Source organism: Anolis sagrei, chromosome 6, assembly GCF_037176765.1.
Source record: "Anolis sagrei isolate rAnoSag1 chromosome 6, rAnoSag1.mat, whole genome shotgun sequence".
Taxonomy (NCBI): Eukaryota; Metazoa; Chordata; class Lepidosauria; order Squamata; family Dactyloidae; genus Anolis; species Anolis sagrei.
Window position 1 is genome coordinate 8357294 of NC_090026.1, and position 61614 is coordinate 8418907.

Here is a 61614-nt window from a genome sequence, read left to right on the forward strand (position 1 = left end):
GATGCCTATCATAGATGTGGGTGAAACGTCAGGAGAGATTGCTTCCAGAACATGGTCCAGTAAACTCTGAGCAACCCACTGTCATTGGATTATTTTAAAGGTTGTGTTACTTTGTTGATCTGTCCAGGAAAGGGGCAAGATCAATAAGGAATGCGGTGGAGTCAGTGATAATGAGTCTGAAATGGGTTTTGATATCTCAGCTCCATTCAATCCAATGATTCCAGAGAAACAAAGGGGTGCTAAGGATGTTGGCCATTTCAATGGGGTCTACTTTGGGGACAGGGATAAGAAATCAGATCATATTGAAAGGGTCTTTGAGTGAAATTTGCAAATGCTAAGCAAGGCGCTTTGAATGAAATCAACAGCAAAAGAGAAATATTCCCTTTCTCTGTAGAAAAGGAGCAACACAGAAGAAATTGTTTTTAAGACACAAGATGTGACATGTAGAGGTCATACAAAGTTCAAGCCTACATAGGAAGTAGTTGTGTTGTGGTTAAGTTCAAAGGTTGTGGTTAACCCAGGTTTCGGTGGTGACCAGGGGAGCATTTGCACAGCTAAAGCTTGTGCACCAGCTGCGCCCGTACCTTGGGAAATCTGACTTGGCCACGCTCTGGTTACATCCCGTTTAGACTACTGCAACGCTCTCTACGTGGGGTTGCCTTTGAAGACAGCTCGGAAGCTCCAACTAGTCCAACGCTCGGCAGCCATGATTTTAACAGGAGCGGAGCGCAGGGAGCATACAACCCCCCTGTTGCGCCAACTCCACTGGCTACCGGGCTCAATTCAAAGTGCTGGCGTTGGCCTTTAAAGCCCTAAACTGTTCCGGCCCAAGCTACCTATCTGACCGCATCTCTGCCTATGAACCCACCAGGACTTTGAGATCTTCCAGGGAGGCCCTGCTCTCGGTCCCGCCTGCTTCTCAAGCACGGCTGGTGGGGACGAGAGATAGGGCCTTCTCGGTGGTGGCTCCTCGGCTGTGGAACGCCCTTCCTACGGACCTTAGACTAGCACCATCTCTAATGGTATTCCGCAAAAAAGTGAAGACCTGGCTGTTTGAGCAGGCATTCGAATAATTAGTGCAATGATTGGTTAATGAACACTGGAATGGAACAATGGATGACGAATCTGGAACATGTTTTTGATGACGAGACGACAGTGAATGGGTATTGTAGTAACTATTAATTGTGTAATGTGTTAGGTTGTTAACTGTTTTAATACTGTAGCACTGAATTTTTGCTGTTCGTATTTGTTGTGAACCGCTGTGAGTCGCTTTCGGGCTGAGAACAGTGGTATATAAGTCAGGTAAAGAAATAAATAATAATAATTAAGCGCAGAATCTGCAGGTACAAGAAGGTACTTTCCATCAAAAGGTCAAGGGAGAGGGGCTGGAAAGAGAGTACTTTCCATGACCTATTACTTGAGTATAAAAGTCAGCAGAAACAGAGGAGGGGCGCGGCAGTCTTTCAAAGCACAAACAGAAGTGTTTCTGTCCGTCTCATGCTGATCAGCTTGATTAAATGGTGTCTTACATGAACTAATTGGACTCTGTGGATTTCTTCAAAAAGGGACCCCGCACCCTAAACCCGTGATCCCTTACAATATCAGGAAGAAACAGAAAAAGACCCACAATGCGCAAACCCATTGTGTGTCCCAGGCATGGGCAAACTTTGGCCCTCCAGGACATATGGAGAAGGCAATGAGGGCTCGCTGTACATCCCAATGGAGCTGTGGATCATAGTTTTGGGGTCTACTTTTCTCCTCGGTAAGCAAAACTACCGCTCCCAGACTATGCCATTTATATTCCAGCTCTCTTGGGAACTCCATCCTTTCTTGTCTCAAACACCGAGTTAACATATATTAGGCCAACTAAATGGTGGAAATATAATTACGAATCCCAGGGTTGCAAGAATTCATCATGCCATCTGGGAGACGCCGACGCAAGCAATAGATGTGATGATACCAATCCACAAAAAAGATACAAAGTTTGCATTTTAGCTCCAGGGGCTGACACAGCAATGCCCCCCGTATGTAAATCTTCCTGCTGGGAAAGCAATATTCACAAAGGCGCCTCTACCCCCTGCCTTCCTTCATCCAAAAGGGACTCATTAGGGAGTTTTTAAAAAATCCAATACTATTTATAGTATTTATGTATCACCATAAAATGGGAAGCGTTGAATGTCCTATTGAAGCAGAAGCTAAGTACTTCAAAGCAGCGAGAATGAATTTCCTCCTGTAGAATGGAGTGGGGTGGAGCAACATCTAAAGCTGCATCTACACTGTAGAATTAATGCAGTTTGATGCCACTTTAGCTGCCATGACTCAATGCCTTTGAATCCTGGAAGTTGTAATTTGGTGAGGTTCCAGTACTCCTTGGTGAAGAAGGCTAAAGACCTTATTAAACTGCAACTCCTATTCTCATTCCATTGCATTGAGCAGTTAAAGTGGTGTCAAACTGCATCAAGGTTCTGGAGAACAAGCCCTATGAGGAGCAGCTTAAGGAGCTGGGCATGTTTAGCCTGAAGAAGAGAAGGCTGAGAGGAGACATGATAGCCATGTATAAATATGTGAGAGGAAGCCACAGGGAGGAGGGAGCAAGCTTGTTTTCTGCTTCCCTGGAGACTAGGACGCGGAACAATGGCTTCAAACTACAAGAGAGGAGATTCCATCTGAACATGAGGAAGAACTTCCTGACTGTGAGAGCTGTTCAGCAGTGGAACTCTCTGCCCCGGAGTGTGGTGGAGGCTCCTTCTTTGGAAGCTTTTAAACAGAGGCTGGATGGCCATCTGTCAAGGGTGATTTGAATGCAATATTCCTGCTTCTTGGCAGGGGGTTGGACTGGATGGCCCATGAGGTCTCTTCCAACTCTTTGATTCTATGATTCTATGATCTACAGTGCAGAATTAATGCAGTTTGATACCACTTTAACTGCCATGACTCAATGCTTTTGAATCCTGGCAGTTATAATTTGGTGAGGTTCCAGTACTCTTTGGTGAAGAAGGCTGAAGACCTTATTAAACTACAACTCCTATTCTCATTCCATAGCATTGAGCAGTTAAAGTGGTGTCAAACTGCATTAATTCTGGAGTGCAGATGCACCTTCACATATTCCACTGCTGCAGAGGTTCTCAATCTTCCTAATGCCACGAGCCCTTAATACAGTTCCTCATGTTGTGTTGACCCCCAAACATAAAATTATTTTCATTGCTACTTCATAACTGTAATTTTGCTACTGTTATGAATCACAATGTAAATATCTGATATGCAGGATGTATTTTCATTCACTGGACCACATTGGGCACAAATACCCGATACGCCCAAATTTGAATACTGGTGGGGTTGTGGGGTGGTGATTTTGTCATTTGGGAGTTATAGTTGTTGGGATTTATAGTTCACCTACAATCAAAGAGCATTCTGAACTCCACCAACAATGGAATTGAACCAAACTTGGCGCACAGAATACCCATGATCAACAGAAAATACTGAAAGGGTTTGATGGTCATTGACCTTGAGTTTTGGAGTTGTACTTCACCTATATCCAGAAAGCACTGTGGACTCAAACAATGATGGATCTGGACCAAACTTGGCCTGGATACTCAATATGCCCAAATGTGTACAATTATGAAATTTGGGTGAAATAGACCTTGACATTTGGGAATTGCTGTTGCTGGGATTTATAGTTCACCTACGATCAAAGAGCATTCTGAACTCCACCAACGGTGGAACTTGAACCAAACTTGGCACACAGAACTCCCATGGCCAACAGAAAATATTGGAAGGGTTTGGTAGGCATTGACCTTGAGTTTTGTAGAAGTAGTTCACCTACACCCAGAGAGCACTGTGGACTCAAACAATTATAAATCTGGATCAAACTTGGCACAAATACTTAACATGCCCAAATGTGAACAATGGTGGAGTTTGGGGAAAATTGACCTTGACATTTGAGAGCTGTAGTTGCTGGGATTTATAGTTTACATACAATCAAAGAGCATTCTGAACTCCAACAACGATGGAACTTGAACCAAACTTGGCACACAGAACTTTCCTGACCAACAGAAAATACAGGAATTGTTTGGTGGGCATTGACCTTGAGATTTGGATTTGTAGTTCACCTACATTCAGAGAGGACTCTTGCACTCAAACGATTGATCTGGATGAAACTTGGCTCAAATAGTCAATATGCCCAAATGTGAACAATGGTGGAGTTTGGGGGAAAATTGACTTTGACATTTGAGAGTTGTAGTTGCTGGGATTTATAGTTCACCTACAATCCAAGACCATTCTGAACCCCACCAATAAATTGGACCAAACATCCCACACAGATCCCCCATGACTGAATGTGTTTTCTGATCATCTTTGGTGACCTCTCTGATACTCCCCTTGCAACCCCCCCAAGGGGTCCCGACCCCCAAGTTGAGAAACACTGATCTACTGCAATATTCGCTCCAAAGGAAATTGTCCTTAGGATGAATCTACTCTGCAGCCCCTTGAACTGCAATGGTCCAATGCTATGGAATAATGGGAGTTGTAGTTTTACAAGGTCTTTTGCTGTCACTGGTGCCACAATAAATTCCACCTTCTAGGACTCCATCGCATTGAGCCACGGCAGTTAAAGTGGTGTCAAAGTGGTGTCAAACGGCAATCATTCACCAGTGTAGATGCCCTCGAGGGTTTTTGGAAACATTTTCTGGAAAACCACAAATCGAAAAGGCCTCGCCTCTTCGCTCTATTTCACAGGACATCAGCGCTAATCGGCATCTACTTAAAGTGCAGAGAATTTTTAAAAAAGGAACTCATGCAGAGAGCTGAAAGACTGTGCAAAGCTCCCATGTAATTACTTTTGCAGCCAAAGGATGCCCATTTCGCTGAGGCTGGCATTTCTGTGGCAAACTCAGCCAAAAGAAAGTGAATCCAATTTGTTGGGTGCCAGCTTTGGATTGCAAGAAACTGTTGGTGGAGCAAATGGAGAAAAATGAGGGTGTTTTGAGGCAAGGCCTGGAATGCATCTACACCAGGCATGGACCAACTTGGGCCCTCCCTCCAGATGTTTTGGACTCCAATTCCCACCATTCCTAACAGCCTCAGGCCCCTTCCTTTCCCCCCTCAGCCGCTTAAGCGGCTGAGGGGGAAAAGGAAGGGACCTGAGGCTGTTAGGAATGGTGGGAGTTGGAGTCCAAAACATCTGGAGGGAGGGCCCAAGTTTGCCCATGCCTGATCTACATGGTAGAATTAATACAGTTTGGCCCCCAGGGCTGGCCCTAGGTAATTTTTAAGTTTAAGCGCACCCCTCGGGGATTGGCGCTATACACAAATGCGTATCTTGCCTATTGCTTCAGCCTCCCCTGTTGGCTCCACTTGAACTACCGTGGCTCATTGCTATGGAATCCTGGGAGTTGTAGTTTGGGCAGAAAAGGCAAAAGACCTTGTGAAACTACAGCTCCCAGGATTCTTTAATATTCAGCCATGGCTGAAAAGGCAAAAGACCTCATGAAACTACAACTCCCAGGGTTCTTTAATTCTGAGCTATGGCACAAAAGGCAAAAGACCTTGTGAAACTACAGCTCCCAGGATTCTTTAAAATTCAGCAATGGCTGAAAAGGCAAAAGACCTCGTGAAACTTCAACTTCCAGGATTCTTTAATTCTGAGCCATGGCAGAAAAGGCAAAAGATCTTATAAAACGACAACTCATATGATTCATTAATTCTGAGCCATGGCAGAAAAAGTAAAACACCTTGTGAAACTACAACTCCCAGGATTCTTTAATTCTGGGAAATGGCAGAAAAGGCAAAAGACCTTGTAAAACTATAACTCATATGATTCATTAATTCTGAGCCATGACAGAAAAGGCAAAAGACTTTGTAAAACTACATCTCCCAGGATTCTTTAATTATGAGCCATGACAGAAAAGGCAAAAGACCTTGTAAAACTACAACTCATATGATTCTTTAATTCTGAGCCATGACAGAAAAGGCAAAAGAACTTGTACAACTACAACTCCCATGATTCCTTCATATTGAGCCATGGCAGAAGTGGTTAGAGACCTTGGCAAGCTACAACTCCCAGGATTCCAAGAATCAAGGCATGGTGTAGATACACCTTTGGCAGCATATTTCAGCCCCAAATAGGATCAATTGTGGAACAATATGGCAAAGTTGCAGAGTGTCTCTGAACATGTGCAAAGCACATTTCAGAGTGACTGTGACCACAACTGTGCACAAACAGTTAAGTTTGCAGGGAGGGCTTTTGACCCAGAATAAGATGTGACGGTAAGCTCCAAGATTATTTATTTTCAAAATGGACCCACGACAGCTCAAATGATTCCCCTTCCATTTCATATTTTGCTTTCAGACTGCTCTGTGTGCCAAAGCATCAACCACAGAGCAGCACCATGAGATTAATAGAGCTTCTGGGAAGCCGCCACAAATCAAACATGTGGGAATGCTGAAGGTTGATCACAAGCCTGGCTTGGGAAAGAGGAACACCGAAAAATGGACTGAAGACAGACAGCCCTTCCATTTCAAATTCTCCAGGGTTGGGGCTTGGGTTGCATGTCTACGCTGTGCAATTAATGCATTTCGACACCATTTGCACTGCCATGGCTCAGTGCTGCGGAATCATGGAAGGTGTAGCTTTTAATGGTCCAGTCTTCTCTGCCAAAGCTGATACCTGAGCAAACTATAACTCCCAGGATTCTATAGCATTGAGCCATGGCAATTAAAGTGGTGTTGAGCTGTATTAAATCTGGGTTGCTGTGAGTTTTCTGGGCTGTATGGCCATGTTCCAGAAGCATTCTCTCCTGATGTTTCGCTTGCATCTATGGCATGCATTCTCAGAGGTTGTGAGGTCTGTTGGAATCTAAGCAAGCAAAGTTTGTGTATCTGTGGAATGATGTCCAGGGTGGGAGAAAGAACTCTTGTCTGAGGGAAGTGTGAATGTTGGGTTGTTGTAGGTTTTTTCGGGGTATATGGCCATGGTCTAGAGGCATTCTCTCCTGACGTTTTGCCTGCATCTATGGCAAACATCTATGCTTGCCATAGATGCAGGCGAAATGTCAGGAGAGAGTGCCTCTAGACCATGGCCATATAGCCCAAAAAAACCTACAACAACCCAGTGATTCTGGCCATGAAAGTCTTTGACAATAGTGTGAATGTTGCAATTGGCCAGCTTGATTAGCATTGAATAGCTTTGCAGCTTCAAAGTTTAGCTGCTTCCTGCCTGGGGGACTCCTTTGTTGGGAGGTGTTAGCTGGCCCCGATTTTTTCCTGTCTGAAATTCAATGCTAATCAAGCCATCCAATTGCAACATTCACACTTGCCTCAGGCAGACAAGACTTATTTCTCCCAACCTTGACATCCTACAGATATATAAACTTCACTTGCCTAGTTTCCAACAGACCTCACAACCTCTGAGGATGCCTGCCATAGATGTGGGTGAAATGTCAGGAGAGAATGCTTCTGAAACATGATTATACAGCCCGGAAAACTCACAACAACTTAGTGAATCTGGCCATGAAAGCCTTGGAAAATGTGTTAAATCTGCCATGTAGATGCACCTGTTGGCTCGTGTCGGTTGCGATCTGTTTTTTTTTGCCCACATATACGAAGCCCCTTCTAAGATGTCATCAGGAAAGACAAATTTGGCCACAACTTTTTCGATATCCACCAGCGTTGCGTGACTAAAGGAATCCTCCGTCAGCTATACAGGCAACGAATGAGGCACTCTTCATAAATAAGTAAACAAAGCCTTTGCAAAGAGATACAGCACTCCTTATTAATGGAAGGGATGGGTGGGAGAAGCAGTTCCTTCCCTTCCTCCCTTAGCCTTGCCCCACTTTGGGAAGGATCTCAGCATCCTTTAATGCTCCTGGGGGAGGAAGCATGGAAAAGCAGCCATCATTTCTTTCTGGTAGTCTGCAGGCATCAGAAATGCAAAGCCTCTTATTCCCCCACACTGCTTTTTTTTGGTGCAACTACTCAAACACCAGGCAGGGCAAACTTAGACCCTCTCTCCAGGTGTTTTGGACTCCAACTGCCACAATTCCTAACAGCCTCAGGCCCTTTCCTTTCCCCCCTTAGCCGCTTAAGCTTCTCACACCAGGCTTACTCACACCGAGGCCTACTAACACTGAGGCCTACCTCACACTGAGGCCTTCTCACCCTGAGGGTTCTCTCAGACTGATGCGAACTGATGACTCTCTCACACTGTGGCCTACCTCACACTGAGGCCTTTTACCAGTGAGGCCTTCTCACCCTGAGGGTTCCCTCAGACTGATGCGAACTGATGCCTCTTTCACACTGTGGCCTACCTCACACTGAGGCCTTTTACCACTGAGGTCTTCTCACCCTGTGGGTTCTCTCAGACTGATGCGAACTGATGCCTCTCTCACATTGTGACCTACCTCACACTGAGGCCTTTTACCACCAAGGTCTTCTCACACTGAGGGTTCCCTCAGACTGATGCGAACTGATGCCTCTCTCACACTGTGGCCTCTCACACTGTGGCCTCACACTGAGGCCTTTTACCACTGAGGCCTTCTCACCCTGAGGGTTCCCTCAGACTGATGCGAACTGATGCCTCTCTCACACTGTGGCCTACCTCACACTGAGGCCTTTTACCAGTGAGGCCTTCTCACCCTGAGGGTTCTCTCAGACTGATGCGAACTGTTGCCTCTCTCACACTGTGGCCTACCTCACACTGAGGCCTTTTACCACTGAGGCCTTCTCACCCTGAGGGTTCTCTCAGACTGATGCGAACTGTTGCCTCTCTCACACTGTGGCCTACCTCACACTGAGGCCTTTTACCACTGAGGCCTTCTCACCCTGAGGGTTCCCTCAGACTGATGCGAACTGATGCCTCTCTCACGCTGTGGCCTACCTCAAACTGAGGCCTTTTACCACTGAGGCCTTCTCACCCTGAGGGTTCTCTCAGACTGATGCGAACTGATGCCTCTCTCACACTGTGGCCTACCTCACACTGAGGCCTTTTACCACTAAGGCTGTCAGGTTTTACAATGTATTGTAATGTAATATAGCTGAGTCATGCACTGCTAATGGGCTTCTATTGGAAATGCTGAGTCATGCATTAACTGTATATAGGGAATCATTTGGGCAATGTGTTCTGGCCTAGTCCAGGTGATTGTGAATGATGCAATCCTGGGTCTGAGTTAAGTTAATGAGTTGGGAACCAATCAGAGATTGCTATGTGTAATTGTATAGAATTGTATATAAGGAAGTCATGTACAGTGTATTCTTTCTCCTTGTGCTGTTGTTCGTCGAAGGCTCTATGTAATTAAAAGAACCTGTCTGCTAAGACAAGATATAACTGTATGCTGTGGTAAGTTTGTAATATCATCTAGACTGTGGGAAAGACAATGGTAAAACTGACAATGGCTGGGCATGTGCTCAAGTGTCTGTAAAAGGTTCCAGAGTGACTGCAGGCTGTGGGAGCAGCTGACTGAAAATACTGTGCAGGAAGAAGCTACTGGAAAGCGCTGAAGATGTGCAATTTATCTGCTGCTGAATTGTGAAGTTAATCTCAACAAGGGCCTTCTCACACTGAGGGTTCTCTTAGACTGATGCCTCTCTCACACTGAGGCGAACTAACACTGAGGCCTACTCATACTGAGGCCTACTAACACACTGAGACCCCTAAGCTTAAGTTTAAGTGGCTGAGGGGGAAAAGGAAAGGGCCTGAGGCTGTTAGGAATGGTGGGAGTTGAAGTCCAAAACACCTGAAAGGAGGGCCCAAGTTTGCTCAAGCATTGTGTAGATGCCCCTTGACTTCCTTCCATGATTTCTCAAAATAAAGATAAAGTGAGAGTAAGGAGCCAAAGGGTGTTCAAGAGAGCTGGTTTATTAAAGGAGATGGGAGTCACCGATGCAGGCAATTTGGGGTGAGGGTCCGTGAGGGTTGGGTTACGGGGAGATGGGGAACAGCTGGGAACATCTGGATGGAGTGCAGTCCCAGCTGCCGTCCTGAGTCGCAGGGTGAAGGCCCGGAGGCCAGAGACGAAGTGCTCTCTCTCTCCTTTGTTTATTATTTTCCCTCTCTTTCTCTCTCTTTTCCCCACCAGAAAAGGCCGAGGAAGGGGTCCTAAGGGACTATAGAGCTGGAAGACGGAGGTGTGGGGAAAGAGAAACAGGCACCTGGAGGAGAGAAGGAAGAGGGGAAAGAAGAGAGATCAGCATCATGATGGGCATTGGAATCCTCTGAGTCATCAAATCAACCTTTATAATAGGTTGTTGTATATTTTTTCGGGCTATATGGCCATGTTCTAGAGGCATTCTCTCCTGACGTTTCACCTGCATCTATGGCAAGCATCCTCAGAGCATCCTCACTACCTCTGAGGCTGCTTGCCATAGATGCAGGTGAAACGTCAGGAGATAATGCCTCTAGAACATGGCCATATAGCCCCAAAAACCCCCACAACAACCAAGTGATTCAGGCCATGAAAGCCTTCGACAACCTTTACAATAATTCCCTCTTTCTAAGCCTGTGCTTTGCTGGAGGAAAGATAGAAGATCTATTATTTTTTTGGACTGTGATTCCCATTATCTCCCAGGCAACATTTCTCACAGACCTACACAATGGGTTAAACCTTTGTGCCGGCTGAACTGCTGACCTGAAGGTCGGCGGTTCGAATCTGCAAGATGGGGTGAGCTCCCGTCTGTTAGCCCCAGCTTCCCAGGCGGGGACATGACAGAAGCTTCCCACAGAATGGCAATACATGCAGGCGCCCCCTGGGCAACATCTCTGCAGACGGCCAATTCTCTTGCACCAGAAGTGACTTGCAGTTTCTCACTGAGGCCTACCTCAGACTGAGGCCTTTTATCACTGAGGCCTTCTCACACTGAGGGTTGTCTCAGACTGATGCCTGTCTCACACTGAGGCGAACTAGCACTGAGGCCTACTCATACTGAGGCTTACTAACACACTGAGGCCCCTAAGCTTAAGCTTAAGTGGCTGAATATAATATTTATATTTGTAGGCTCCCGTCTGTCAGCCCCAGCTTTCCATGCGGGGATATGAGAGAAGCTTCCCACAGAATGGAAACACATCCGGGCGCCCCCTGGGCAACATCTATGCAGACAGCCAATTCTCTTGCACCAGAAGTGACTTGCAGTTTCTCACTGAGGCCTTCTCACACTGAGGGCTGTCTCAGACTGATGCCTGTCTCACACTGAGGCGAACTAACACTGAGGCCTACTCATACTGAGGCCTACTAACACACTGAGTCCCCTAAGCTTAAGCGGCTGAATATAATATTCATATTTGTAGGGTTTTATGTTGCAAAATTTATTAGGCGTGTAAGCCACTTTGGGTCCCAGTAAATATCATAGTAATACACAATTTGCTACTTCAAATGTTAGCCCTGTTTCTGGGTATATTTGACCAGCTGATTCCAAAAAAGGCACCAGTTTTTCCGGATTGGCTCTATGCCATTGTTGTAGTCAGGCAAGCATTAGAAGATTTCTCTGTATGTTCAGAGGATGAGGGGGATGATGGGTTTCCAAGTGAGGAGTCAGTGAGTGCTCAGGAGGGGAAGGGAACTGCAGATAGATGGGACTGATGTTGTTCTGTCACGCGCTGGGCCTGTAAAGAATTGTCTTTAAAACAGGATGTGCATCCTTTGCCCAGCGGGAAGCCAGGGGGCCCAAAGAGAAGCTCTTGGGAATTTTCCAACACAAATAGTCTTTAGAGAGCTTGTGAAATATAACAAAGTCTTTTAGTGAGGAACAATCAAACAGAAACTTCTCTTGTCTTCAAAAGGTTAAACAAATGCTTCCAGGCTTTTGTGCAACTGGTGGCTACTAACTGTTACTTTACTTTAAAGGAAAATCCCTTTCTAACTTCTCCCAGGCTGATTGTGAACCTAAACCTAACTGATGTGGGCACCACTACCAGGTTGAACTGCATCTCAAAGCACTGAGTGGACCTACCAGCAAGGGCTGTAGTCTCTTCAGCTGGAGGTCTTTGATATTCAAAGCTGTTTTTCCCTCTGAAATTCCTCAGAGCTTTAGGGCTGTTTCCCTGGGAATCTTTGGATGCTCTTAAGACTGTTTCCCCCGGAAGTCTTAAGGGTTGAAGCTTTTGTACAGGGGAAGCTTGCACACGTCCTGTATATTAGTTTTCCTTGCTGAGACTAACTAAAAAATGGCTCCCTTCCCTTCCCAATTGCCCTGAGCAAGGGGCGGGACCAAAACTCAACGATGATGGACAGGTGGCCTGCCCTATAACTGCAACCAAAGGAAGCCACCTTCCTGCAGAATCCCTGACTGCAAGCAAACATTTGATACAAAGCAAATAAAGTGGGAGCTCCTGGTACAGCTGTACCAGCACAGATGTTTTGGATTCTCTAGCTCGCTCTCAGACAACAGGGGAAAGTGAAACTAGCAGTTCCCTGGAGAAATGGCCTTGGGAAGCTGAAAAGTTCTCAAGAGGTGTAGATTAGACTTCAGGATGCAAGGCATGAAAAGCAGGCAATTAAGACATTCCCAAAGAATTAGAGATAGGATTTTGAAGTCCAAGTGTGTCAAGGATGATGTCATGAGTGCCTTGGCGGGCTTAAATTAAGTGGTTTGGTTTCAGGTTTTTCAGAGGAGACAATGTTGTTAATGGGAATAGTTCTCCTGTTCATGATTCCAAGTTCATGGCTCCTGTTTTGTCAAAATTCTTGTTTCATGTTCCTGTTTATGCCCATGTACCTTTGAAGGCTATACTTTGGAGAGTTCCTGTTTTCATGTCTATGGATATATACCTTTGGATTAATGCTGTGATTTAAGATTCCATGTTTTTGGTGTTTAACCTTGCATTTTTGGATTATTGCTACTGATCTTTTGTGCATTGCATCTTTTATTCTGACTGTACTTCTGGATTTGCCCTTTCCACCCTTTTTATATACTTTCTTTAATAAACATTTTGATATTGGATCTCTGAACTCTGTTGTGGTGCTGGGTGAAAAGTTATTCCAGTGCCATATACTAGTCTTCATGTGCTCGCCCATAGAAAATCATAACAATATTAAGGCCTACTTTTTCCTACTTCCAACAGACCTCACTACCTCTGAGGATGCTTGCCATAGATGCAGGCGAAACGTCAGGAGAAAAAATGCCTCCAGAACATGGCCATATAGCCCGGAAAAACCTAAAACAACCCAGTATTAAGGCCCTTTTTTCTAAACTGCCATATAAAATCCAGATTATCTGTTTTGAACTGGATTAGAAGGCAGTACAGACTCTGATTTGATAATTTGGATTATATGGCATTGTATAAGGGGCCAAAGAAATCAGAACTGATGCTGCCTATCCAATACAATTTTCTGAATCAGGGCCCCAAATAACCTCAGGAACAGGACTAAAAACAAAGACACCAAGAAATATTTTTGGTCAGTGTAATGAATATAACAACAACAACGACAACCAGACTCACACCAATGCAGTCCATCTATCCTTGCATGATTCACTGCCCAATTCTTCATCAATACCTTGCACAAAGGTTTTTGGGATTTTTGTTGTTGTTGTTGTTGTATTTATATCCCACTTTCCTCTCTTAAAAAGAAAAAGCAGCATTCATTTCAAGCTGACCGCAGCTAGCCAAAAACTCACATTAAGGTGCTGGACAAACCATGCCCATGGGGAAAGGTGCATGAGTCTCACTGGGGCTGCGGGGAGGAAGACCTCTGCGTCACTGGGGCGATGCCTTTGCTCCCATAGTATTCCACCACTTGTTTGGGGACCTCCGCCAAGACATATTTGGCGAGAGCATTGGGAGGCGACTGGAAGAAGACAGACAGACAAATAAAGGATGCTTAAAACATAGCGGGATGCCAGCAAGATTGAACATTGCTCTTTTCTGGACATGTTCATTTGTCAATATCATTCCTAAATGAGACTATGATGACCTTTGGTAAAGACTAAGTATGTGCAAACTTCAGTCCTCCAGGTGTTTTGGACTTCAACTCCCACAACACAACGGCCGATGTGGAGTTTTCCTGAGAAACCAGATTAGGTTTGAGAATGGAGGGAGTGAAAAATAGACTAATTAGACATTCTGAGAGAATCTGTGAGAAGATCTTGAAGCCCAGGTGCATTCGGCATGATCTCATGGTCATTTAGTCGGGTTTAAATTAAGTGTTGGCTTTACGCCTCTTGGAGGAGACAACATTGCCAAGGGATGGGATGGCTCTCCTGTCTGCCTCTGCTCTCAAGTTCATGCTTCAAGTATCCTCAAGTTCCCTGTTCTGGTTCATGTCTTTGTTTCCTTGAAGGGTTTACCTTGGAAAAGTTCCTGTTGTCTTGTTCATGGATTTACTTTGAAGTATTGCTTTGAATTTTTGGCAGTCTTGGCGTTATGTACTTTGTCCTTTTTGGATTATTGCTATTTTGTATTTGCTATTCTTCTGACCCTTTTAGAATTGCTATTTTTCCCTTTTTACATGTTTTCTTCAATAGTTCTAATGTAGATAGAACTATTGGACTCGTGTATGGTTCTGGGTGAAAAGATGTTTCAGTGCAACAGCTCTCCTATTGAAAAACATTGGCTTTTTTAGCTGGCTACGTCACACTATTGACTCACGTTCTGCTTGGGGTCTACCAAATCCTTTGGCTGAGGCTCAGTGTGGGAAAGAACGCACCGCTCACCTTCTTGAATTCCCGGACCGGCACAAACTGGACGATGTCGCGGACAGCCCTGCCTTCATCCGACTCCAGCATCCCACGGTCACCGTTGAGCTCCCGCATGTCGGAGAAGTCGGCGTTCCCGATGCCCACGATGATGATGGAGAGGGGCAGGCGGGAAGCCCGGACCACGGCATCGCACGCCTCGGGCATATCGCTCACCACTCCGTCGGTCAGGATCAATAGGACGCGGTATTTCTGTGGGTCAAAAGAGACTCCAGAGTTAGGACAAGACTCTGATCTAGGATCCAGCACAGGAATATTCTGCCCTATCCAACCGTACCGTGGGCATCCCTGTTTTTTCTTCCTCCGCTGCCGGGGCCGCCACTTTGTTAATGATGGGGGCGACGTTGGTGGGACCATAGAGCTGGATTTGGGGCAGGCAACGCTTGTATGCTTCAATCACACCAACAATCCCTAAAAAAAGGATAATAGAATCATAGTGTTGGAAGAGGTCAAAAGGGTCATCTAGTCCAACCCCTTATCATGCAGGAAAACACAATTAAATCACTCCTGACAGATGGCCATCAGCCTTTGCTTTAAAAATGATGGAGAAGAAGATCCTACCAGACTCCAGAAGTAATAATTCCACTGGTGAATAGCTCTTCTTACCACCCAGAGGTTTTTCCCTAATGTTTAAGTGGAGTTGCTTTTCCTGCAGTTTAAATCCATGGCTCCGTTGTGCCAGAAGCAGAACACAACTTTGCTCTCTTCTCTCTTCAGTGTGACATCCTTTCCAAAATGTCTCATCTCAACCTTATTTTCTCAAAATTAAATATATACATGGCCATGTTCTGGAGGCAATTTTTCTCCTGACGTTTCGCCTGCATCTAGGGTTAGATGCAGGCGAAACATCAGGAGAAAAATTGCCTCCAGAACATGGCCATATAGCCTGGAAAAACCTACAACAATCCAGTGATTCCGGCCATGAAAGCCTTCGACAATACATTAAATATATCAAGCTTTCTAAACTGTTGCAAATTGTCATTTTGACTGGTTGTAAATTTTCTGAGCTGTATGGCCATGTTCCAGAAGCATTCTCTCCTGATGCTTCACCCACATCTCTGGCAGGCATCCTCAGAGGTTGTGAGGTCTGTTGGAAAATAGGCAAGTGGGATTTGTATATATGTGGAATAATGTCCAGGGTGGGAGTAAGAACTCTTGTCTACTTGAGGCAAGTGTGAATGTTGCAATTGGCCAACTTGATTAGCATTTAATGGCCTTGTAGCTTCAAAGCCTGGCTGGTTGCTGCCTGGGGAATCCTTTGTTGGGAGCTGTTAGCTGGCCCTGATTGTTTCTTGTCTGGAATTCCCCTGTTTTCGAGTGTTGTTTTTTATTTACTGTTATAATTTTAAGATTTTTTAAATACTGGTAGCCAGACTTTGTTCATTTTCATGGTTTCCTCCTTTCTGTTGACACCGTCCACATGCTTGTGGATTTCAGTGGCTTCTCTGTGTAGTCTGACATGGTGGTTGTTGGAGTGGTCCAGCATTTCTGTGTTCTCAAATGATATGCTGTGTCCAAGTTGGTGCATCAAGTGCTCTACTATAACTGACTTCTCTAGTTGAAGTAGACTGCAGTGCCTTTCATGTTCCTTGATTCGTGTTTCACCTCCCAACAAAGGATTCCCCCAGGCAATAAGAAGCCACACCTTGAAACTACTAGGCCATTAAATGCTAATCAAGGTGGCTAATTGCATCATTCACACCTGCCTCAAATTGACAAAAGTTTTTTCTCCCACCCTGGACATTCCACAGATATATAAACCCATTTTTCTTGGTTTCCAACAGATCTCATTGTGGGGATTTGAAAAGGGGTGCCATGATGTAATGGGTTAACTGGAAAAATATGTGTCGGCAGCCGATTGGCTGAGTATGCCAGGGGCCAGAGTTCTAATTGGCTGCTGTTTCTGGCTGCTGGTGAGACCAACTGTTCTAACTGCCATTTTTCACTTTGGACAGTGAAGAGACTGCTAGCTGCCAACTATCTTGAAGCTTGATCATTTTAAGGCATGAGGCATATTTAAGGATGATGATGATGATTATTATTATTATTATTATTATTATTATCTTTATTTGTACCCCGCTAGCATCTCCCGAAGGACTCGATGCGGCTTACATAGGCCAAGGCCTCAATTTAAAAGGACTATTTTATTCCCTCTATTCTCTGTGTGAATCCAAAGAGACTACTGTATATATTGTTGCCCTGTTTGAACTTTTGAACTGAAGTAAAGATATTGTTACTTGTTACACAAGCCTGAGTGACGCTTTATTATACTGCAGGGTATATCTTGGTTTAAATACTTTGGTAATGCTTCTGTTTATTTACATTTACCAACCTCCACACTCACAATCACTGAGGATGCCTGCCATAGATGCAGGCGAAACGTCAGGAGAGAATGCTGCTGGCCATACAGCCCAGAAAACTCACAACAGCCCAGTGATTATGGCCATTAAAAACTTTGACAATACAATCTTATAGATCTTTTTTTTCCTTTGCTGAATCCGAAAACATTTGTCCTGAGTCTGGATCACACAACTTCCTAAAATCTTTCTCCAGTGCCCTGTAATCATGGGAGTTGTAGTTTGCTAAAGAACCATAACTTTTTCAATAGTTTTCAGCCTCATAAGTGGTCTTTCGATATATACATCAGCTCTTACTTTCACATTCTGCGTTCTCTGGTTCGAAGTTGATGGCAAAATCGTGAGACACCTGTCCAAAACGAAAAGGGGGGAATGAAGAGAGTTTAAATCCCAGCAACCAAATGACTCATCATCACCCAGCTCCCCAAATTCATTGGATTCAAGGAACTATCCAGTCACTCACCTCGAAGTCTGGAGGGATCCGTGCTCCGAAGCCGAAAGCGGGGAACCGCTTGTCACTGAAAGGGGAAAAAGTAGGTCACCGTACAGAAATACCGACTGTGCACAATGTGACTATGAGTTACCTTGATCTATACCAGGCATGGGCAAACTTCAGCCCTCCGGGTGTTTTGGACTTCAATTCCCACAATTCCTAACAGCCTACTGGCTGTTAGGAATTGTGGGAGTTGAAGTCCAAAACACCCGGAGGGCCGAAGTTTGCCCATGCCTGGTATAGACACTATACTCCTATTGATGTATCCTAGAATCGCATTGGCTTTCTTAGCTGCCGCATCACACTGTTGGCTCATGCATCAACTCTTCCGTACCTGTCATAGTCTTGGCAGATCTCTCCCACCGAAGACAACGCTTTCAGGTATTCGTTGGGTTCTTTGGGGTTGATGAAGTGAAGGGAGTGTTCGCTCCGAGGATCACCGTTGGAGGCAGTGAAGTCGATGGCCACCTGGGGAAGAACGAATAAGGAAAAGGGGACTCGTGACGTGGTTAAAGTGTTGGATTGCATCTACAGGGGTGCATCTACCTCCAATGCCAGAAATACAGCTTAAAGGTGTAACATTAGAAAATGTGGACCATTTCTGCTCCCTTGGCAGCCACCTCTCCACAAAAGTCAACATTGACACCGAAATACAACACTGCCTGAGCTCTGCGAGTGCAGCATTTTTCCAAATGAAGCAGAGAGTGTTTGAGGACCGGGGCATCCGTAGGGAGACCAAGATGCTTGTTGATAAAGCTATTGTCCTCCCAACCTTGCTATACACCTGCGAGATGTGGACTATCTACAGACATCACATGCGACTCCTAGAACAATTCCATCAGCGTTGCCTCCGGAAAATCCTGCAAATCTCTTGGGAAGACAAGCGGACAAATGTCAGTGTGCTGGAAGAAGCAAAGACCACCAGCATTGAAGCGATGGTCCTCCACCATCAACTCCGCCGGATCGGCCACGTTGTCTGGATGCCTGACCACTGTCTCCCAAAGAAGTTGCTCTATTCCGAACTCAAGAATGGAAAATGGACTGTTGGTGGATAGGAAAAGAGATTTAAAGATGGGCTCAAAGCCAACCTTAATATCTCTGGCATAGACATTGAGAACTGGGAAGCCTGGCCTTTGAGCGCTTCAGCTGGAGGTCAGCTATGACCTGCAGTGCTGTAGAATTTGAAGAGGCACAAATGGAGGGCGAAGGAGAGAAACATGCCAAGAGAAAGGTGCGTCAAGTCAACCCTGACCGGAACCGCCTTCCACCTGGGAACCAATGCCCTCACAGTGGGAGAAGATGCAGATCAAGAATAGGGCTCCACAGCCACCTACGGACCCACCGCCAGTGCACCGATCTTGGAAGACAATTCTACTCGGACAATGAGGGATCGCCTAAATAAATAAGTACTACACTGTAGAATTGATGCAGTTCAGCATCTCTTCAGCTGTCATAATAATAATAATAATAATAATAATAATGTATTGTCGAAGGCTTTCATGGCTGGAATCACTGAGTTCTTGTGGGTTTTTTCGGGCTATATGGCCATGTTCTAGAGGCATTTCTCCTGACGTTTCGCCTGCATCTATGGCAAGCATCCTCAGAGGTGAGGTCTGTTCCAACAGACCTCACTACCTCTGAGGATGCTTGCCATAGATGCAGGCAAAACGTCAGGAGATAATGCCTCTAGAACAGGCATGGGGAACCTTCGGCCCTCCAGGTGTGGTGGACTTCAACTCCCACAATTCCTTGAGGCCAAGGTAAGCCTTTGGGGCGAATGCCGAGCCTCAAGGAATTGTGGGAGTTGAAGTCCACCACACCTGGAGGGCCGAAGGTTCCTGACCCCTGCTCTAGAACATGGCCATATAGCCCGAAAAAACCTACAATAACCCAGTGATTCCGGCCATGAAAGCCTTCGACAATACATAATACACTTTATTTATATTCCTCCTTTCTGCCCTAGGGGATTTAGAGCAGATTACAGCATTTACATACACAGGCAAACATTCAATGCCTTTACAATCATATACAATGAGACACACAAACAGAGGTAGAAGCTTCTCCTTTCATTTCTGGCTTCTGGAGGCGGTGCTTCATCTCTGGCTCTGGGGAGGGGCGTTTCTCTATTTTCAAGCTATTTTCATCTCCTGGTTGTGTGGCCAGCAAGATTGCTTGGAGCATCTTTTTATCTTTTCCCATATCTATTTATCTTCTCACATTTGCATGTTTTCGAACTGCTAGGTTGGCAGGAGCTGGAGCTGACAGATGGGAGCTCACCCCATCTCGCGAATTTGAACTGCCAACCTTCAGATCAACAGTTTGGCAGGTTGTAACCCATTGTGCCACCGTGGCTCATGGCTCAAGGCTATGGAAAGATTGGAGTCGTCGTTTGGTGAGTCACCAGCACTCTTATGCAAAGAAGGCAAAACACCTTGTAAAACTACAACTCCCAGGAATCCATGGCATTGAGGCATGGCTGACATAGTAGTGTCAAACTGCATTATTTCTGAAGTGTAGATACATAGATAGATAGATAGATAGATAGATAGATAGATAGATAGATTTCATACTGTAAAGGAGATCTGTAAGCCACCCATAATGTAATCCAAGAAAGTATGGACTTTCTCCATCTGCAGGGAAAAAAAAGAAAACAAAAACAAAATACAAACAATGAATGCTAGCCATTTTCATTATTTTCTTCCTTTCTAACAAATGCCAAAAATATTGAAATCAGTCCTCCATTCATTTCCACTTTGAGTCTCATTTGGGAGATATAAAGCAGGATATTATTATTATTATTATTATTATTATCATTATTATTATTATTAAACACTGGATGCCGTGCCAAAAGATCTCAGCTGGCATTTGGAAACAATAAACATCGACAAAATCACGATCTGTCAATTGCAAAAGGCCACCTGACTTGGATCTGCGCACATCATTCGAAAATACATCACACAGTCCTAGACGCTTGGGAAGTGTTCGACTTGTGATTTTGTGATATGAAATTCAGCATATAGATCTCATTTGCTGTGACATACTGTGCTTTTGTGTCAATAATAATAACAATAATAACAATAATAATAATATGTCGCCATACCAGGTGACAGTCGCATTGAGGAAAAACAACAGGAAAAACTCAGCTGCTATCAAGACCTCAAAATCGAACTGCAAAGGTTCTGGCATAAACCAGTACAGGGGGTCCCAGTGGTCATCGGCACACTGGGTGCTGTGCCAAAAGATCTCAGCTGGCATTTGGAAACAATAAACATCGACAAAATCATGATCTGTCAACTGCAGAAGGCCACCTGACTTGGATCTGCGCGCATCATTCGAAAATACATCACACAGTCCTAGATGTTTGGGAAGTGTTCGACTTGTGATTTTGTGATACGAAATCCAGCAGAGAGATCTCGTTTGCTGTGACATACTGTGCTTTTGTGTCAATAATAATAATAATAATAATAATAATATACATCACACCGTCCTAGACGCTTGGGAAGTGTTCGACTTGTGATTTTGTGATACGAAATCAAGCGTATAGATCTTGTTTGCTGTGACATACTGTGCTTTTGTGTCAATAATAATAATAATAATAATAATATACATCGCACCACCCTAGACGCTTGGGAAGTGTTCGACTTGTGATTTTGTGATACGAAATCCAGCAGAGAGATCTTGTTTGCTGTGACATACTGTGCTTTTGTGTCAATAATAATAATAATAATAATAATAATAATAATAATAATATCGTACATTGCAAATGTATTATCATACATCTCAGTGGGTGGTTTGGTCTTATCCCAAAGTGGACAAATGATGCTTTATCCCAATACGTTAAGATCTTCTGGGGAGGCCTGCTCTCGGCCCCACCTTTATCATAAGTGAGACTGGTGGGGACGAGGGACAAGGCCTTCCCGGTGGTGGCCCCTCGCCTGTGGAATGCACTCCCTGGGGAAATTAAGTCATCAACATCCCTCCTCTCCTTCAGAAGGAAGTTAAAAACCTGGATATGGGACCAGGCCTTCGGGTAAGCTGGCAGATGGACAAAAGACAATGACGACCAGAGTAGGAAACGACTATGATAATGCTGGATGGATTATGGCTTTATGAATTGGCGAACATTGACCACAAGATGTTTTTATTGCTGCTATTGTATTGATTTGATTGTTTTAACTAGTTATAACTGTTGACGTTATATGTATTGTAACTTGTACATTGTATTTTGTGAATTGTTGGGTATCGAATTGTGCCTTTTGTAAGCCGCCCTGAGTCCCCCCTAGGGGGTTGAGAAGGGCGGGGTAGAAGCACCCCAAATAAATAAATAAATAAAGTATTTTGGGCTTAAAACTCCCAAAAATCAGCATACTCAATGGTGAGGCATGATAGGAACCGCAGTCCAACATATTTGTCCAAAAATTGCAGACTGCTTTGGAAGATGTAACATCCCCTCTTATAAGGTCCTGCCAACTTCACAAGTTTACCAATTGACCATTGCATTATGTCCTATCAAATGGAGCATTTCTCCATTAGGCATCATTCCTCCATTGGCGAAGCTGTTGAAAGCATTCCACACACTTTTTCGTACCTATCCCTCAGACATAGAAAGAAAGTTGATGCTTCAAGTAAGCATATATTGACCTTCTCGGTCAGGAGGTTTTTGGTTTTTTTCAACCAAGGAGTTTTATTACCGCAGGGTTTAATCACTGAGCATTAAATGCCCATTTCCCAGCTTAAGAACTTCAAAGGATATTGGTTTGTGTTTACGTTTGGGATTATCCGGCGTGTGCCGAAGAGCATGACGTCCCCTACACAGCTGGCTCCCTGGCATAGGGCTCACCTTGCACTGAGTGAGAACGATGTACCCGGAGTTCTTGTAGTGCTTCTTTTTCTCTTGGTATTTGTGATTGATGCATTCCCATTTCACCTGATGGGGGAAAGAAATGGGATTGAGGTGGACGAGGACTCAAGTTACAACACATTGCAGAAAACTATAAATCAGGCACGGACAAACTTTGGCCCTCCAGGTGTTTTGGACTTCAACTCCCACAATTCCTAACAGCCGCTAGGCTGTTAGGAATTGTGGGAGTTGAAGTCCAAAACACCTGGAGGGCCAAAGTTTGCCCGTGCCTGCCATAAATGGAAATTTGCCTAGCAAGACTGGACAAAAGGCTTATGGAAAATTAGATCCCTACAAAAATGGTGGATTCATTTCCCCAGGCCCATAGAAAGTACATGTCAAAGTTCCAATTTTTAACCACAATTCTAAGAGTTATAAAAAAATGAAAAAAATGTTTCAAATCAAAAGTCTATGTATTGTCAAAGGCTTTCATCGCTGGAATCACTGGGTTGTTGCAGGTTTTTCAGGCTGTACGGCCAGCAGCATTTTCTCCTGACGTTTCACCAGACATCCTCAGAGGTTGTGAGTGTAAGGGTTGGTAAATGTGAACAAACAGAAGCATTACCAAAGTATTTAAACCAAGATATACCCTGCAGTATAATAAAGTGTCACTCCACTTTGTGTAACAAGTAACAGTATTCCAGAAGCATTCTCTCCTGAAGCTTCACCTGCATCTGTGGGTGCATCTGCAATGTTTCAGTTGGCCACCTTGATTAGCATTTGATGGCCAGACAGTTTTAAGGTGTGGCTTGTTACTGCCTGGGGGAATCCTTTGTTGAGAGGTGATTAGCTATCCCTGATTGTTTTTTGTATGGAGTTCCCCTGTGTTTGAGTGTTGTTCTTTATTTACTGTTATAATTTTAGAGTTTTTAAAATACTGATAGCCAAATCAACAATCACTTCTCAGGCCAAATGTCAGGAGGGAATGCTTCTAGGACACGGCCATACAGCCTGAAAAATCTGAAACAATCTCATTAGCTTGCAAATCCAAGACTGAACACTAGAATTTGCTGAGTCGATCCAAAGATCCAAAGAGCAGAGCAGGAGTTGAAAGTGCGCTGTATGGTTATAACTTAGATCTATCGAAAAGCAAAGCATTGAAAGGCAGAGAAAGCCTGTATCACTAATGCAGGATTTGTGGGAGCTGTAGTCAAAAGAAAGGAATTTTTCCTGGGTGTCTCCATAGATAAGGGAGAACTTGTGACTTGTGTGTTAGAGATCAGCCCGAGACTCCTGAGGCTGATGGGTTTATTGATGATTTAGAGAGGATTGTGGGATTGCCTGTGGGATTGCCTGGGGCTCAGGTTGATGAAGATTCCAGTCAGGGGAATGATGCTTCTCTCTCTGAGAACTCTGACTCGGAAAGTGCAGGACTTCAAGGTCAGTTAGAGGAGCCAGAGACTGCAACATTAGATAAGGAGTCAGGTGAAGATCAGCCCGAGACTCCTGAGGCTGATGGGTTTATTGATGATTTAGAGGATTGTGGGATTGCCTGTGGGATTTCCTGGGGCTCGAGTTGATGAAGATTCCAGTCAGGGGAATGATGCTTCTCTCTCTGAGAACTCTGACTCGGAAAGTGCAGGACTTCAAGGTCAGTTAGAGGAGCCAGAGACTGCAACATTAGATAAGGAGTCAGGTGAAGATCAGCCCGAGACTCCTGAGGCTGATGGGTTTATTGATGATTTAGAGGATTGTGGGATTGCCTGTGGGATTTCCTGGGGCTCGAGTTGATGAAGATTCCAGTCAGGGGAATGATGCTTCTCTCTCTGAGAACTCTGACTCGGAAAGTGCAGGACTTCAAGGTCAGTTAGAGGAGCCAGAGACTGCAACATTAGATAAGGAGTCAGGTGAAGATCAGCCCGAGACTCCTGAGGCTGATGGGTTTATTGATGATTTAGAGGATTGTGGGATTGCCTGTGGGATTTCCTGGGGCTCGAGTTGATGAAGATTCCAGTCAGGGGAATGATGCTTCTCTCTCTGAGAACTCTGACTCGGAAAGTGCAGGACTTCAAGGTCAGTTAGAGGAGCCAGAGACTGCAACATTAGATAAGGAGTCAGGTGAAGATCAGCCCGAGACTCCTGAGGCTGATGGGTTTATTGATGATTTAGAGGATTGTGGGATTGCCTGTGGGATTTCCTGGGGCTCGAGTTGATGAAGATTCCAGTCAGGGGAATGATGCTTCTCTCTCTGAGAACTCTGACTCGGAAAGTGCAGGACTTCAAGGTCAGTTAGAGGAGCCAGAGACTGCAACATTAGATAAGGAGTCAGGTGAAGATCAGCCCGAGACTCCTGAGGCTGATGGGTTTATTGATGATTTAGAGGATTGTGGGATTGCCTGTGGGATTTCCTGGGGCTCGAGTTGATGAAGATTCCAGTCAGGGGAATGATGCTTCTCTCTCTGAGAAATCTGACTTGGAAAGTGCAGGACTTCAAGGTCAGTTAGAGGAGCCAGAGACTGCAACATTAGATAAGGAGTCAGGTGAAGAGATAAGTCATACAGAAGACCCTCAGGAGAAAACAACGATCAACAAAGGTCTTTGTTTACAGATTAGAGCAGAAAATAGGCATCGTAGGTCTGAGTGATTACGTGGGAAAGTTGGGGAGAGATTTCGTGGGGAAAAATATGACTTCATAGGTGCCTATTAATGAACAAGTTGTTTACCTAAGAGTTAGTTCAGGCAACGTAGCATTCAAGTGTAAAGCTAGGCCTCAGTTCTTGTGTGGTGCTGTGGTCACAAGTGTTTTCAGGCCTGGGGTGCATTTCTCCTCCCCTCCCTTCCCCTCCCATCCTCATTTCACTGCATTTCATCTTGCAATTGAAACTACCTCCACTCCTTCGGACACCTGCAGCATTTGCTGGAAGTTGGTGCTGAACTCCCCAATGTAGTCGTGCTTTCCGCTCGAGTCGTGATCATAAATGACACACTAGGAAGAGGAGAAGACAAGGCAAGGGACCCAGATCAGAAGCAACCCAGGGCTAAACAGTCAGGGGCTCAAGCCAAGCAAAGGAGACCAGTTCTAACTATATGGATCCATCTTTCTCCCTAAAACTTGCAAATCGCAACACAATTCCAGACATGTCAAGGGGTGCATCGATACTGGAGAATTCCTGCAGTTTTACCCCACTTGAAGGGCCATGATTCAATGCTATGGATTCGTGGGAGTTGTAGTTTGGCTGGCCACCAGCACTCCTTGGCAAGAAAGCTGTAAAACTACAAGTCCCAGGTATTGCAGCACATTTTTAGGCTGCAGCCCATAGCATAAATCCATGCATTGTATTATATGCTAGCTTATATTATATATTATGATTTAATAACAAATTATTATCTAGATAAATAAAAATGTAATGTTCGTTTGTGGGATTGACATAACTCAAAAACCACTGGACAAATTGACACCAAATTTTGACACAAGACACCTAATAACCCAATGTATGTCAAAATCAATTCACTCAAAAAATTGATTTTGTCATTTGGGAGTTGTAGTTGCTGGGATTTATAGTTCACCTACAATCAAAGAGCATTCTGAACCCCACCGACAATAGGATTGAATCAAACTTGGCACACAGTTTTCCCATGACCAACAGAAAACACTGGAAGGTTTTGGTGGGCAGTGTTCTTTGGTTTTGGAGTTGTAGTTCACCTACATTCAGATATCACTGTGGACTCAAACAATGATGGATCTGGACCAAACTCTATGTGAATACTCAATCTGCCCAAATGTGAACACTGGTGGAGTTTGGGGAAAATAGAGTCTTGACATTTGGGAGTTGCATTTGCTAGGATTTATAGTTCACCTACAATCACAGAGCATTCCGAACCCCACCAACGATAGAATTGGGCCAAACCTCCCACACAGAACCCCCATGTGGGCCACAGCAACGCGTGGCAGGGGGCGGCTAGTGTATTATAAATTAATTAAAATTATATATGTATTTAAACACACACATTGTATTATATAACTTTGTTATATTAAATTATACCTTATATTATACATTATATATATTGACTCGAAATATATAAATATTGACTTGTCATGTTATTATCTGCCTTATTTTATTTTGCATATATTATTCATTGTATTTCTTTATGTTGCAAGCTGCCCCGAGTCCTTTCAAGGAGATAGGGTGGGCTATAAATAAAGTTTATTATATTATTATTTATTTATGCAACTAAAATGATCAAGGGTCTGGAGAACAAGCCCTATGAGGATCAGCTTAAAGAGCTGGGCATGTTTAGCCTGAAGAAGAGCATGCTGAGAGGAGACATGATAGCCGTGTATAAATATGTGAGGGGAAGCCACAGGGAGGAGGGAGCCAGCTTGTTTTCTTCTTTCCTGGAGACTAGGATGCGGAACAATGGCTTCAAACTACAAGAAACGAGATTCCATCTGAACATAAGGAAGAACTTCCTAACTGTGAGAGCTGTTCAGCAGTGGAACTCTCTGCCCCGGAGTGTGGTGGAGGCTCCTACTTTCATAGAATCATAGAATCAAAGAGTTGGAAGAGACCTCATGGGCCATCCAGTCCAACCCCCTGCCAAAAAGCAGGAATATTGCATTCAAAGCACCCCTGACAGATGGCCATCCAGCCTCTGTTTAAAAGCTTCCAAAGATGGAGCCTCCACCACACTCCAGGGCAGAGAGTTCCACTGCTGAACAGCTCTCACAGTCAGGAAGTTCTTCCTCATGTTCAGATTCTTGTAGTTTGAAGCCATTGTTCCACGTCCTAGTCTCCAGGGCAGCATTAAACAAGCTTGCTCCCTCCTCCCTGTGGCTTCCTCTCACATATTTATACACGGCTATCATATCTCCTCTCAGCCTTCTCTTCTTCAGGCTAAACATGCCCAGCTCTTTAAGCCTCTCCTCATAGGGCTTGTTCTCCAGACCCTTGAACATTTGAGTCGCCCTCCTCTGGACACATTCCAGCTATTTCTTACTTAGAGAACTTAAAGAAATATATTCTAAAGTGCTTGACAGATATAGACTTGCCATAATAGCATTCTGACTTCCAGATTTGTTAGCAACCATGGAGATGTGGGTCTCAGATTATAATATCGCAACTCCAATGTTTATGAATGATATATTTGGGAACTGCAGGTCCCAGAAATCCCCAAAGTAACCAGGAAAGTAATATTCCCCAGTACTCTTTAAGCATTCCCAAATAAAAGCTCACCCGGATGGTTTTGTCGGGGTCGCAGCTACACAACGACTGCAGAGAGACGCGGAAAGGTTCCCACCGGGGACTCAGGTTGTTCTTCACGACCTGGTGCAGGACAGAAGAAAGGAAAAACACACACAAGGAAGGCATTGCAACCAAAGGATATTATTTACCTAGTGTATCCATTGCTTCCTTTGACTTCCTCTCCTTCTACATGCCCGTTTGGATTAGCATAAAGGACAGGGCCTTTTGGGTGGTGGCCCCTGATCTTCATTTTCCAGTGTAGATTAGGCATGGGCAAACCGGCTGTTAGGAATTGTGGAAGTTGAAGTCCAAAACACCTGGAGGGCCCAAGTTTGCCCATGCCTGATTTAACCCCACAAAAGGCCCACTATTATCCTTCCTTCCATTTTGGCACTTCCATCTCCCTTTTCTTCCCAGCAGCCCATAATACCCTCACCTCTGTCCTCCAAACGAGATGCTCCTTCTCATTGGCGTTGACCTTATAGATTTCCAGGAAAGGGTCAGATTTGCTGAAGAAATCCTACAGGAAAGAGAAAACCAGTTCAAACATGGGATGTGGCACAGATTCAAGCACACTGCTTCATATTTGAGGTGCAGGTGATGACCTACAAATCCCTGAACGGTTTGGGACCTGCCTACCTTCGCAACTGCATCTTCTACGAACCTACATGGTGGGAATGAGGGAGAGGGCCTTCTTGGTGGTGGCCCCCCGGCTTTGGAACTCATTACCTTGTCAGCTTTTAGGAAACGCTTGAAAACCTGACTGTTCCACCTTGCTTTTGATGAATGAACAACAATCCCCATACTGGGTTGTTGTAGGTTTTCTTCGGGCTATATGGCCATGTTCTAGAGGCATTCTCTCCTGATGTTTCGCCTGCATCTATGGCAAGCATCCTCAGAGGCAGTGAGGTCTGTTGGAAACTAGGAAAATTGGGTTGAAGGCTTTCATGGCTGGAATCACTAGGCATTGTTGAAGGCTTTCTTGGCTGGAATCACTAGGTTGTTGTAGGTTTTTTGGCCATGTTCCAGAAGCATTTTCTCCTGACATTTCGTTTGCATCTATGGCAAGCATCCTCAGAGGTTGTGAGGTCTGTTGGAAACTAGGAAAATTGGGTTTATGTATCTGTGGAAAGTCCAGGGTGGGACAAAGAACTCTTGTCTGTTGGAGCTAGATGTGAATGTTTCAACTGACCACCTTGATTAGCATTTGATGGCCTGGTAGTTGTTTGGTGTGGCTTGTTAGTGCCTGGGGCAATCTTTTGTTGAGAGGTGATTAGATGTCCCTGATTGTTTCCTCTCTGCTGTTTGGCTGTTGTAATTTTAGAGACATCACATTGAAGCTGATCAGTTTTATCGTTGGTATTTAGCTTGAGATTGCTGATTTTTTCTATGAAGTGGGCTGAGTCCTTGATGTAGTGTGTAGTGTGCCCAATATGGCTTTGTAACTGTGCAGCAAGAAATTTTGCTAAGTCGTACGTTGGGGATCCAATGGCACTCACAATGGGTCTGAGTGGGGTGGATTTTTGGGAGTCCATAAAGTCTACTTTGTCCATCCCAGCATATACCCGTCCTCTTGATGCACTTCTCCTTATTCCTAGTGGGTAATTAGGCCCCATAGCTGTTTTATAACCTATAGTATATCTCTTATTTGATGTGCAGTCACCTTATCTCTATATACCTAATGCAGTGGGAGGGGCTGCAGATCAGGTGACTGACTCAGTGACAGTTTTATGTTCAGGTTTAAACAGTTAGGGAATGTTGGTTGAGGAATGACTGTTAGAGAAGTGTGTTATCGTGGCTCCGGTCCTTCCTGGAGGGTCGATCCCAGATGGTGAAGCTGGGAGACACCTGCTCAGACCCCTGGCCTTTGACCTGTGGGGTCCCGCAAGGTTCCATTCTGTCCCCCATGCTTTTCAACATCTACATGAAACTGCTGGGAGAGGTCATCCGGAGTTTTGGTGTTGGGTGCCATCTCTACGCAGATGACACGCAACTCTACTACTCTTTTCCACCTAACTCCAAGGAAGCCCCTCAGGTGCTGGACGAGTGTCTGGCCACTATGGCTGTCCGGATGAGGAGGAACAAGCTGAAGATCAATCCCGACAAGACAGAGGTCCTCCTGGTCGATTGTAAACCGGATCGGGGTATAGGGTGGCAACCTGTGTTGGACGGGGTTACACTCCCCCTGAAGTCACAGGTCTGCAGCCTGGGAGTCCTCCTGGACTCATCACTGACGCTTGAAGCTCAGGCGTCGGCGGTGGCCGGGAGGGCCTTCACACAATTAAGACTCATGCGCCAGCTGTGACTGTACCTTGTGAAGTCGGATCTGGCCAGGGTGGTCCAAGCCTTAGTCACCTCCAGATTGGATTACTGTAATGCACTCTATGTGGGGCTGCCCTTGAAAACGGCTCGGAAATTTCAACTGGTACAACGAACGGCAGCCAGGTTACTAACTGGTGCGACTTACAGGGAGCGGTCAAACCCCCTGCTTAAGGAGCTACATTGACTGCCGTTCATCTTCTGGTCCCAATTCAAGGTGCAGGTTCTTACCTACAAAGCCCTGAATGGTTTGGGACCTGCCTACCTACGTGACCGCATTTCTGTGTACGAACCCACACGATCTCTTCGATCATCTGGAGAGGCCCTGCTTGCGCTCCCGCCTCCCTCACAGGCGTGATTGGTGGGGACGAGGGAGAGGGCCTTCCCAGTGGTGGCCCCCCGACTCTGGAACTCACTTCCAAAGGATATCAGGCACGCCCTAACATTGGCAGTTCCAATGTGGCTGTTCCAATGTGCCTTCCCAGACTAAAGGAATAACTCCCAGCAAAATGTCCTCACAAATGCATTTTAATCACCGGATAGCGTTGGACTGCGCCGCTCACTTTTTAAAACCCTCCTACGAGATATATTCTATCTTGTCATGCCCAGCGTTATTTTTTAAATTTTAAATTATTTTATTTTATGTATTTATCGTGTCACTGCAACCAGTCGATTATATTACATTTCTAACAGAACAAAGAAAAAAAAAACAGAAAAAAAACAGAAAAATACAAAATTTGCAAGCTTGGTAGTTGATTAGATGTCCTTTGACCAGTATCTGGCCATTTGGAGTGCTTCTGGTGTTGCTGCAAGGAGGTCCTCCATTGTGCATGTGGCAGGGCTCAGGGTGCATTGCAGCAGGTGGTCAGTGGTTTGCTCTTCTCCACACTCGCATGTCGAGGATTCCACTTTGTAGCTCCATTTCTGAAGGTTGGCTCTGCATCTCGTGGTGCCAGAGCGCAGTCTGTTCAGTGCCTTCCAAGTCGCCCAGTCCTCTGTGTGCCCAGGGGGAAGTCTCTCATTTGGTATCAGCCATTGATTGAGGTTCTGGGTTTGAGCCTGCCACTTTTGGACTCTCGCTTGGTGAGGTGTTCCGTCGAGTGTCTCTGTAGATTTTAGAAATCTACAGAGGGGGACATGAGAGAAGCCTCCTCGCAGGATTGCAAGACATCCGGGCGTCCCCTGGGCAACGTCTTCGTAGACAGCTGATTCTCTCGCCACAGAAGCGACCAGCATGCAAGCAAGCAAGCAAAACATTTTAAATTATTACATAGGTTTTTAAATCCTGTGTGTTATTGTTATATGTGATTTATATTATTTTGTATTGCATTGTATTGTTTTGTTTATTGCTTTTCTGTTTGGATGTGTTATTGGGCTTGGCCTCGTAAGCCACTCCGAGTCCCTTGGGGAGATGGTGGCGGGGTATAAATAAAGTATTATTATTATTATTATTATTAAGGTGCCGGTTTCCCTCTACCTTGTCGTCCAGCTCTTCCCCATGAAACTGTAGCTGCACAAATTCATTTGTCCTGGACACCTCCTCGGCCTCAATCTACCAAAGGAATGGACTCAGGTAAGTAAACAAACCCCAAATATTCATATAGAGACACATACTAGACACATACTTTAATTAGAGCTTCACAAAGTTCATTTTGTGGGTTTCGGTTCCCAGCATCCCCAGCCTAGCATGGCCATTTCCCAAGTTTAAAGCTTGACGGTGATCGGTTAAGAAAGCTCATTAATAAGTAAAGGGGGAAAGGCATCCTAAAAAGCCTTTCTGAGTTCTCTGCGGAACGACATTTCCGAATTCTTCCCATCTGCAACGTTGCATTCCTGAGCATCCATTAGCTCTTTGCTTACATAACAGCCATCCTTCTCACAACAGCCTTGTAAGGTAGGACAGTAAGACACCAAAGACACTATCTTACATTAAAACCTCTATGCACCATATCACTCTGCACATGCTCAAAAACACTTTTCTGGCCAAATGACTCTAAGGAGGTTGGAAAGTGATACTCTCAATTTAGTACAACTCTCAGCATAGCCATAATACTGGGGGATTTTGGGAGTTGTAGTCTAATCTTTCCCAAATTCTAACCATTTAGTTTTCAAATAACTTTCCATCAATGTATTGTTGAAAACTTTCATGGCCGGAATCACTGGGTTGTTGTAGGTTTTTTCGGGCTATATGGCCATGTTCTAGAGGCATTCTCTCCTGACGTTTCGCCTGTTCCAACAGACCTCATTACCTCTGAGGATGCTTGCCATAGATGCAGGCGAAACGTCAGGAGAGAATGCCTCTAGAACATGGCCATATAGCCCGAAAAATCCTACAACAACCCAATTTTCCATATTTTTTAGGGTGACATCCACACTATAGAATCAATGCAGTTTGGCTGCACTTTAACGTCCATGACTTAATGCTATGGATTCTTGGGATCTGTAGTTCGGCAAGGCATAAACATTTAGCAAAGAGGACTAAAGACGTTGCAACAAACATCTCACTTGATTCCACAGCATTGAGTGATAGTGGGACCAAACTGCATTAATTCCACAGTGCAGATGCACCCTTATTTTTCTTGCCTTGTGGTAGCGGGTGGCTTCCAATGAATCTGTTCTGGGTTTTAATCCGAAGGTACCAAATCCCATATATAAAAATATTGGTGTAGCATAGTGATTGCTGCTCTAGGTTTTAGTGCGAACATTAAGGGCATGATCCAAGGTGCTAGACCAGTGTTTTCCAACTCTGAACTTCCAGGTGTTTTGGACTTCAACTCCCAGAAGCCCCAGCTTCCTTGTCCAAGGATCAAGGATTCTGGGGATTGAGGTCCAAAACATCTGGAGGACAAAAGTTTTGGAAACACTGGTCTAACACCTTGGAGAAGACCCTTGAGGTTCGCACTAGAACCCGGAGCAGATCCAAGACTGCACTACTGGCTTGGAAACCACAGGTATCCCTGCCTTTTTCTCCCAGCCACATCTCCTTTTTGTCTCCGCACCCTTCCCTACCCCTCCATGGGCTTCTCCTTCTTCTACCACTCTTCCCTCCACCTCCGTCCCCGATGGGCTTTACAGTACCGTGATTGTTGAGTTTTCTGCCTCCTCTCCATTGGTCAGCACCAGCGGTTTGGTGACCTTGGTCTGGGAGACAATCTGTGGAGTTAGATATTGAGTCACAAGGGGCAGGGAATGGATAGAATGAAGAAAAAGAAAGGAGGGAAGAGAAGAGAAGAGAAGAAAGGAAAGGAAAGAAGAAAGGAAAGCGGGAGGAAGGAGAGAAGGAAGGAAGGAAAGGAAGGAAGGAAGGAAAGAGGAAAAACAATAAGAAAGGCAAGAGGGCAGAAGGGAGGGAAGGAAGGAAGGAGAAAAGGAAAGGAAGGAATGAGGGAGGAAGGAAAGGAAAGAAGGAGGAAAGGAAAGAAGAAGGGACAGAGGAAGGATTGTAGGAGGAAAGGAAGGCAGGAGAAAAGAAAAGGAAGGAGGGAGAAAGGAACAGAAAAGAAAAGAATGAAGGAAAGCAGAAGAGAGAGGGAAGAAGGGGGAAGGAAGGAAGGAAGGAAGGAAGGAAGGAAGGAAGGAGGAAAGGAAAGGAAAGAAGAAAGAGGGCAGGAGGGAGGAAAGGAGATGATAAAAAAGAAGGAAGAAAGGAAAGGAAAGAAGAAGGGAAACAGGAAGGAAGGTGGGAGGGAAGGAAGGAGAAAGGAAATTGAGGGAGGGAGGGAGGGAAGGAGGGCAGGAGAAAAAGAAAGGAAGGAATGAGGGAGGAAGGAGAGGAAAGGAAAAGGAAAGGAAAGGAAAGGAAAGGAAAGAAGAAGGGAAACAGGAAGGAAGGTAGGAGGGAAGGAAGGAGGGAGAAAGGAAAAGAAAAGAGAAGGAAGGAAAGCAGAAGAGAGAGGGAAGGAAGGAAGAAAGGAAAGGAGGAAGGAAAGAGGGCAGAAGGGAGGAAAGGAAATGAAAGAAAAGAAGGAGGAAAGGAAAGGAAAGCAAGGGAGCAAAGGAAGGAAGGAGAAAAGGAAAGGAAGGAGGGAGAAAGGAAAAGAAAGAAGGAAGGAGGGAAGGAAGCAAGGGGGGAGGGAGGGAGGGAGGGAGGGAAGGAAGGAAGGAAGGAAGGAAGGAAGGAAGGAAGGAAGGAAAAAGAGAGAGAGGAGGAGGGAACGAAGGAGGGGTGGGGGAGATTAGTTTCACTTCTCTATTCCAAAAGACAACAGGTTTACTACTTCGGCATGTATATATTAGCTTGGATTTAATGTCTATTCCATTCTTTGATTGCATAAATTTTTGCATAAAATATTATTTTATGCAAAAAAGTGCCCAAAGATGGAAGGAAATGCCTGTGCGCATACAAACGGACCGCATATATTATTTGCCACAAATTGACAAATCTAATCAAACTCAAGAAACTGGAAAAGTTTTAAGAAAAGTAGAAATAGGTGATTGAAGATTAGGGAATATGGGTCATTTTAGATAACTATTTGCAATTAATTTACTTCATAAATAAGTAGCAATGATATTATCTATAATAGATAACCATGATCAGAGTATAAATATTTGTGTTTTCCAAGAGATAGTTGATATCTTATAACCATAAACTAGCAAGTTGGAAGTCATGTATCTCCCTATTTTAGTTTGTTTACACCAGGCCTGGGCAAACTTCGCCCTTCCAGATGTGTTGAACTCCAACTCCCACAATTCCTAACAACCTCAAGCCATTTCCTTTCTCCCTCAGCCGCTTAAGCTTAAGCTTAGGGGCCTCGGTGTGTTAGTAGGCCTCAGTATGAGTAGGCCTCAGTGTGAGAGAGGCACCAGTCTGAGAGAAACCTCAGTGTGAGAAGGCTTCAGTGGTAAAAGGCCTCAGTGTGAGGTAGGCCTCAGTATTAGTAGGCCTCGGTGTGAGTAAGCCTGGTGTGAGAAGCTTAAGCAGCTGATGGGGGAAAGGAAAGGGCCTGAGGTTGATAGGAATGGTGGGAGTTGGAGTCCAAAACACCTGGAGGACCCAAGTTTGCCCAGGCCTCGTGTAGATGCACCAAAGTCTGATAAAATCACACACTGCATACAATACTCAGAAGACACCTGATGATCAAGAGCAACTAGCTTCAGGTCTGATTGCCAGTTTTCCACGTTGACTACTTTTGGAAACAGGATACTGGGGCAAATACACCTGCCGCCAACCTAACAGAACCTTTCGTATGTTTTTCTGCCTCTTGCCTTTATTTTTGTCTGGCTATCGAGACCAGGAATCTATCTATTTTCTTTATTTTGAAAGGCACGGCCTTGTTAGGAATCACAACCTTTTGGAAAAATGAAGCCATAACCTTTTGGGAAATGGAAATCCCTATAACCTTTTGGAAAATGGCATTTGCCACCATTTTGGGAAAATTGGGAATCTCCCTGAGAAGAGTTAAATACTTGCTTGAGTCAACCTTCTCCTTAGTAGTAAATATCCACTAGTATTCATGCATGGCAATTAGGTTTCTTAGCTGTTAGACTGATAGACCTAGATATCTCTTTGAACTGTTAGGGACAAAGATATGCCAATGCACAAAAACATATATATAGCAGAGTTTCAGAAGTGTTCTTTCAGTTGCCCGAAAAACATCAACTCTCCCTAATAGAGTCTCTGTTTAGTTTAAAAGTCCAATGGAGTCTGCTTGTACTGGTGTCGGAAAGCATATTGTTTCTAAAATGGAGTCTGAGTCCTGAACAATCCCAGATCGGATCACATGGTCTGCAGCCCCTCCCACAACATAGAGTTAAGGAAAACTGCATACCAATACACATCTTGGTTTAAATCATGCTCTCAAGAGACAAAAATAAATAGACTTCTTTAAAAGTAACACAGTTGGTTTACTCACAAACTTCATATATTCAGCGTACAGGTACATTGCATATCAATCCAGTTATAGATAGGATTTGAAGCAGTTTATCTGGGCAGGTAACACAGGGCATCTTTCTCATAATCTGAACACTCTATAGTCTAAATCATCTCTCATCACACTAGAGAATGAATCCACTTTAAATCCAGGTTGCTGCCTCCTGCAGAATTCTGGGGGTTGTAGTTTAGGAAGGAACATTTAATAGCCTCACTAAACTACAAACTCCAGAAATCGGCAGGACGTAGAAACCGGATATAAAGTGGATTCATTCTCTAGTCTAGTGTGATGAAGCACTAATAGAGTCTCTAGTTTGAAAGTCCAATGGAATCTGCTTCTACTGGTGTCTGAAACCATAGTGTTTCTAAAATGGAATCTGAGTCCTGAACAAACCTAGATCTGATCACATGGTCTGCAGTCCCTCCCACAACAGGAAAACTTTATTCTCTAGTCTAGTGTGATGATGCACTAATAGAGTCTCTTGTTTGAAAGTCCAATGGAGTCTGCTTCTACTGGTGTCTGAAACTATACTGTTTCTAAAATGGAGTCTGAGTCCTGAACAAACCCAGATCTGATCACGTGGTCTGCAGTCCCTCCCACAACAGGAAAACTTTATTCTCTAGTCTAGTGTGATGAAGCACTAATAGAGTCTCTAGTTTGAAAGTCCAATGGGGTCTGCTTCTACTGGTGTCTGAAACCATACTGTTTCTAAAATGGAGTCGGAGTTCTGAACAATCCCAGATCTGATCACATGGTCTGCAGTCCCTCCCACAACAGGAAAACTTTATTCTCTAGTCTAGTGTGATGATGCACTAATAGAGTCTCTTGTTTGAAAGTCCAATGGAGTCTGCTTCTACTGGTGTCTGAAACTATACTGTTTCTAAAATGGAGTCTGAGTCCTGAACAAACCCAGATCTGATCACGTGGTCTGCAGTCCCTCCCACAACAGGAAAACTTTATTCTCTAGTCTAGTGTGATGAAGCACTAATAGAGTCTCTAGTTTGAAAGTCCAATGGGGTCTGCTTCTACTGGTGTCTGAAACCATACTGTTTCTAAAATGGAGTCGGAGTTCTGAACAATCCCAGATCTGATCACATGGTCTGCAGTCCCTCCCACAACAGGAAAACTTTATTCTCTAGTCTAGTGTGATGAAGAACTAATAGAGTCTCTAGTTTGAAAGTCCAATGGAGTCTGCTTCTACTGGTGTCTGAAACCATATTGTTTCTAAAATGGAGTCTGAGTCCTGAACAAACCCAGATCTGATCACGTGGTCTGCAGCCCCTCCCACAACACAGAGTTAAGGAAAACTGCATACCAATACACATATACAATACAGTAAGCAATCTGAATTATATACAAACAAATAACTAGTGGAGTCTTGAAGAAGGTTGCTATTTCCAACAGGAAGAGGCCCCAAAGGTCATCCAGTCTAGCCCCATTCTGCCAGCAGGATGGCACCATTAAAGCACTCCAGTCCTGAGTTGCCCTTCCAAAATAGCCTTTAGACAATGTTGAAAGTAAAAGAAAAATGCTTTACTTTAGCAAACACGAAGGATAGATAAGCAAATGCAATTGAAAAGTGCAAAAGAAAACTAGGAAATCTTAATCCAGACACAAGTTAAAATCTCTTACAAAGTCCCAAAAGAAATACCAGTCTTCCATCAGACAACAGACAATGAACTAAGTCCTTAGGAGCAAACACAAAGCAGATTCCATTGGAGTGAAAACATCAGTATCAGGGTCGTTGTTACCAGCGAAAGCTGACTTCTCCTGCTTCTGATTTATAGCCCTGAATTCCCCACGCAGGAGGTGCTATGGTGTCTCCCAATTAGCTCAGCGTTTTTAGCAGCAATTCTAGCTGAACGCTATCTGTGCTCTGTCTCTTTTTGTCTCTCTAAAAATGTGGGCACTTTCAAACCCTCATCGTCTGATTCTTCTTCTCCCTTCAATTCCTGAGCCTTTCCCTGCTCCCCTTCCTCTTCCGAAGATGAGGAATCCCTAACAACTCCCAACAGATGGCCATCTAGCCTGAACTTAAAAACCTCCAGAGACGGAGACTCCAAGGTAGCATATGCCCCTATTTGAGCTGTACGCGACCTCAGAGACAAATCAGCTTAAGCTCCTTTTATGCAGAAATACACAATCAAAGCACTCCCGATAGATGACCAAACAGTCTCTGCTAAAAACCATCACACTCCAAGGCAGAATATCTGCTGGTACGACTGTACCAGGAGCTCCAACTTTATCTGCTTTGTATTAAATGTTTGCTTGCAGTCCAAGTTTTCAGGGTTCTGCAGAAAGGTGGCTTCCTTTGGTTGCAGTCGTAGGGCAAGTCACCTGTCCATCATCGTTTTGGTTCCGCCCCCTGCTCAGGGCAATTGGGAAGGGAAGGGAGCCATTTTTTAGTTAGTCTCAGTAAGGAAAGCTAAATTAGAGGACGTGTACAAGTTTCTCCTGTACAAAAGCTTCAACCCTTAAGACTTTCCAGGGGAGAACAGTCTTAAGAGCATCCAAAGATCTCCAAAGATTTCCAGGGAAACATCCCTAAAGCTTTGAGGAATTTCAGAGGGTGAACAGTTTGGAAGACCAAAGAACTCCAGCTGGAAAATCTACTGGCCTTACTGGTAGGTCCACTCGGTGCTCGAGACGCAGTTCGACCCGGTAGCAGAGCCCACATCAGTAAGAAGTAGATTACAGTCAGCTTGGGAGAAGTTAAAAAGGGGATTTTCCTTTAAAGTAAAGAATCAGTTATTGAAGACAATTGCCTGTCCTTCGTTGACAAGATTAGGAAGCCACCAGTTGCATAAAAGCCTGAAATCATTTGTTTAACATTACTGAAGACAAGAGAAGTTTCTGTTTGATTGTTCATTATACTTCACAAGCCAGCTAAAGATCATTTGTGGTGGAAAATCTCTGAGAACTTCTCTTCGGGGGCCCCTGGCTTCCCGCTGGGCTAAAGTCGCACGTCCTATTTAAAGGCAATTATTTACAGGCCCAGCACGCGACAGAACAGAATATTTCACTGTTTAATCCAGGCATGGACAAACTTTGGCCCTCCCTCCAGAGGTTTTGGACTTCAACTCCCACACTTCCTAACAGATTCTACCTAATTGGTAGAATCTCTTTTCCTGCAAAAGGGGAGTCCACATTATTTGTCCCACTGAGACGTGGCTAAAGAAGGTATGGCATTAGGAATGGAACTGTCCTTACCTGGCCTAAAGTACATTCAACCGTCCCGAGAAGGCCGCCCTCTTCGAGTCCCACGTTCTCAGCATCCTCTCCGTCGGCATCGAAGACTTCGAATCGCAAGGTCTGCATCTCTTCGAAGAAATAGTCCAGAGCAAAGACATGAGCGAAGACGGGGTTTTGGGACCCATGCAGGACCTCAGAGCGACCGACCTGGAGAGAAAGACGGAGATGTATAGACCTCAAGGTAGGCATGGGCCAACCTGGGCTCTCCAGGTGTTTTGGACTTCAACTCCCACAATTCCTAACAGCAATTGTACGGGTTGAAGTCCCAAACACCTGGAGGGCCCAAGTTGGCACATGCCTGATGAACAGCACGGAACTCTATCAAGTCCTGTCCCAATTGCTCAATGTATTGCAACTCAGTGGTGGATACAGACATGTCATCCTTCAATTGCAAGGCTTTCTCACTATTAAAGTAGACTTTTAGGGTGCTTTTTCACTCACGCAATAGTGCCATGATCATATCTATCCACATAATCAAAGTAAAAATGTGTATGTGGGAGTTGTAGTTCACCCTACACCCAGAGCACTCTGAACCCCACCAATGACCAAACATGGCAAACAGAACCCTGGTGACCAAAACAACATACTGCAGGTGTTTGTGGGGGGGATCAACCTACCCACGTGGAAGTTGTAGTTCACTCTGTATCCAGAGCACTCTGAACCCCACTACTGATGGATCTGGACCCAACATGGCACACAGAACTCTGGTGACCAAAACAACATACTGCAGGTGTTTGTGGGGGGAAAGACCTACCCACGTGGAAGTTGTAGTTCACCCTGCACCCAGGGCACTCTGAACCCCACTACTGATGGATCTGGACCCAACATGGCACACAGAACTCTGGTGACCAAAACAACATACTGCAGGTGTTTGTGGGGGGAAAGACCTACCCACGTGGAAGTTGTAGTTCACCCTGCACCCAGGGCACTCTGAACCCCATCAATGATGGATCTGGACCAAACATGGCACACAGAAATCTGGTGACCAAAACAACATACTGCAGGTGTTTGTGGGGGGGGATCAACCTAGCCACGTGGAAGTTGTAGTTCACTCTGTACCCAGAGCACTCTGAACCCCACCATTGATGGATCTGGACCAAACATGGCACACAGAACCCTGGTGACCAAAACAACATACTGCAGGTGTTTGTGGGAGGAAAGACCTACCCACATGGGAGTTGTAGTTCACCTTGTACCCACCAATGATGGATCTGGACCAAACATGGCACACAGAATCCTGGTGACCAATGCAACTGGAAGAGTTTTTTTTTGGGGGGGGGGGGACTAACCCACTCACGTGGGAGTTGTAGTTGTAGTTCACCCTGTACCCTGCTTCAGAGAGCATTCTGAAGCCCCCAATGGCAGATCTGGAAGACATGTGCCACACAGAACCCTGATGGCCAACAGAACACATACTGGAGGGGTTGGGGAAGGAATGACCCACCCACGTGGGAGTTACAGTTCACCCTGCATCCAGAGTATTCTGAACCCTCTCAATAACAGATCTGGACCCAACTTAGTATACAGACCCGACATGCCCAACTGTGAATATAGGCAAAGTTTGGAGTTGATTGCCCTGGGAATTTGGGAGTTGTAGTTCACCTGCATCCAGACAAACTGTGACCCCTCTACCGACAATGGACCGGGACCAAACTTGGCATAGAGAAGTTCAATGACCAACCGAACAAACAGCTGGGATTTGTGGGAATTGACCTTTATTTTGGGAATTGTAGTTCACCTGCATCTAGAAGAACTGTAATATCCCACCGACAATGGACCAGGACCAAGTTTGGTACAAAGAAACAGCATGACCAACTCAACAGACTGCTGGGGGTCTGTGGGAATTTACCTTGATTTTGGGAGTTGTAGTTCACCTCCATCCAGAGAAACTGTGACCCCCCCCCCCCAACCGACAATGGACTGGGACCAAATTGGCACAGAGAAACCCCATGACCGACTGAATAGACTGCTGGGGCTTGTAGGAATTGACCTTGATTTTGGAAGTTGTAGTTCACCGGCATCCAGAGAGCACTAAACCCAGCCAACGTTGGATCTGGACCAAACTGGGCACACAGATGCAACATGGCCAACTGTGCATTTGAGGAGAACTGACCCACGCTTTTGGGAATTGTAGTTCATCCACATCCTTATGCATTTTCTAATGGGAGCATTCATTAAAAAACCAAATCAAAAACTAATAAATAGTGTTACTAATTAACTAAATGATATGACCTAACACCCCAAAACAAACAATGCCTTTTTCAAATAACTCGGGCACCACCGGGTACCCAAGCTAGTACATGAATAATAAAAATTAATACAGACATAAGATTAGATTACGACCTCATAAATACTGACCGTGATGCCGGCTGACATTTGTATTCAGAAGAAGCTCATTGCTTCCACGGCAAGGGGATGTTTAATCTGTTCTGGGTTTTGTCCAAATTTTAAATATCCATGGGTGTTCAACCTTACTCCTCAAAATAGATCCACATGAAATATCAGGCTTTTACAATGTGTAATAAAACATGATGTTAAAAAAGGGGCCACGAACCTTCATAAATAAAGCAGAGTATGCGTAAAACGCTGCCATTTCTATTTAAACATTTATCTGCGGGCAGAGCAATTCACACGGAGTATATCTATCCTGGCAAACTAAGACAGCTCATTTATTTATTTACAGTATTTATATTCCACCCTTCTCATCCTGCAAGGAACTTAGGGTGGATTATAATGCACATATACATGGCAAACATTCAGTGCCATAGACATACAACATATATAGATAGACACAGAGGCAATTTAACATTCCAGCTTTCCAGCTTCATGAAGGTATGCTCGATTACGGCCACAGGGGGAGCTGCAGCTACACCGTCCACTTGTGACACTGAGTCCTTGATGGAGTACTTCCTCATTCTTCTGCATGCTGCTGGAAGGTTTTTATGGCATCGTAAATTAGTTTAATTAACCTCCCCGCATAAAGCGGTACCTAAATTTCCTACTTGACAGATGCAACTGTCTTTTGGGCTGCATAGGTCAACAGCAAGCTAGACTATTAATGGTCGGGAGCTCACTCCGACCCAGGCTGACTTCGAACTCATGACTTCTCGGTCAGTAGTGAATTAATGTAGCTGGCTACTAACTAGCTGCGCCACAGCCTGGTCCTTGACATCCCTTTGACTGCTGTGGAATTTGGGAGGTGTAGTTTTACAAGGTCTTCAGTGATGAAAAGAGCTGGAGCAAACTACAACTCCTAGGATTCCATAGCATTGAGCTATGCCATTTAAGGGGATGTCATACTGCTTTAATTCCACAGTGTAGATTATTATTTTAAGGATTGTTTTATTGTTTTAATGATTGTTCTATTGTTTATGGATGTATTTTAATTTGATTTATGTCTAACTGTAATTGTATAATTGTAATTGTTTGTGCTGGCATTGAATTTTGCCATTACTTATGTGGAAACCGCTTTGAGTCCCCTTCGGGGTGAGAAAAGCAGTATACAAATACTGTAAATAAATAAATAAATAAATAAATAAATAATAAATAAATAGATTAGGCATGGGCTACTTGGGCACTCAAGGTGTTTTGGACTTCAACTCCCACCATTCCTCAGGCCCTTTCCTTTCCCCACTCAGCCGCTTAAGCTTCTCACACTAGGCCTACTCATGCCGAGGCATACTAACACAGAGGCCTACCTCACACTGAGACCTTTTACCACTGAGGCCTTCTCACACTAAGGGTTCTCTCAGACTGATGCTTCTCTTACACTGAGGCAAACTAACACTGAAGCCTACTCATACTGAGGCCTTCTCACACTGAGGGTTCTCCCAGACTGATGCTTCTCTCACACTGAGGCGAACTAACATTGAGGCCTACTCATACTGAGGCATTTTCACACTGAAGGTTATCTCAGACTGATGCCTCTCTTACACCGAGGTGAACTAACACTGAGGCCTACCTCACACTGAGGCCATCTCATACTGAGCGTTCTCTCAGACTGATGCCTCTCTCACACTGAGGTGAACTAACACTGAGGCCTACTCATACTGAGGCCTACTAACACACTGAGGCCCCTAAGCCTAAGTGGCTGAGGGGGAAAAGGAAGGGGCCTGAGGCTGTTAGGAATGATGGGAGTTAGAGTCCAACACACCAGGAGGGCCGAAGTTGACCCATAGCTGGTTTATAGTATGGTATAGTATTAGTTAGGTCTATTTAAATACTAACTCAAACAACCAGAAACTATATTTATCCAGCATCTACCAATTTCCAAGGGTGCTGGTTAACTGAGAGTCCACTGAACTTCCAAATTAAAGAGTGGGATAAGGCAGCAGCTGTACCCAACCTCATTCCACTGTTCGCTGCTGAGCAGCTGGAGCACCAAACAGGGATCCGGCTTGATGGCGCTTCCACGCTGCGGGAGGCTCCAGCAGGAGACCCGGAGCTCCACTCGGGACGCCCCGAGGGCCACCGGCTGGGAATCAACCCCTTCGGACATGACACCGCCTGAGCAAAAAAGAAGAGGAAGAAACAAAGCAAGAGGAAGGTGAACAGGCTGGGCTGAGTGACCAAAAGAATTTCAGAAACGTACAGTGCAAGCTGTCCCCGAGTTACAAGCAAGATAGTTTCTATGTGTCGTCGAAGGCTTTCATGGCCGGAATCACTGGGTCGCTGCGAGTTTTCCAGGCTGTCTGGCCATGTTCCAGAAGCATTCTCTCCTGATGTTTCACCCACATCTATGGCAGGCATCCTCAGAGGTTGGGAGGTCTGTTGGTTTATATATCTATGGAATGATGTCCAGGGTGGGAGAAAGAACTCTTGTTTGTTTGAGGCAAGTGTGAATGTTGCAATTGGCCAGCTTCATTAGCACTGAATAGCCTTGCAGCTTCAAAGCCTGGCTTGTTGCTGCCTGGGGGAATCCTTTGTTGGGAGGTGTTAGCTGGCTCTGATTTTTTCATGTCTGGAATTCCCCTGTTTGAGTGTTGGTCTTTATTTACTGTAACAACCACCCTGTCAATTTACACAGATAACAACAACAACAACAATAATAATAACTTTATTTCTACCCTGCCACCATCTCCCCGATGGGGACTCGGAGCAGCTTACATGGGGCAGCGAACAGAGCCATTGATCGATTGACTGATTTTATTTATGACATTTATATGCCGCCCTTCTCACTCCAAGGGGGACTCAGAGCGGCTTACAAGTAATATGTAAATACAATATATTATATTATTACCATAGCACAATATTAGTATTATATATTACTATATTGTACTATATTGATATCCTCAAGCATGTGGACAATTTCAATAGACAGGAGGAAACCATGAAAATGAACTCAATCTATTGTACTATATTGATATCCTCAAGCATGTGGACAATTTCAATGGACAGGAGGAAACCATGAAAATGAACACAATCTGGCTACCAGTATTAAAGAACTCTAAACTCAGGACAGTAAATAAAGAGGAACACTCAGAAACAGAGGAATTCCAGACAAGAAATAATCAGGGCCAGCTAACAACTCCCAACAAAGAATCCCTCAGGCAGGAAACAGCCAGGCTTTGAAGCAGCAGTGTCATTCAATGCTAATCAAGGGGGCCAATGGCAACATTCACACTTGCCTCATACAGACAAGAGATATTTCTCTGACATCTCATGACATCTCCCCGGACATAGCCCAGCCAATCAGCTTCGTGCGTCTTATTTTACAGTTGATACACATACACACGAACTGATTTCTAACATGCTCCAACATACACTTAGACCATAAAAATGTAATGCAAAGATGTAGGATGAGGGATACGGGCTTGAGAACAGTTTGCCATAGGAATCTGAGTCAAAAGGGGAGTTCATTGAAACTGTGTTGTTTTAGGTTTAGAAGCATTCTCTCCTGATGTTTCACCCACATCTATGGCAGGCATCCTCAGAGGTTGTGAAGTCTGTTGGAAACTAGGAAAATTGGGTTTATATACAGGGTTAGTCAAAATACATAGGCCAATAAGCCATTCAATTGAATGGCTTATTGGCCTATGCATTTTGACTAACCCTGTATTTGTGGAAAGTCCAGGGTAGGAGAAAGAACTCTTGTCTGTTGGAGCCAGGTGTGAATGTGCTGGTACGGCTGTACCAGGAGCTCCAACTTCTTTTCCTTTCTATTGAGTGTTTGCATGTATTCCAAAGTTCCATGCATTTTGCAATAAGGTAGCTTCCCTTGGTTTGCAATCATAGGGCCAATGACCCATTAATTATCATTATGTTTTTTAGTTCCGCCCCTTTTTCTGGGTTAAGGAGGGGAAAAGGGGACTTCTAGTTCAGTTCACACAGAGAAGCCTTTCGTACAGGACATGAATCAGTTCCACCTGTAGAAAGCTTCGTCTTTTACAGCTTTGCTGGGGGGATCCAGTCCCACAGCTCTACAGAGAATTACAGCATAGTCTTTGTTGGAGAAATACAACTCCACGGTTTTACAGCCAGCCTTTGCTGGGAATTGAAAGCCTTCTTTCCTCTTGAAAATCTACTAAAGGACTCTGTTTGGTAAGGACCACTCGTGGCAGCCATAAAGCAATTTGGACTGGGTGTAGGGGCCCACGCCAGCAGAGCTTAAGTCAGATTGCCCAGAGAGGGGTCAAGGATTTCCCTTGTAGGAGGAAGAAACAGTTCATGAAAATAGTTGCCTGTCCCTTGTTGACAAGATTTAAGCAAGCCACCAGTTGATTCAAAGCCTTGAAGTATTTGTTTGATTTATTAAAGATTTAAGCAACAATAAAAACTTTGTTGAACTTTCTAAGTCTCTAAAAGAACTTTGTGTGGGGAAATCCAAAAGACCTCTCAGCCGAGGCACCCCTGGCGTCCCGTTGGGTGTACAGAAAACACGTCCTGTCTACAGACTCTTTCACAGGCCCAGCGTGTGACAGTACAGTGAATGTCTCAGTTGGCCACCTTTGATGGCCTGACAGTTTTTAGGTGTGCCCTGTTACTGCCAAGGGAATTCTTTGTTGAGAGGTGATTAGCTGTTCCTGATTGATTCTTGTCTGGAGTTCCCCTGTGTTTGAGTTTTGTTCTTTATTTAATGTTATAATTTTTAGAGGTTTTTTTTAGTACTGGTAGCCAGATTTTGTTCATTTTCATGGTTTCTTCCTTTCAACAAAGGCTACATTCAGCAAAGGACAAGAAAGATCCTCTGCAGGAGTCTACCATGTATCATGCAGCTCTGGACAAGTCTCCATAGGGACCACCGAATCAAGGAACATGAAAGCCACTGCAGACTAGTCCAACCAGAGAAATCAGCCATAGCAGAGCACCTGATGAGCCAACTTAGACACAGCAAATTATCTGAGAACACAGAAATGCAGGACCACTTTAACAATTATCATATCAGATTACACAGAGAAGCCACTGAAATCCACAAGCATGTGGACAATTTCAACAGAAAGGAAGAAACCATGAAAATGAACAAAATCTGGCTACCTGTATTTAAAAAAACCTCTAAAATTATAACAGTAAATCAAAAACAAAACACAGGGGAATCCAGCCAGGAAACAATCAGGAACACCTGGTACCTCTTAACAAGGAAATTTCCCAGGCAGTAACAAGCCACACCTAAAAACTGTCAGGCCATCAAATGCTAATCAAAGTGGCCAATTGAAATATTCACACCTAGCTCCGACACACAAGAGTTCTTTTTCCCACCCTGGACTTTCCACAGATATATAAACCCAATTTTCCTAGTTTCTAACAGACCTCACAACCTCTGAGGATGCTTGCCACAAATGCAGATGAAGCATCAGGAGAGAATGCTTCTGGAATATTGTTACTTGTTACACAAACCTGAGTGACACTTTATTATACTGCAGGGTATATCTTGGTTTAAATACTTGCACACACTTGCCTCAAACAGACAATGTTCTTTTTCCCAACCGGGACATTATTCCACAGATATATAAACCTGACTTGCCTAGTTTCCAACAGATCTCACAACCTCTGAGGATGCCTGCCAGAAATGCAGGTGAAATGTCAGGAGAGAATGCTTCTAGAACATAGCCATACAGCTCGAAAAATCTACAACCCAGTGAGTCCAGCCATGAAAGCCTTCGACAATGTCATTGAAACTCTTTAAAGGGAAAAGAAATCAAAATTATCACCAGGACATGTGAATAGGATCTCTTATTAGACCACAAGCTGAATGGAAGTCAACACTGTGATACAGCAGCTGAAAAAGCCAACGCCATTCTAGGCTGCATCAATAGGAGTATAGACCCAATCTTGAGGAAAATAATAGTTCTACCCTATTCGGCTTTGGTCAGAGCTCACCTAGAATAACCCTGTGTCAATTTCTGGCAACAACATTCAAGGAGGAGATGGACAACCTGGAACATGTCCAGAAAAGAGCAACCCAAGGTTTGGAAGCCAAGTCATATGAGGTGCGGCTCAAGGAGCTTGTTTAACTTGGAGAAGAAAAGGTTAAGTGGGACACGAAAGCCATGTTTAAGCAGTTGAAAGGATGTCATATTGTTTTATACTCCTCTGGAAATTAAGAGCTCTGTGAGTGCAGCATTCTTCCGAATGAAGCAGAGAGTTGTTGTAGGTTTTTTTCGGGCTATATGGCCATGGTCTAGAGGCATTCTCTCCTGACGTTTGGCCTGCATCTATGGCAAGCATCCTCAGAGGTAGTGAGGATGCTTGCCATAGATGCAGGAGAAACGTCAGGAGAGAATGCCTCTAGACCATGGCCATATAGCTCGAAAAAAACCTACAACAACCCAGTGATTCCGGCCATGAAAGCCTTCGACGAAGCAGAGACTGTTTGAGGACTGGGACATCCATAGGGAGACCAAGGTGTTTTTTGATAAAGCTATTGTCCTCCCAACCCTGCCATATGCCTGCGAAACGTGGACTGTCTACAGACGTCACACTCAACTCCTGGAACGATTCCATCAGTGTTGCCTCTGAAAAATCCTGCAAATCTCTTGGGAAGACAGGCGGACAAATGTCAGCATGCTGGAAGAAGCAAAGACCACCACCATTGAAGCGATGGTCCTCCGCCATCAACTCAGTTGGATTGGCCACGTTGTCCGGATGCCCGATCACCGTCTCCCAAAGCAGTTACTCTACTCTGAACTCAAGAACAGAAAATGGAATGTTGGTGGGCAGGAAAAGAGATTTAAAGATGGGCTTAAAGCCAACTTCAAAAACTGTGGCATAGAGACCGAGAACTGGGAAGCCCTGGACCTTGAGCGCTCTAACTGGAGGTCAGCTGTGACCAGCAGTGCTGCAGAATTTGAAAAGGCAGGAATGGAGGGTGAAAAGGAGAAACGTACCAAGAGGAAGGCACATCAAGCCAATCCTGACCGAGACCGCCTTCCACCTGTAAACCAATGCCCTCACTGTGGAAGAAGATGCGGGTAAAGAATAGGGCTCCACAGTCACCTATGGACCCACCAGAATACTGATCCTGGAAGACTATCCTACTCGGCCAATGAGGAATCGCCTAAGTAAGTAAGTAAGTACCATATCTGGAAGACCATCATGCTCGAGCTACGAGGGATCGCCTAAGTAAGGGAGGAAGGAAACTAGGACACAATGGAACAATGGGAAACCACAATTGAAGAGAGATATTGACAAACTGGAATGTGTCCAGACAGGCATGTAGTTGTGGGGGAGGGGGGGCTCAAGCCCCCCTCCCGAAATTTTCAGGATGGTCTGCGAGAAAGGCTTATGGGAACATTATTTAAACTGTTATGTTTATTCATATCATGATCTGAACACCATGCTCAATATATCCCATATGCATGGGGCTATTGGGATAATGATAAAAAAAGGTTTGCTAGGGTAGATCCTCAGTCCCCCCCACCTTTGAATCAAACTCAGCCCCCCCCCCCCAATCAAACTCAGTATCCCCCGGATCAAAATCCTGGCTACAGGCCTGTGTCCAGAGGAGGGCAACTAAAATGATCAAGGGTCTGGAGAACAAGCCCCATGAAGAGCAGCTTAAAGAGCTGGGCATGTTTAGCCTGAAGAAGAGAAGGCTGAGAGGAGATATGATAGCCATGTATAAATATGTAAGAGGAAGTCACAGGGAGGAGGGAGCAAGCTTGTTTTCTGCTTCCCTGGAGAGTAGGACGTGGAACAATGGCTTCAAACTACAAGAAAGGAGATTCCAACTGAACATTAGAAAGAACTTCCTGACTGTGAGAGCCGTTCAGCAGTGGAACTCTCTGCCCCAGAGTGTGGTGGGGGCTCCTTCTTTGGAAGCTTTTAAGCAGAGGCTGGATGGCCATCTGTCAGGGGTGTTTGAATGCAATATTCCTGCTTCTTGGCAGAATGGGGTTGGACTGGATGGTCCATGAGGTCTCTTCCAACTCTTTGATTCTATGATTCTAAGAACTTCCTGACTGTGAGAGCTGTTCAGCAGTGGAACTCTCTGCCCCAGAGTGTGGTGGAGGCTCCTTCTTTGGAAGCTTTTAAGCAGAGGCTGGATGGCCATCTGTCAAGGGGTGTTTTGAATGCAATATTCCTGCTTCTTTGCAGAATGGGGTTGGACTGGATGGCCCATGAGGTCTCTTCCAATTATTTGATTCTATGATTCTAACAACTTCCTGACTGTGAGAGCTGTTCAATAGTGGAACTCTCTGCCCTGGAGTGTGGTGGAGGCTCCTTCTTTGGAAGCTTTTAAACAGAGGCTGGATGGCCATCTGTCAGGGGTGCTTTGAATGCAACATTCCTGCTTCTTGGCAGGGGGTTGGACTGGATGGCCCATGAGGTCTCTTCCAACTCTTTGATTCTATGATTCTAAGAACTTCCTGACTGAGAGCTGTTCAGAAGTGGAACTCTCTGCCCCCGAGTGTGGTGGAGGCGCCTTAACAGAGGCTGGATGGCCATCTGTCAGGGGTGCTTTGAATGCAACATTCCTGCTTCTTGGCAGGGGGTTGGACTGGATGGCCCATGAGGTCTCTTCCAACTCTAGGATTCTATAAGTAAGTAAGGACACTAGGACACAACGGCGCAATGGGAAAAGAGAGTCCACCTAAACATTAGGAAGAACATCCTAATTGTAAGCTCTGCTCCATAGTGAAGCACACTGATTCTGAAATGCCGGAGAGTATGCACTCTGTGCATGCTCAGAGGTAGATATTCACTACCCTGAGATGAAGAACGGCACCAAAAAAGGAAGCTTCCAAATTCTCCTGCATACGGAACGTGTCCTTCCCATCTTCCTTCCTTTCTTGGTCGTGATGCAGAAGCTAAGGAAGGATGGTTGGCAAGCGGAGATCCCAAATGGCATGAGGAACCTTTTGGTCCCTGTCGGTGCTGAGTCAGTGGCACGATTCCCCCTCCTCTCTTGCTGCTCCAGCCTTTCCTCGCCGTGATTTATGAGGCTGTGTCCTGGATGGACAGCTCTGGCTCCCACCAGGGACCTGAGTCAGGTCAAATAATCCGGGAAGCTCAGCCAGGGAAGGAGACAAGGCTCCAAGGAAGGAAGGAGGGAGGGAGGGAGACCCAAGGAAACCTACACTGAGCTGCATCTCTCTCTGTGTTGGTGTGTAAACACAAGGAAAACAATTGCCATACATCAGTGGTTCTCAACCTTCCTAATGCTGCAACCCTTTAACATAATTCCTCATGTTGTGGTGCCTCCAAACCATCACATTATTCTCGTTGCTGCTTCATAACTGTAATTTTCCTACTGTTATGAATCATTATGTAAATATCTGATATGCAGGATGGATTTTCATTCACTGGACCAAATTTGGCACAAATACCCAATACGCCCAGATCTGAAAATTGCTAGGGTTATTGGGAGGATTGATTTTGTCATTTGGGAGTTGTAGTTGCTGGGATTTATAGTTCACCTACAATCTAAGATTGTATACTAGAGGCAAAGATGAAGTGCTTTGGCCACATCATGAGAAGAAAGGAAAGCTTAGAGAAGACGATGCTGGGGAAAATGGAAGGAAAAAGGAAGAGGGCTGACCAAGGGCAAGAAAGGAGATTCCATCTGAACATGAGGAAGAACTTCCTGACTGTGAGAGCCGTTCAGCAGTGGAACTCTCTGTCCCGGAGCGTGGTGGAGGCTCCTTCTTTGGAAGCTTTTAAACAGAGGCTGGATGGCCATCTGTCAGGGGTGATTTGAATGCACTATTCCTGCTTCTTGGCAGGGGGTTGGACTGGATGGCCCATGAGGTCTCTTCCAACTCTTTGATTCTATGATTCTAAGATGGATGGCATCCTTGAAGTGACTGGCTTGACCTTGAAGGAGCTGGGGGTGGTGACGGCCGACAGGGAGTTCTGGCGTGGGCTGGTCCATGAGGTCATGAAGAGTTGGAAACGACTGAACGACTGAACAACAACAAGCAATCTAAGAGCATTCTGAACTCCACCCACTATAGAATTGAACCAAACTTGGCACACAGAACTCCCATGACCAACAAAAATATTGGAAGGATATGGTGGGCATTGACCTTGAGTTTTGGAGTTGTAGTTCACTTACATCCAGAGAGCATTGTGGACTCAAACAATGATGGATCTGGACCAAACTTGGCACGAATACTCAATATACCCAAATGTGAACACTGGTGGAGTTTGGGGAAAATAGACCTTGGCCATTTGGGAGTTGTAGTTGCTGGGATTTATAGTCTACCTACAATCTAAGAGCATCCTGAACCCTATCAATGATGGAATTGAACCAAATTTGGCACACAAAACTCCCATAACCAACAGAAAATACTGGAAGAGTTTGGTGGGCACTGACCTTGATATTTAGAGTTGTAGTTCACCTACATCCAGAGAGCATCGCGAACCGAAACAACTATGCCAAAGGGATTCCTAAGACCATCCGAAATATGTGTTTTCTGATTATCTTTGGCGACCACACTGAAATCCCCTCGTGACCCCCCACCTGGGGTCCCAACCCCCAGATTGAGTCGACTTCCATCAAGGGGTTAAATCAGGCATGGGCAAACTTCGGCCCTCCCTCCAGGTGTTTTGGACTTCAACTCCCACAATTACTAACAACCTAACGGCTGTTAGGAATTGTGGGTGTTGAAGCCCAAAACACCTGGAGGGAGGGCTGAAGTTTGCCCATGCCTGGATTATGGGATTTGTTGCCCAAAAACAAAAGCTTTCTATATACATTCCAATAAAAGTTAGGTGGAACTTCCATGTCCCAAAGCATTCGATCTCAAAATACCAATGGCATGGGAAGAGAAAAGAAGAAAGAAAGAAAGGGGTGCATCTTCTTTTTCTTCTGCATGTATTACTTGAAGGCTTCCTGGAAGGATCATACTGTCCACTGATGGAAACAGGATGCTGGGCTAAGTGGACCTTGGGTTGGGTCCAGCAGTGCTTTTTTCTGAGGTTAGACTCTGCTTCATTTGCATTTCTGCAAGGCAGTGTCAGCAAACGAACGGAGAAAGAAATGAACCGCACGTTTGTCCACTTCCAAGTATTTCCTGATGAAGCAGGACTTAGGAAAAGGTTCTCTTTTTTATTGTTGGACAGGATCACAACTCCCAAAATCCCCCAACGATATGGTGGCTGTGGGATTCTGGGAGTTGTAGTTCCCCAAGCATGGTGTAATAGTTTGAGGGTTGGAATAGAAAACTGGGGAGACAGGTTTTGAAGGTGTCTCTACCAAAGAGTAATGGTGACTCGCCAAACTACAGATCCCAGGATTACATAGAATTGATCTGTGGCAAGCAAAGTGGTGTCAAACTGCATTGGTTCTATAATATAGTCCAAAACAATGTTAACAAAAATGAAAATGAACAAAATCTGACTAACAGGCAAGTGTGAATGTTGCAATTGGCCGCCTTGATCAGCCTCAAATGGTCTTGCAGCTTCAAAGCTTGAATGCTTCCCACCTGGGGGAATCCTTTGTTGGGTGGTATTTAGTGTATTAAAAAAAATCCAAAATCAGGACAGTAAATAAAGAACAATACTCAGAAAACGGGAATTCCGGACAGGAAAAAATTGGGGCCAGCTAACACCTCCCAACAAAGGATTCCCCCAGGCAGAAAGCAGCCAAGTACAGTAAATAAAGAACAACATTCAGAAAACAGGGGAAATCCGGACAGGAAAAAAATTGGGGCCAGCTAACACCTCCCAACAAAGGATTCCCCCAGGCAGAAAGCAGCCAAGTACAGTAAATAAAGAACAACATTCAGAAAACAGGGGAATTCTGGACAGGAAAAAAATTGGGGCCAGCTAACACCTCCCAACAAAGGATTCCCCCAGGCAGGAAGCAGCCAGGCTTTGAAGGTGCAAAGCTATTTGATGCTAACCAAGCTGGCCAATTACCACATTCACACTTGCTTCAAACAGGCAAAAGTTCTTTCTCCCACCCTGGACATTGTTCCACAGATATATAAACCTCACTTGCCTAGTTTCCAACATACCTCATAACCTCTGAGGATGCCTGCCATAGATGTGGGTGAAACGTCAGGAGAGAATGCTTCCGGAACATGGCCAGACAGCTCAGTAAACTCAGCAACCCAATGTTAAGTTTCCCTGCTGTTGTCCACAATCTAACACTTACTATCAATGCGGGCCTTCAAATTGTGTCAAGCAAAGATGAGTTTTCTAGGGTTGAGAGTGTGTGACTGGTCCAAGGGGATCCAATGGGTTTCCATGGCTGAGCAAAGAATCACGCTCTTGTATCCAGAGCCAGAGCCCATTCCGGGACTTCAAATTGTGCCGACCCTCAGGTTAGCCTCTTGCAGAGTTTTCTGGGGCTGAGAGAGTGTGACTGGTCCAAGGAGATTCCATCCCTGAGCAAAGAATCAAAGTCTTGTATCCAGAGCCATAGTCCAATGCTCAAACTGCTATGCCACATTGGCTGTTATTTCACTGCTAGAGCGATAAGTCCAGAATGGAGAGACCGCTGTTTCTGACATCCAATGCACACGGAATAGAAAGCTTTACCTCTAGGATACTCAAAGCTGGAGGGAGTGCCGAAGTTTGCCCATGCCCGATTTAACCCCGTGATGGAAGTTGACTCAATCTGGGGGTCGGGACCCCTGGTGGGGGGTCACGAGGGGGTTTCAGAGTGGTCGCCAAAGATCATCAGAAAACACATATTTCGGTTGGTCTTTGGAATCCCTTTGGCATAGTTGTTTCGGTTCGCAATGCTCTCTGGATGTAGGTGAACTACATATCCCCTAAATCAGGGTCACCCAGTGATATAACGTTGGAATTGTGTCTCTCAATTCATGGGCTGGACTGAGGTCAAAGGGACACAGATTCATATCCACCTGAGCCAAAACTCTCTCACTAATGGGTTATAGTTAATGTAGGTGCTTTCAATTAACGTCGCCCACCTCACAGGGTCATTGTGAGGATCGCTTAGAAATAAAGGACTGGGCATACAGACAGACTGATGTTGAAGGCTGTCATGACCAGAATCACTGGGTTGCTGTGAGTTTTCTGTTCCAGAAGCATTCCCTTCTGACGTTTTGCCCACATCTATGGCAGGCATCCTCAGAGGTTGCGAGGTCTGTTGCAAACAAGGCAAGTGGGGTTTATATATCTGTGGAATGATGTCCAGAGTGGGAAAAAGAAGTCTTGTCTGTTTGAGGCAAGTGGAAATGCTGTAATTGGCCACCTTGGTTAGCATTAAATAGCCTTGCAGCTTCAAAGCTGTTTCCTGCCTGGGAGATTGTTGGGAGGTGTTTGCCTTTATCTCACAACCTCTGAGGATGCCTGCCATAGATGTGGGCAAAACATCAGTAGGGAATGCTTCTGCAACATGGCCATACAACCCAGAAAGCCCACAGCAACACAAATTGATGTGGTGTTTGGCCACTCTAGATTCTCCCAACTGTCCCTTTTGGGTTGGCCAAAAAGGGTGCAGGGAATGATTGGAGACCCTATAGCAGAGGACAGAAAAATCATTCACCTATGGGAGCATGAGACAAATGTATTAAATATTCCAGACTTCAGGATGACCACTACCAAAATCCCCTAGTATCTGAGGAATTATGGAAGCTGCAGTCCAACCAAATTCTCAATATTTATAAGTTCTGAGAATCACATTAAGACAAGCCCCAGATCACACATAAATGGAAGATACCATAACACAGAAGAGCAAATGGAATCTAGCTACTGTATTCCAAAAAGAATAACCTGGTTGAGCATTGGGATGAGACCAAAATCAGATCCCGAAGCCCACCCCTGGAACCAGCAAAAGGTCAAGCAAATCTGAAACAGATTGTCAACAGTCCACCAGTTTCAGATATTTGGAGTTATGCTGCACCTGAACATAGAGGTTATATTTTGCATTTGGGATTATGTCCTTGCCAAAGCCTAAAATATGGGCTAAAATCAGTCCAGTGAGCATTGGGATGAGATCAAAATTGGATCCCCAAACCAACCCCTGGAACCAGCAAAAAGTCAAGCAAATTTGAAACAGATTGTCAACAATCCTGTTTCAGGTATTTGGAGTTCTGCTGCACCTGAACATAGAGGTTATATTGTGCGTTCGGGATTAACTCCTTGCCAAAGACTAAAAGATGGACTAAAATTAGTCCAATGGCCATTGGGATAAGAGCAAAATCAGATCCGAAAACCAACCCCGGAACCAGCGAAAGGTCAAGCAAACCTGAAACAGATTGTCAACAAGCCACCAGTTTCAGATATTTGGAGTTATGCTGCACCTAAACATAGAGGTTATATTGTGTGTTTGGGATTAAGTCCTTGCCAAAGACTAAAAGATGGGCTAAAATCAGTCCAATGAGCGTTTGGATGAGACCAAAATTGGATCCCAGAACCAGTGAAAGGTCAAGCAAACCTGAAACAGATTGTCAACAATCCAGTTTCAGGTATTTGGAGCTCTGCTGCACCTCAACATAGATGTTATATTTTGCGTTTGGGATTAAATCCTTGCCAAAGACTAAAAGATGGACTAAAATCAGTCCAATGAGTGTTGGGATGATACCAAAATTGGATCCCAAAGACAACCCCCAGTACCAGTGAAAGGTCAAGCAAACCTGAAACAGATTTTCAATAATCCAGTTCCAGGTAATTGGAGTTATGCTGCACTTGAAAATAGAGATTTTATTTTGCATTTGGGATTATGTCCTTGCGAAAGACTAAAAGATGGGCCATGAATCAGTCCAATGAGTATTGGGATGAGACTAAAATCTGATCCCTGAAACAACCCCCAGAACTAGTGAAACATCAAGCAAATCTGAAACAGATTGTCAACCATCCACCAGTTTCAGGTATTTGGAATTATGCTGCACCTGAACCCAAAAGTTATATTTTGCGTCTGGGATTATGTCCTTGCCAAAGACTAAAAGATGGGCTAAAATCAGTCCAGTAAGCATTGGGATGAGACCAAAATCGGATCCCGAAGCCAACCCCCCGAACCAGCGAAAGGTCAAGCAAACCTGAAACACATTGTCAACAAACAGGTTATATTGTGCGTTTGGGATTACGTTCTTGCCAAAGCCTTAAAGATGGGCTCAAATCAGTCCAATGAGCATTGGGATGAGACCAAAATCTGATCCCAAACCCAACCCCCGGAACCACCAAAAGGTCAAGCAAACCTGGAACAGATTGTCAACAATCCAGTTTCAGGTATTTGGAGTTCTGCTGCACCTGAACATAGAGGTTATATTTTGCATTTGGGATTAAGTCCTTGCCAAAGACTAAAAGATGGGCTAAAATCAGTCCAATGAGTGTTGGGATGAGATCAAAATTGGATTCCAGAGCCAACCCTTGGAACCAGCGAAAGGTCAAGCAAACCTGGAACAGATTGTCAACAATCCAGTTTCAGGTATTTGGAGCTATGCTGCACCTGAACATAGAGGTTATATTTTGCGTTTGGGATTAAGTCCTTGCCAAAGACTAAAAGATGGGTCATGAATTAGTCCAATTATTTAAACCAAGGAAAGGAGAAGAAGCTGTTTCACGTTCAGGGCCATGGTCATTCTGAAAAGCAGGATATATAATTGGTTTCCCCCCAAAATGGTGTATGGCTCTATGCAGCACCGAAAGAGTGACAGAAAGGGGGAACATCAATAGCCTTGCAGTCAGCGAGAGCGGGCAAAGGTCCAGGGCATTAACACAAAAAAGACACACCGAGTCACAACACGCAAGACGGAGCTCTCCGACCGCATCCCACCAAGTCACAACCTGGGTGGGAAAGAAGCGCAGGAAAGGAGAAAAACAACACGGCGTGATCCCAGAGGTGGGCACATCAAGGTGGCACTTTTGCTATCCAGACGAGTAACAGGGAATGAATGGATAACACTCCCAAGAATGCACACAAGTACACGCCTTGGAGGGAAAGACCACAAGGCAGAGATGCACCTAACACGCGTATGCCAAAGTGTGAGATCCCAAGGGAAAGCTCAGTTCCACTCCATTATGCTCTGGGTAGATCTCACCTGGAATACTATGTCCAGGTTTGGGCAACACAATTCAAGGAGGATATTGACAAGCTGGAAGGTGTCCAGAGAAGGGTGACCAAGATGATGAAACGTTTGGAAGACAAACCCTATGAAGAATGGCTGAGTGAACTGGGCATGTTTAGCTTGGAGAAGAGAAGGTGGAGAGGGAACATCAAACCCTAAATATCGGAAAGGATGTGCCATTGAGGAGGGGACAAGCTTGCTTTCTGTAGCACTAGAGAGCAAGACACAATGACTTCCAATTACAGGAAAAGAGATTCCACCTAAACAAGAACTTCCAGATAGTAAGAGTTATGCGACAGTGGAACATGCTGCCTGCAAGTCTAGTGAAGTCTCTTTCTCTGATGTCTTTAAGCAGAGGCTGGATGGTCATCTGTCAGGAGGGCTTGGATGGTATTTCCCTGCATGGCAGGGAATTGGAGTGGATGCCTTTGGGTCTGTTCCACCTCCAGGATTCTATCTGTCTATCTATCTATCTATCTATCTATCTATCTATCTATCTATCTGTCAATTTGGGTTGAATTGGTTGACCCTTGGGGTCTCTTCCAACTCTAGGATTCTGTCTATGTCTGTCTATCTTTTATCTATCTTCTATCATCTATCCAAAGGAGTCTCTAATCTCTCTCTCTTTCTCTCTCTGAAAGTGGTTGGCCTGGATGGCCCTTGGGGTCTATCTATCTATCTATCTATCTATCTATCTATCCATCCATCCATCATCTCTCGATCTATCTATCTATCTATCTATCTATCCATCTTTTCATCCATCCACTCATCTATCCATCATCTATCCATCCATTTATCATCCATCCATCTATCTATCTATCTATCTATCTATCTATCTATTTATCTATCTATCCACCCACCCACCCATCATCTGTCTATCTATCTATTCATCCATCCATTCATCTATCCATCATCTATCCATCCATCATCCACCCACCCACCCACCCACCCATCCAATCATCATCTATCTATCTTTTCATCCATCCATCCGTCCATCCGTCCGCCATCCATCCATCTGTCTGCCTGCCTATCTATTCATCTATCTATCTACCGATCCATCTACCCATCTATCCATCCATCCATCATCTATCTATCTATCTATCTATCTATCTATCTATCTATCTATTCATCTATCTGTCTAGTCATCCATCTATCTATCATCTATCTATCTATCTATCTATCTATCTATCTATCTATCTATCTATCTATCTATCGGGTTGGACTGGATGCCCCTTGGGGGTCTCTTCAAACTCTAGGATTCTATATGTGCTCAATGCCAACACCACAGAAGCAAGCCAACCTTGGGGGACTGAGAAACCCAGCCCCACAGGCAGGACCCAAATTCCAGAAAGCCTTTGCGCTCATTGCATTGCATTGCAGTTCCAAGCAGGGACATCGGGTGATGTGGCATGTGCCAGGAGCACGGCACCGTAAAGGCATGAGGTGGATTGGAGCACGGCGCATGGTCTCAGTGGGGCGGAGGAAAACCCACAGAAGCGTGCCAAAGGAGGGCAGGTCCACACATGCCACAAGATGCGCCACAGGGACACCCACACCGCAGGGACCTACGCATGGGTGCCCACTGGGGATCGGAGGTGTCAATGTGGCCAGTGGGAACCCCACAGAAGCGGTCTCACCCTGGGGGATTGTGGGACACCCCGGCTGGGCTGTGCCAAGCTGCAGGAAGCCCCACAGATGGGACCCAAGTGCAGGGAGGGAGCATTTCCTTCGATGCACTGCAGGGATGAAATGGCACATCAACCTGAATGCGCACCAGGGTTATACAAGAGAGAGATGCTCAGCAAAGAGAGCGGCGACAGACAGCCCACAACCTTGGGCTGGTTGGTACCACTGCAGGGAGAAGGAGGAAGGAGGGAAGGAAACAGTTACCTGGATGGAGGAGTGCAAAGGATGGAGGAGTGCAAAGGATGGAGGAGCTGTCCTCTCTCTCTCTCTCTCTCTCTTCCTCTTTCCTCTCCTTCTGGGCGACTCCTTCCACTCCTAGAAGTCCTTGTGAGAGTCTCTCTCTCTTCTCTCTCTCTCGTGTTTTCCTCCCTCCTCCTTTTCCTCTGCTGTCCCGTGCGCTCTCTCTCTCTCTTTCTCTCTCTCTCTTTTTCTGCTGCTGTCACGTTCCCTCCATCCCGTGTCCTTTTTTTTGGTGTGGCTCCACCTCCTTCCTAGACTCTGCAGTAGAAAGAAGGAGGGGGTAGAGAGAAGAAAACCAACACAAAATGACACATACACACCGGTCCATGGATGGAGGGACACGGGAGATGCCCACGGGATGGAGGGAACGCGGCAGGAGCAGAAAAGGAGGAGAAGAAGCACTCTCTGGAGGGCCTTTTGGGATCTCGCTCCTCTTGGATGCTCCCCCAAAAGAAAGAGAAAGCAAAAGGGGAGGAAGATTGTTGTTGCTGCTGCTGCTGCTGCTGCTGTTGTTGTTGTTTCTATCCCAGCTTTGTGCCCATAATGGGACTCAGGTTGGCCAACAAGACAATATAAGACACTCCACAGACCTAATAAAAGTCTAAATGCAAGGCTGAAAACACCTCAAGGAATTCCAAAATCAAAACATGAAACATTACAAATATTCAAATGCATTTACAACAAAATACAAGCGGGCATGCAGTCATGCTGGCCACATGACCTTGGAGGTGTCTATGGACAATGCCGGCTCTTCGGCTTAGAAAAGGAGATGAGCACCACACCCCAGAGTTGGACACGACTGGACTTCACACCTGGGGAAAACCTTTACCTTTATTGTATTGTCGAAGGCTTTCATGGCTGGAATCACTGGGTTGTTGTAGGTTTTTCCGGGCTATATGACCATGTTCTAGAGGCATTTTCTCCTGACGTTTCGCCTGCATCTATGGCAAGCATCCTCAGAGGTTGTGAGGTCTGTTGGAACTAGGAAAAAGGGTTTATATATCTGTGGAATGTCCAGGGTGGGACAAAGGACTCTTGTCTGCTGGAGCTAGGTGTGAATGTTTCAACTGACCACCTTGATTAGCATTTAATGGCTTGGAAGTGCCTAGGGGGAATCTTTGCTGAGAGTGATTTGATGTGCCTGATTGTTTACTCTCTGTTGTTTTGCTGTTGTAATTTTTGAGTTTTTTAATACTGGTAGCCAGATTTTGTTTATTTTCATGGTTTTTTCCTTTCTCTTGAAATTTACCTTTATCTTTACCTTTTACAAGCCGGGTTGCTGTGAGTTTTCCGGGCTTGTGTGGCCATGTTCAAGAAGCATTCTCTCCTGATGTTTTGCCCACATCTATGGCAGGCATCCTCAGAAGTTGTGAGGTCTGTTGAAAACTAGGAAAATGAGGTTTATTTATATGTCTGTGGAATGATGTCCACAGGAGTGGGAGGAAAAAAACCCTCTTGCTTGCTTGAGGCAAGTGTGAATGTTGCAATTGGCTACCTTGGTTAGTACTGAATAGCCTTGCAGCTTCAAAGCTGCTTCCTGCCTGGGGGAATCCTTTGTTGGAAGGTGTTTGCCTTTACTTCACAACCTCTGAGAATGCCTGCCATAGATGTGGGTGAATGCTTGTGGAACATGGCCAGACAGCCCAGAAACTCACAGTTTGAATAGCCTTGCAGCTTCGAAGCCTGCCTGCTGCCTGCCTGGGGGAATCCTTTGATGGGAAGTGTTAGCTGGCTCTGATTGATTCATGTCTAGAATTGCCCTAGAATTGCCCTGTCAGGGCACGGCTAGTGTAACTAACTATATATGCAAATCCAGCTGTTATAAAATCCGAAGCTGTTGTGTCCCCAAAATATTCCCGAAATGCTTCCTTATTTGAATAAACACCTGCTTGATCCCACTCCTCCTTCTTCAGTCTTTGTTCCCAATCATTATGGAGTTTCATCTCATCCATCGGAGAGCCCCATGCGGAGCGCACAGCTTGCCTTTCCATGCTTTACAGCTGCTGAGCCATAGATTGCAAGGAGCTGACAATTCCTCGGAGGACAAATTATTGTTTTCCTGGGGTTGCTTTATCCAGAAGAACAAAATCCAACCTCCATGACTTTTTAAAGTGTCAGGGGAAATAAATTTATGCGGCATATGGAGAAAAGTGTTTGAAGATTCAAACAACAGCTGCATTTGGGGGATTTGCAAGCCCTTTTTGAAAATTGTGCAA

General features: G+C 44.9%; 1 protein-coding gene across 1 annotated transcript; it reads right to left on the reverse strand.

The window, feature by feature from the left end:
• Positions 1–9829: 9829 nt before the first annotated feature.
• CPNE6 (copine 6) lies at positions 9830–59665 on the reverse strand. Its single transcript, XM_060779995.2, has 17 exons — positions 59363–59665; positions 43399–43559; positions 39012–39200; positions 33010–33084; positions 31409–31483; positions 28049–28132; positions 27604–27693; positions 25257–25355; positions 22370–22456; positions 20100–20159; positions 17864–17997; positions 17500–17554; positions 17334–17385; positions 14957–15090; positions 14638–14871; positions 13603–13772; positions 9830–10143 (listed from the first exon to the last, which is right to left on the reverse strand). The coding sequence occupies exons 2-16, from the start codon at positions 43549–43551 to the stop codon at positions 13650–13652; spliced, it is 1644 nt and encodes a 547-aa protein (XP_060635978.2). The 5' UTR covers positions 43552–43559; positions 59363–59665; the 3' UTR covers positions 9830–10143; positions 13603–13649.
• Positions 59666–61614: the final 1949 nt, after the last annotated feature.

Coding starts and splice junctions, on each gene's coding strand:
- CPNE6 (XM_060779995.2), bottom strand. CDS start 43,551: ATGTCCGAAGGGGTTGATTCCCAGCCGGTGGCCCTCGGGGCGTCCCGA. Junction 39,201..43,398: donor GCAGCGAACAGTGGAATGAG/GTTGGGTACAGC, acceptor CTTTCTCTCCAG/GTCGGTCGCTCTGAGGTCCT. Junction 13,773..14,637: donor CGGTCCGGGAATTCAAGAAG/GTGAGCGGTGCG, acceptor GTCTTCTTCCAG/TCGCCTCCCAATGCTCTCGC.